This window comes from Cornus florida, unplaced genomic scaffold (genome assembly GCF_030987335.1).
Source record: "Cornus florida cultivar Cherokee Brave unplaced genomic scaffold, ASM3098733v1 CherokeeBrave_3.0.0_Hap2_Chr05, whole genome shotgun sequence".
NCBI classification, from domain to species: Eukaryota; Viridiplantae; Streptophyta; class Magnoliopsida; order Cornales; family Cornaceae; genus Cornus; species Cornus florida.
Genome location: NW_026775575.1, coordinates 118,039,851 through 118,111,939, shown reverse-complemented (window position 1 = coordinate 118,111,939; position 72,089 = coordinate 118,039,851). Strand labels below are relative to the sequence as shown.

At 35.9% G+C, this 72,089-nt stretch overlaps 1 protein-coding gene across 3 annotated transcripts; it reads left to right on the top strand.

Annotated features, from left to right (window-relative positions):
• Positions 1-49,467: 49,467 nt before the first annotated feature.
• On the top strand, positions 49,468-71,088 carry LOC132308993 (serine/threonine-protein phosphatase 5-like). 3 transcript variants are annotated; one of them, XM_059807331.1, is made up of 15 exons: positions 49,468-49,656; positions 52,097-52,263; positions 52,576-52,745; positions 52,830-52,901; positions 56,187-56,337; positions 58,216-58,422; positions 60,641-60,749; positions 60,884-61,001; positions 65,892-66,039; positions 66,597-66,845; positions 69,578-69,703; positions 69,787-69,887; positions 70,456-70,530; positions 70,636-70,745; positions 70,836-71,088. In XM_059807331.1, exons 2-14 carry the CDS (start codon positions 52,185-52,187, stop codon positions 70,693-70,695), a joined length of 1,665 nt encoding a protein of 554 aa, XP_059663314.1. In that variant the 5' UTR covers positions 49,468-49,656; positions 52,097-52,184; the 3' UTR covers positions 70,696-70,745; positions 70,836-71,088. The 3 variants fall into 3 exon arrangements, with proteins under 3 accessions (XP_059663314.1, XP_059663313.1, XP_059663315.1); XM_059807330.1 differs by having other exon boundaries at positions 49,469-49,656; positions 52,091-52,263; XM_059807332.1 differs by lacking the exon at positions 58,216-58,422 and having other exon boundaries at positions 49,471-49,656; positions 52,091-52,263.
• Positions 71,089-72,089: the final 1,001 nt, after the last annotated feature.

Below are 72,089 nucleotides of genomic sequence, written 5' to 3'. Positions count from 1 at the left end.
TTATAAAAAAAAAAAATCATAAAAAATACAACTCTTAAAAAGTTATTCCCCAAACACGACACTCTTTGTTGGACGGAGGGAGTACAAAACATGGGTCATACCATTTTTTAGCACTCTACTTTAGACTGGATTTCGATTTCATCTTTAGTAAGGATTGATTTATTTCTTTGAAACAGGTACGTTAAAACATTATATATGCCTGTCTAAATTTGAGGTAGATTTTGAAAAGGAAGAAATATAAATGTTTAGTTCAATTTTTTTTAACGATAATTTTCTATCTTCAAAAAATTAAAAATGTAGGAAAGATAATTTTTCATGAGTTGTTCGCTAGAAACAAAATTAAAAGAAGATATATTTAATATTAGGATTTGGAATGATTGGCTGCTGGAAATAAGGGAAAAAAAAGATGTATATGACAGATACACAGATGGTACCAAAAAGAAAAAAAATAATAGATATGTCGGAATTAATCCTAGAAAAATAAGCATAATCCGTATTTAAATTTTTTTAAGTTTTAAATAAGTGTCCACGTCTTATTAGTACATATTAGTGTGCAGGATAAAATTTATTCTGATGGAACATGACTGGAGTATTACGAAGGTAGAGTTAAAACAGAGAAATTTGTGGGGGTGGAGCGTGTCCGTCACGTTCCTATTTGAAGGGTGGAATTAACTAAAATTATGGGTGTGAAACTGAGAGACTATTATTACGTATAGGAGTATATTATTCTGAATTGGGTGCTTACTTTTAATTCCCAGAATAAACAGTGATAATTCCAAGGAAAAGAAGCTCCCCACCTCGCACGTAAAGGTAACACACATAACGAGACCCTTGTCTCCTCCTCAGTCCTCACTCTCGTCCTACTCTTCTCATTGATTTCTCTCTCATCGGCAGCTAGTCGTCATCTTAGGCAGGCCATGACCCACAAGCTATCTAGAGAAGTTTTTTTTAAAATTTTTTTTTCTTCTCTTCTCGGGCTAGAGAAGTTATTAAATGGGTTGTAAACTTATACAGATGAGAATATATATACATATCTTGCAATTAATTTTTTTGTGGAACTTGAAGGTGAAAAGTTTAAAGTTGAGCAATATATATGTTCACGATCAGTATATATTACAACCTCCAAGTAGTAGTTATGATATTGTTCTTAGACCTGCACGATGTTGAATCATTACATCCAAATGCAAGCAATAAGTTGAGTATATATACATGTTCATCAATATTAAGTAGTAGTAATTATAATATATATCTATTCTTATACATACATGCAAATTAGGTCTAGTCTTCACCAAGACAAGTAGTTGTAATTAGTTTCACCGGCCTTTTTGTTTGTCTTTATGGATTCCACTTTCACTTTATATATGGTCAGCTATATAAATATATTTTCTCTCTCTCTAGATATATATGTGTGTGTGTGTGTGTATACACCTTAATTTGAAGATTAGGTGGGTTGCTAGCTGAAGGAACGGGTATATATAACTTCATGATCAGGAGCTTGTGGAAGCAATAAGAGACGCAAGCAATCATGCACGTACCATCTACTATAAGTTATCTGAATTTAATCTTACGATGTTTTTACTTCTCGTCTAACATATATATCTATATATTTCAAACGTTTTACATAAGACCTTTAGATAATAAATATCGCATGACCATCATATATCATTGATCATGAATGTTAAGATGGTTTCGGTGATAGTTGTAGTCAGCCAAGTTACTCGTGATGTTAATACGTACATTCACATATTTGCAATGTCAATGTTTAATAAGACGTATGACAAAATTAACTCCTGGAGGCCACCCACACATGAGCTGTCCAGATCGATATTGCTCCAACTGCATGAGTCATTCAAATTAATCAAATACTAAAAAGACTAGTACTAATCCAGTATTATCCTTATTAATAATATCTAATTAAGCATGAAATTTAAACGTATTTTTAGCATTAAATTTTAAAACTGACACGCTTTGAGTTTGTTAGTTTCTAATTATCATTGAAGCCAAAACAGTATTGAATTTCTATTTGCTGTAGATTTAAAAGTTAATTTATACTTATTTGACAGTGATATCATATGCACAGAAATATATATATATATATATATAGCATAAATATGTATACTTATGTATATAAAGAGAGTTAACTTCTCAATTTTCCCGTGTGTTTATATGTATACATATATAGCAATATATATAACAGTAGTACACCCTCTCCCATCTTTATATTATTTTTTGATGTATTTAAGGCAAGGATACAGAATTAAGCAGATTTATTTGATGCAAATCCTCCTATCTATTTTCATGGAGATGATGATGAGTTTGCGTCTCTCTATATATTATATATGAGGATGCATAGTTGTGTAAAGAGTACTCCATTAATTTGCATAATTGCATTGCAACTGTATTATACGTGAAATAAATCAAGGAAATTTTTCAAAGTTAAAAAAGTTCCAAAATAAGTAACCAATGCTTGACAATCTTAGTTTCACCAGATGAATTTGGAGGTGTACGTGAATCTAGCTACTTGGCCGACCTGCGCCATATATAGGTATAACATGCGTTTGGAGAATTGCGAATGATGGGAATACCCTCCGTATATACCAATATAAATATATATATATATATATGTATGTATGTATATGCAACTATAGTGTTAGAAGTATTGAGAGAGGAATACATACAATATATTGTATATATATATGTAATAATGAATACAAGAGTTTAAGGGGATAGCTGGAAAAAAATTCCTCTCCCATTATTCTCTCATTGGATAGGTCCCGAGAGGTAACAAAAGTTGACTTGGCCATTCAGTTAAATTCATATTTACCAAAAGAAACATATTCATATTCCACTTTTCTCCAATTATACTACATTTACCCTTTTTCTTTTAAAGGAAATGAAAAGAAGGTCTTTGAATTCATTAATGCACTATCCCTAAAATTTATAATGTCATAACTACTATTTATACAACTTTAATATTTTTTTACCTTCTTTACTTTATTTACTCTTTTTTTTTTCCTTTCTATTTGTTTTTTTCCAAAGGCCCTCTCAAAGAAAATAATTTATTCCATACTAATAATTTAATTTTTGACGGTAAAAAAAAATATTTTATTTCATAATGACTTTCTTTTTTAATACAATTGAAAGGGATATATATTATTCAACAAAGTTAACTATTTTTCAGTCAAGAGATAACTTTCTTTTTTTGATATTTTTTTATGGGTCCTGTCAAAAGAAATAATTTATTAGATAAAAATAAATTTTTTTTTTTTTTTTGGGTCTTATCAAAAGAAATAATTTATTCAATTTAGATATATATATATATATATAACCGCTTCTTTTCATACTTTTTCTTTTTCTTTTTCTTTTGGGGATGTTGATAAAAAAATATAATTTCTTCAATAAATTTTTTTTTTTTTGGGGGTTTTTTTTTCATGTCAAAAATAGATAATTTTTTCAATGGTTCGTTACTTTTTATTTTTTTGTTCCGGTCAAAAGAGTCAATTTATTCAACATAATTTTTTATTTCTTGGCCCCGTAAAATTTTTTTTATTCAATTATTCAATTTATTTTTTGTTCTGTCAAAAGAGACTTAAAATAATAAAGATTAGAGATAAGGAGAAAAAATCTAAAAGTTAGTTTTGTCATTTAAAAAGTAATAATTTTTTACTTGAAAAGTTAGGGTTAAAATATATTATCATTTCATTTAAGATTGTAGTGCAAACGTTGAAAAGTGGAGTGCAGATATCGTCACCTTTTACCAAACTTCTAATATATATATATACAACTTCAATATACAATATATCTATTATACGAATACACTCTAGCCATCTATTTTTTGATGTAGGGGTATACTAACCCTAATAACCCATAATTATATAGTTTGTTATTCCTTGTAATTTTGTTTGAGTAACATGTTCTGTGTACATATTTAATTTTTGTTGAATTATTTTAAAGTGAAGTTATTTTACATTTTAATTTCAGTCAAAAGGTAAAGTTAAATTGTATAATAATATACTCTGTATAATATAATATTGTATAAAGTATAACGTATATAGTGGTATTCAAACATATGGTAAAACAAAAGTAAATTTCTTTTTTCATTTACTGACTTGATGATGACAAGGGTATGTTGAGAAGGTGGCGTTAATCACTACCGTTAGATACTCCCTTGTCGTCGTCCAGTGAGAGAGTAACTGGAGAGCATTTTTTTACCCCGTGTGAGTGTTGCCTAAGTAAACTATACATGGTAACTATGGGTAGGTGATGCGGCTGTTGCATGTACATGGAAAAATGTTAACCCTAGTATTATCTAACACCCCTTTCCTCAAAATTAAGGTAAGTTATCTAAAACGATCTTGAGTTTGAAAATTAGTTCTCGAAAGTGGCATGATGAAAGCGATTTGGTAAAAACATTTGTTATCTGATCGTGTTAAGTGATAAACCATAACTATAATACATATTATGAAGAATGTAATGACAAACAAAATGACAATCAATCTCAAAGTGTTTGGTGTTGATAAGCGCTGAATACTATATATTCAAGCGCCCTAAATTACATTAACAAAGTCCATTAATTGATTATTTTATGTAGATTAACTCCATTTGCATGTTTTTATGCATTTTCAGGTTAAAGTGCAAAAAGAAAGCAAAAATGATGCCTTGTGGAATTTTGAACAAAAAGGGTGCAATTTCTGAATTTCTGGCAGCAGTGATCTTGACTTTTGTCGCCATTTTCGACCTAGCAAACTCAAGAACTGGACTTCCATCATAACATGAAAGATTTAGATCTCTGAATCAACTTTCCAAATCTTTAAGCAGTTCATTATTCGGAGTTCAGAGCAGAGAGTTATGATCTTCTTAACAGAGGTGCGCAGAACTGCCTGGCAGCACTGAAGTACTGCCTTTCTCCCCATTTTCGACCAACCAGACTTGAGAATTGGGTCTTCATCAAAACATGAAGTTTTTAAAGCACTGAATCAGCTCTCCAAATCTTCAAACAGATCATCATTCGGAGTTTAGGGCATAAAGTTATAGTAGTTTTACCAAAGTAGGTCAGCGCTGAGCAAGAAGAGCATGTTGCACATTACACTAATTTAGAGTGCTCGAGACCACTTTTCGAGTGCTCGAAAATCAGGCAGATTGCACTCGGAAATGGCTCAATTTCAGCCACTTGCACATTGGTTTCCTCAATGCCATCTTCCTTCTTTATGAAGTGGTTAGAGGTGTTCCTTGGAGGAGAGAGAGGGTTTTGTTGGAGAATAAAAGGCTGCCAAAGGCCACACATTTGCTATCCTTGAATTTTGGCAAGATAAAAGGGAGAGAAGAGAGCAAGGAGGAGAGTGTTCTTGAGTGCTACAGTAGAGCTCGAAAATGAAGTGGTATTCTTCTTCTTCTTCTTCCATTTTTGTATCAATGGAGAGCTAAACCTCCATCTAGGGAGGTGATGAAGCCTCCTCTTTTGATCATGTTCTAGATTAGGCTATACTTTTGGGGACTATAATGTATAATGTGTGGAAGTTTCATAGCCTAAGAGCATATTCCTTCTTGTAATGAATTTTAATGTGTAAATGGTTGATGTAAGTTCATTGTCATATCTTTGATGATTCTTGGATCAATCTTATTGCTTTTATTTTCATAGTGACAATGAAAATATAGACTATGAATGTTTTTCAAGGCATGTTGATTTTAAAACTTGATATTCCATTGCTTAGGTACCTCATTTGATGGTTTATACTTGATTCCTACCTTCATGTGCTTCACCATTTGATTGAAAGCTTGATGGTCTTTTGCTTGAGATAGTGTATTTGATTCTACACCTTAGTTTAAGTAGTTCAACTATGGTAGCTTTTGATGGATCATTCTTGTTTTGATTAAGTGAACTTCTTGATGATTATTAAGCAACGGAGTTGCTTCATATTTCTTGACCATTGCATATATGTTATTTATCCCCAAATGTAGACCTAATCTAGCATGTACTTAGGGTGTAGTGTGGATTCATCTCCCTAGTCGTTTCTACTTGTATCTCACTTCTTCAATTTCATTGCAATTTATTGCTTTATGCACTTTTAATTTCCTAGCTTAAGTGACATCCAACAAAACCTCTATAAACCCTTCATCATTCTAAGAATGATTCTAGACATTTAGGTTGTATTAGACTAGCGCAGTCCCAGTGGTTCGACTAACCCGCCAATAGCCCTATTTTACAATGATTCGTGCTATTACGAAGGTTGATGTATAGTTGATCAACCGATCAATTTTTGGCGCCGTTGCCGGGGACTTGCAAACGGTTTAACAACCAAAGTTTAGGGTTAAATTTAGTTTGATTGTGCATATTGTGTCTTGTGAATATTCCTTGTATGTTTTGATCATCTTCGTGTTGTAAGATTCTAGGGACTCGAAGCTCGCCGTGGGATTGCTAGCAAATTGTAAGTCTAGAGGACCCCAGGTAAATCTCGTGACTTCTAGTTTCGAATTGTGAATATCGTGCATGTGTTAAATTTAGTTTTAGTTTAGTTGTGAAGCCCTTGTTGAGGCTCTTATCCTGTTTTAATTTCGTGTTCAAGCATCGGTCCTTGTCGTGGCTATTTATTTTCTATCTTGATAATTGAGGAGAAAGGGAACATCGTATGTGGAGTTGTGGTTGATGAATTGCTTTGTTGAGTATATGCTTTGTTGTTGATGTTCGGTCATAGGTCACTTTCCTTACCCACAATCGATTCTCCCATTGATATTAACTCTCTTGAAAGAACTCTTAGACGGAACCCTAGGGAACCTACTCTTACACGGGATCTTGAATCTGAATTTAATACAATGGGGGATAATATAGGAAATCCGGGGAATGAAAGGGCTGAAATTCCTAATATCGAGCCAATGACTCTTAGAGATCATTTCATCCCTACCACCTATGCCTCTCCATCTTGCATAGTGATGCCAAACATCGATGTAGCTCAATATGAGATCAAATCTAGTACCATCCAAATGCTTCCTTCTTTTCATGGTTTTGATAATGAAGATCCATATAAGTATCTCGATGAGTTCCTTGAAATCTGTTCGACCATCCGGTTGAGAGGATTTCCTGACAATGCACTTCATCTCCATCTTTTCCCATTCTCCCTAAAGGATAGGGCAAAATATTGGTTGAACTCCCTCGCTCCCAACTCTATTACTTCTTGGGCTCAATTGCAACAAGAATTTCTTAAGAAGTATTATCCGGTGAGTAAAACCAACCAAATGAGGCGTTCCATTCTAAGCTTTTCTCAAGTTGATGGAGAACAACTCCACGAGACTTGGGAAAGGCTACAAGATCTTCTTCGAAAATGTCCTCATCATTTGATCCCAAAATGGCAATTAGTGCAAGCTTTCTATGCTGGCTTGACCGAAACCCATAGATTCATGGTTGACTCTTCGTGTGGTGGGATGTTCATGTCCAAGAATGCGGATGAGGCTTGGACCTTACTTGAGAATTTGAGTGAAAATTCACTTCAACACAATTCTCGTAGGGCTCCGACCTCAACCACTCCAAACAACACCAACCCTTGTCAACCAAAATCAACAAGGGATGAATCATCTTAAGTGGATGCCATCGCTCATAAATTCTACCAATTGATGGCACCACATCTTTCTCATTCGTTGTCTCAAAATTCAGCAAGTTCAGTTTGTACTTCGTGTACTAGTCCATTCCATCTCTCGGAAGATTGCCCCACACCGGAGCAATTTCCCAATCCCAACCAAGAGTAAGCTAATGCCATGTTCTCGCGGCCCGGGAACAATCCATATTCCAACACCTACAATCCGGGTTGGCGAGATCATCCGAATTTCTCGTGGCGGCAACAAGCCCCACAAAATTCCCAATTCCAAAACCAAGGGCGGCAAAATCAGCCCTCTTCTCAATATCAAGGTAGACCTTTCCAAACCTCTTCAAGCTACTATCCTCCTTACAATCCAAATGTCTCCAATCAACCTCCTGTGTGTCCGACTGACGAGATAGTAGCTGCAAACAAGCAAATGATGGAATCATTAAATAAGCAAATAATGGATGCCAACAAGCAACTCTTGACATCCTTGCAGCCTACTCTCCAAATGGTTCACTCTCATACTCAATCCATAACTAATCTCGAAAATTAAGTGGGCCAAATAGCTAACTCGGTGAATCAATTGCTTCAAAAGGACAAGGGTAAGCTTCCCTCTCAACCTTTTGAAAATCCTAGAGGAATGCATGTGATTTACGAAACCCCTCCTCCGAGTGGGCCGACTCATGAACAAGTTCAAGCTATCACCACCCTTCGGAGTGGTAGAGTGGTTGACAACAAAGTCGATGGAGACAAAAGTGAGGAAGTTTCTCCTTTGAAAGATCCGAATCCAAGCTCTTCTAATCCAAATTCTTGTCCAAATACCATTCACGAAACCCCCACACATGTCACCCCAAATGTGGAAACTACTTATGAGCCAAAAGCTCCGTTTCCTCAACGTCTTCAAGCGTCGACACATTTTGGGAACAAGAATTGTAAAATTCAAGACATGTGGGAAGTTTTCAAGCAAGTGAAGATTAACTTGCCCCTCTTGGATGCTATCAAGCAAATCCCTCCCTATGCAAAATTTCTCAAAGATTTGTGCACTCAAAAGCGCACTTCTAAAAATCATTTGCCAAAAAAAGTGAGGTTGACTGAAAATGTTAGTGCGATCATTCAGCACAACACTCCTCCGAAGTATAAGGATCCGGGTGCCCCCACAATCTCTTGCGTCATTGGTGACAGCAAAATCGAGAGGGCCCTCCTTGACTTAGGAGCTAGTGTGAATTTAATTCCATATTCAGTCTACCTACAACTTGGTTTGGGAGATCTTAAGCCAACTTCCGTGGTTTTGCAACTTGCCGATAGATCGGTCAAGCATCCACGAGGTATTCTCGAGGACGTTATCATCAAAGTGGACAAATTCTACTTCCCGGTAGATTTTGTGGTTCTTGATACGGAACCGGTCCATGACCCAAAAAAGCACATTCCCGTGATTTTTGGTAGGCCATTTTTAGCCACTGCTAATGCATCAATTAATTGCCGAACCGGGGTGATGGACATTGCTTTTGGAAACATGTAAGTCAAACTCCACATCTTTCATGCAACTCAACATCCCTCCAATGAGGATGATTGTTTTTTTGTGGATGTCATTGATGAAGTGGTTGAAGAATCTCTCCCCTTCATTCTAAGCAAAGATCCTCTTGAAACTTTGCATGTCCCATTTTGACTTCTCAAACTTTGATGTTGATCAAGCCATTCAAGAAGTCAATTCCTTGCTTGATATTAGTGCTATCATGGATATACCTCCTTGGAAAATTCCAAAAGAACCAATTCCCCAACTTTTCACCACTCCTCCGGTCCCATCATTGTTATCTCCGCCACAACTTGAGCTTAAGCCGCTCCCGGCCCATCTCAAGTATGTGTTCCTTGGTCCAAAGCGAACCCTTCCGGTCATTATTGCCTCGGACCTTCAAAAAGACCAAGAGACCAACCTTTTAGCGGTGCTCCAAGAGCATAAAGAAGCTATTGGTTGGACAGTGGCAGATTTGAAAGGAATTGACCCCTCCATTTGTATACACCGCATTCATATGGAGGATGACGCAAAGCCTACTAGAGAGGTCCAGCGCCGGTTAAATCCAAATGTGAAGGAAGTGGTTATGAAAGAGGTGATCAAATTGCTAGATGCGGGAATCATCTATCCTATCTCTGATAGCAAGTGGGTGAGCCCCACACAAGTTATCCCCAAGAAATCCGGTCTCACCGTTGTTGAAAATTCAGCGGGTGAGCTCGTGCCACAACGAACCACCACCGGGTGGCGTGTGTGCATTGACTATCGGAAACTCAATTCATTAACTAGGAAGGATCATTTCCCACTCCCATTTGTTGATCAAATCCTAGAAAGGTTAGCCGGCCAAAGCTTCTATTGTTTTCTTGATGGTTATTCCGGCTATAACCAAGTGGCAATCGCCCCCCAAGATCAAGAGAAAACAACATTCACATGTCCCTTTGGTACTTTTGCCTATCGACGCATGCCTTTTGGTCTATGCAATGCACCGGCAACGTTCCAAAGGTGCATGATGTCCATATTCTCCGATATGGTTGAAAAGTTCTTGGAAGTTTTCATGGACGATTTTTCCGTATTTGGCTCCTCCTTTGACTCGTGTCTCAAAAATTTATCTCTTGTGCTCCAAAGATGTAAAGAGACGAATCTCATTCTAAGTTGGGAGAAAAGCCACTTCATGGTCCAAGAAGGCATTGTTTTAGGACATGTCATTTCTAAGCGGGGAATCGAGGTAGACAAGGCAAAAGTTGAGTTAATCTCTAATCTTCCTCCTCCGAATTCCGTCCGTCAAATCCGTTCTTTTCTTGGCCATGCCGGATTCTATCGTCGCTTCATTAAAGATTTTAGCAAAATCTCACGGCCCTTGTGTAATCTCTTAGCCAAGGATGTTCCGTTCAATTTTGATGACGCTTGCATGGAAGCTTTCATCAAACTTCGCATTCTCCTCTCATCCGCCCCAATCATGAAACCCCCTAATTGGTCTCTTCCCTTTGAGATCATGTGTGATGCATCCGACTATGCATTAGGGGCGGTTTTGGGCCAACGTGTGGATAAACTTCCGCATGTCATTTATTATGCTAGCAAAACTCTCTGCGATGCCCAATTGAACTACACCACCACTGAAAAAGAATTGCTAGCTGTGGTGTACGCCTTGGATAAATTTCGCTCTTATCTTCTTGGCTCCAAGGTCATCGTCTTCTCAGATCATGCCGCTCTTAGGCATTTGTTAGCGAAAAAAGAGACAAAACCCCGTTTAATTCGATGGATCCTCTTACTTCAAGAGTTTGACATTGACATCCGGGACAAAAAAGGGACCGACAATATTGTCGTCGACCATCTCTCTTGCTTACTTATTGAGAAATCTTCAGAATTCGCAGCCATCCGTGATTCCTTTCCGGATGAGCAACTTCTTCAAGTTTCACATTCTACTCTTCCATGGTTTGCGGATATTGTCAATTATCTTGCGGTTGGCAAAATTCCAGCCCATTGGTCCAAACAAGATAGGGACCGGTTTTTCTCCCAAGTGAAGCATTTCTTTTGGGAAGATCCGGAACTATTCAAGTATTGCCCGGACCAAATCATCCGGCGATGCATTCCTGAAACCGAGGCCATAAGCATTCTAAATTTTTGCCATACTCTTGCTTGTGGAGGCCATTTCAGTGCCAAAAAGACCGCTAACAAAGTCCTTCAAAGCGGATTCTTTTGGCCTACCTTGTTTCGGGATGCATACAATTTTTGCAAATCGTGTGAACGATGTCAAAAACTTGGATCCATGTCCCGAAGAGACATGATGCCTCTCACCAACATTTTAATTATTGAAATTTTTGATGTGTGGGGGATTGACTTCATGGGACCATTTCCATCTTCTTATGGCTATGAGTACATCCTTGTAGCGGTGGATTATGTGTTTAAATGGGTTGAAGCCGAGGCTACCAAAACCGATGATCATAAAGTCGTGATCCATTTCATTCAGTCTCACATCTTTAGTCGTTTTGGTACGCCCCGAGCAATCATTAGTGATGGCGGATCTCATTTCCGAAATCGTTATCTAAAATCCGTCCTTGCTAGGTATTCCGTCATTCATAAGGTTGCTACTCCTTACCACCCTCAAACGAGTGGTCAAGTAGAGATTTCTAACCGGGAGATTAAGCACATTTTGGAAAAAACGGTTAGACCGGACCGCAAAGATTGGTCAGTAAGGCTAAACGATGCGCTTTGGGCTTACCGGACAGCTTATAAGACACCCATTGGCATGTCACCATATCGACTTGTCTTTGGCAAAGCATGTCATCTCCCGGTAGAATTAGAGCACCGTGCTTATTGGGCCATAAAAAGGTTCAATTTTGATCTCAAACAAGCCAGCTTTAATCGTGCGTTGCAATTAAATGAACTTGAGGAATTGCGTAATGACGCGTATGAAAGAGCAAAAATTTACAAGGCAAAGACTAAAGCTTTTCATGACAAACAAATCGTCAAGAAGTCTTTTGCCCCGGGACAAAAGGTCTGGCTTTTCAATTCCCGCTTGAAACTCTTTCCCGATAAACTCCGGTCAAGATGGGATGGTCCATACATTGTCACTACCGTCTTTCCTCATGGAGCAATCGAACTTCATGATCCTGCAAGTGGATCACTCTTCAAGGTAAATGGCCAAAGGCTTAAGCCTTGCATTGACGGCACAATCCTAACCCGAAAAGTTGAGGAAGTCCTCTTGACGGATCCAATTTATGAGGATTAGTGCCTGCTCTAGCTTTGTCTAGCTATCGACATTAAATTTAGCAAAGCAAGGGAAGCAATTCTTTCAATTTCCATCGCTTCCTAGCAATTTCATCGGATCTTGGGAATGCTACTCATGTGCATAATATCTCATTTGTAATACATTCCTGAAAATTTTCGCAAAATCATCCATGCATTGAAATTCTTGCACTGTTTAAAATTTTTCCATGCATTTGCAATGTTTGAAAATTTTTTAAAATTCCCCGTGCATTGTCCCATGCAAAATTTCAATTTTTTTCCATGCATGCAAAGCTTCAAAAATCCATCCATGCATTAGATTGGAATAATGTGCCAAGTTTCAAATTTTCCATGCATGGCTTGAATTTAGGACTGACATGCAAATTTTCAAAAATTCTCTATGCTTGAAATATTCATTTTTGAGAATTCCATCCATTTTGCATCATGTTGCAATGTATCAAGGCTTGGAAAGTTTTCCATTGCTTGAAAAAAAAAAAAAATAATAATAATAATAATAATAATAATAATAATAATAATAATAAGTATTATTATTTTACGCCAACTTACTATTATTATTATTGTTCATAATAATAATAATAACGCCAATTTTTAAGGTTACAGTTCACAGTTTTCTTGCATGCATTGCTTTCATGCATCATGATACCTGCATTCAGCGCTCAGTGTATGCATTGCCTTCATGCATGCATGCAACTTCCATGTAGCAATTCTTGCATGCCTTAACCCCTTGCATGCATCGGACTTAATGTTACATGGCATGCCACTGTCGTCATTTGCTCACTGGCATGCTCACTGTCCCTCCATGGTTCAATGGTTTCAAGAACCAGCTTCATCCTCCTACCCAAGCCCCGATTGCTCAAGCTCACAACCTCTTTTAAACCACAGCATTCTGAGCCTACTGACCCACTTTCGAGCACTCAAACTCCAATTTGGAGTGCTCGAACCACCTTGCATTCTTCCTCGACCTCTCTGGCTTCATTTCGAGCAATCTAAGCTCCAATTTGGAGTGCTCGTAGTCCATGCATTAAACCATTGCACCTACTGCTCTCAATTCGAGCACTCGCTATACCATTTAGAGTGCTCGACATTGCTTGCACCAAGCACCCACCTCTCTGCTCTCAGTTCGAGCACTCGCCGAGCCTATTTAGAGTGCTCGAACTCCACCTTCTTTCTCTCTCAATAGCCAATCCCACACCTCATGCGTGCCATCTCTCGGCCACCCCTCACCTATCCACCATGCATGCCTCCACAACCCTTCCCATGCAACCACCTGCCGAGTGCTCGAGCACTCTCCAGCAACACCAACCAGCCAACCTTCCCACTCTCAAGCTTTCGGTTTCCCCCTTCTCCCCACCAATTCCAACCAAACCATCCTCATCTCTCTCATCCAACCATCCCAACAACCTCTCCTTCACCACCCAAGACATCCATGCATGCATGCATGCAAACCCACGCAGCTCTCCCCACCATATGAATGTAATTTGCTACTTGCATGTCCTCCACATTGATACTTCCATCAGACGACTACATCAGCAAAGTGAAGCGAGCATTTTTGAATAAAGTATCATCTCATCACCACTCTCCACTAACTCATCACCACTCTCCACCATGCCCCTCAACCCCACACCACCAACCCCATCCATGCAAACCATAACCCACCTCCTCACCAACCCACCATCCACCACCCTCACTCTCGGCAACTCAACCCAACAAACCTCAGCTCACACTCCAACCACCCTCCTCTTCACTCCACCTCCCTCATCTCTCTTTCTCTCCCAACCCATTCCCAAGACATGCATGCATGCATGCAACTTCACCATCAAACCACCACCAACCTCACCACCCTCATACCCACTTCACCCCTCACATGCATGCCCCCAACACCCAACCAACCCCCACTTCACTCACACACCACACCAATCCTCTCCACCAACCTTCAACCAACCAAACACACCCCATCTCCAAACCCACTTCTTTCAACCTCACCTACTGCTCCTATTTCGAGCACTCGAAGCCCAAGCTTCGAGTGCTCGACCTCTTCCTGCCCTTGGCCTGAGCCCTCTGTCCTTATTTCGAGTGCTCGAAGGGCCTCTTCGAGCACTCGAACCTAACCAACCCCTCACTCCTTTTAACCCCCAGCCCTCCTCTAATTCACTCCACCCCCAACAATCCCCACCCTTCCCTCCCCCTCTCGGCTCATCTCTCTCTCTCCCTTCACCCACAACAACTCACCCAAACCTCACCTCTCTCTCTCTCTCTCAACCCTCACCACCTCCATCAACCATCACCACCTTTCCTCTCTCATCCATCCTCTCGGCAGCCACCCCCTCTCTGCAACCTCCCATCACCTCCCCCCACAACCACCACCTTTCTCTCCCCTATGCAATTCACCCTACTCACCCACCTACCCTCATCCACAACCACCACCCCATCATCTCCCCTCCCTCTTCCTACCATTCTTCTTACTCTAGGATAGAGTGCAATTCAGGTCAGTCTCTTCTACCTTTGTTTTTCCTGCCTTTGTTCATTCATGATGATTTTACAAGGAGGATGGGCTTGCAATGTTGGTGTTTTGTTGTGTTGATGGTTTGTTGATACTAGCTCTATGCTAGAGCTTCGTTGCTTGTCAAAATTTTTGGGTTTGCTTCATCCACCCCACTCATTTTCACCCTCTCATTTTTGTGGTGCACGCCAGGTGTTCGCTGAAATTCCTCAACCAAGTCCACCTCTCTAAATGTCTCGTGCCGGTCCTTCTCGCCCTCCTTGACCCTCTTCGGGTGCCCGTGCTGTCAATCGTGAGTGACCACGTGATCCTTGGGATCGCAAACAACTCAACTACGAACTCTCATTTCCACTCACGGATGCCTTTGACATTCGACCCACTACTTCGTAGGCTGTCGCCGAATTGACTAACCGGCGTCTGCAGCACATTTGCGCACCCCTTGCCAGGGTTGCCTACCCCCGTGTAGTGCGCCTCTTCTACCAGAATCTCCAATGCCCTGAAGAGCCACCCATTTCTCTCACTACATCCATTGATGGCACCACCTATGCTTTCACTATGACTGACATCATTCAGGTTTCTGGTTGCCCCATTGAGTTCCCCGATGACATTGTCAATCGTGAGAATCTCCCTTTATATGAGGAGCTGGATACATTAACTGTGGAGCAGATTGCCGCTGCCATTTGCACTGTTGACGATCCTACTAGGCCCCGGTCTTTTATCCGCAAAACCAATCTTCCGGAACGCCTGTGGTTCATTGACACTGTCTTCAATCACAATGTCTGCCCTTTGGTGCATAGCACCGAGCGTCGGGGCCTCCTTTTGCAAGCCTTATATGCCATGGACCAAGGCCAATGGTTCTCCATCCCAGAGCTCATTTGGACCACATTTATGAAGTTTTGGCATGATGCTCATAATGCACGGGTTCCGCGAGTTGAAAATCGGAAATTGCCTTTGCCGTTTTTCATCACTCGGCTCCTTCAGCACAAGGGTTTCATTGTTCCTCCCCATGAACCAAAAGGCGAAAAGATTAAAATTTTTACCCAGCACCAGTGGATCAATGTTCTTAGCCATTCTAGTACCCCTCAGCCTGCTGCCCCCCTGTTCATCCACGCTCCACCTCCTCCTCCTTCTGAGGATGCTTCCACCGCAGCAGCCGCTGCAAGGGTAGAGCCTCTGGTCGACTCTCACCAGGACCAGGCTTTCATCCGGGCTAGCTTTGCAGGTATTCATGAGCGACTGGATCGTTTTGAGAATTCTTTGTCCGCGTACACTCGGACTCTGTGTGAGACTTCTTCACTTGCTGAAGAAGATCGTTGTCTTGCTGCTGAAGACCGTCGTGTCGCCACTAAGGAACGTCGTTTGGCCTCCGCTGAACGGCGTAAGACTTAATCTCTCCTCCATTCCATCCTCGCCCGTTTACCCTCTGGACCGTAGCTTGTTGCGAGTGTTGGACCTTATCTTTTTGTTTCATATGTACCTATTTCTCTTGTATCTTTTGTTTTCCTTTTGAACTGTAAGAATTTGCTATGTATAGGTTGCTCTAGTAGACATGATTCCTGTACAGCTCTTTTTGTAATCATGTAAACTCTTTTTGCAATGCAAATTCTTTCTGTTCTGTTAACTTTCGGTACATTCTTTTTCTATATTTATGCTTGTGCTATTAATGCTGTTTGTGGTTGTTTCTTTTTGTTCTTCATGATGCTCTCCAGGTTGCGCAGTCCAATTCAAGTTTGGGGGTTTTTGTATCAAGATGCCGTTTCCTCCCCCTGGGTATTGTTGGTCCTTTTTATACTCTTTTTCATTTTTGTCTCTAGCTTACATCCATGTCCCACATTGAGGACACTGTGTAGTTTAAGTTTGGGGGTGCATCAAAGCATTCTTGGCATAGTTTTGGTATCATATTTTTGTAAAGCAATGATAGTGTAACTTGGAACTTGTCGGAGACAAAGCATATGTTTAATACCTTGTGTATAGAAGCAATTGAGAAATTTTTGAAAATAAAGAAATTTGAATTTGATGTGATCATGCAAATACAATGTAGTCTGTATAAATGCCTCAATTAGATTCTTGCTGGATTTACACTCTTATAAGCTTCACAATGCACATATGCACATTGGAAACTTAACTGTGAGGCATGCAACTTGATTGACCTTGACCTTGGCCTAGTTAATCTGATTTGATGAACCTAATATATGGATACCTTTGGCATGTTTCTATTAAAAAAAAAAAAAAAAAATTTGACCAGTTGACGTTCGTAGCCTTTCCAACTCAAGCTATTAAGCCCTAGGAGTGTCTCTACACTTAGCACCCTAAAGCCGTCTGGTTTGGGAGTTGTTGGCCTAACGCTTGCTACAAGGGTTGGTTAGAAAGCTTAAGGGACTTGAACATTGCACTGTCATTCAAAAAAAAATTGTAATAAACATGGTTCGTTGGAGTTCGTAGCCTTTCCAACTTGAGCTATTAAGCCCTAGGAGTGTCTCTACACTTAACACCCTAAAGCCATCTGGTTTGGGAGCTGTTGGCCTAACGCTTGCTACATAGGTTGGTTAGAAAGCTTAAGGGACTTCAGCATTGCACAACCATTCTATGTTTCGCTTATGAGTTGCAATAAATTGTCAACAAGCAACAAAAGTTGTCTTGTAAATAAAATCATGCCTTAGAGACCTCATTTAAAGGAGAATTCAATGATTTGAAAACTTGTGCTGTGGAATTGGAAAAGAAAGTAAAAGCCGCATGTTGAGAATCCAATTCACTTTAACTGGAGTTTGAGTTATTTCCATTTAAGAGATGACAATTAAATTATTTATATGGACTATGATGTTGATGCATGCATGTTGAAATGGTTTTTCCCAATTTTTGTATCAATGCTTCATATATGCAAGGTAGTCTTCCCAATGATCCCGTCTCCAGCTCTTTATCTGTTTCAAGTTGTATTTGAGCTATGTTTATGTTTATCTTTGCCATGGTGAATATTTTTGTAATAGCATTCCCATGTTTTCATTCCATTGAGCTTTGCATTTTGGTTTTGCTAAGGGACTAGCAAAATGTAAGTTTGGGGGTGTGATAAGCGCTGAATACTGTATATTCAAGCGCCCTAAATTACATTAACAAAGTCCATTAATTGATTATTTTATGTAGATTAACTCTATTTGCATGTTTTTATGCATTTTCAGGTTAAAATGCAAAAAAGAAGCAAAAATGATGCCTTGTGGAATTTTGAACAAAAAGGGTGCCATTTCTGAATTTCTGGAAGCAGTGATCCTGACTTTTGTCACCATTTTCGACTTAGTAAACTCAAGAACTGGACTTCCATCATAACATGAAAGATTTAGATCTCTTAATCAGCTTTCCAAATCTTCAAGCGGTTTATCATTCGGAGTTCGGAGCAGAGAGTTATGATCTTCTTAACAGAGGTGCGCAGAACTGCCTGGCAGCACTGAAGTACTGCCTTTCTCCCCATTTTCGACCAACCAGACTTAAGAATTGGGTCTTCATCAAAACATGAAGTTTTTAAAGCACTGAATCAGCTCTCCAAATCTTCAAACAGATCATCATTCGGAGTTCAGGGAACAAAGTTATAGTAGTTTTACCAAAGTAGGTCAGCGCTGAGCAAGAAGAGCATGTTGCACATTACACTAATTTAGAGTGCTCGAGACCACTTTTCGAGTGCTCGAAAATCAGGCAGATTGCACTCGGAAATGGCTCAATTTCAGCCACTTGCACATTGGTTTCCTCAATGCCATCTTCCTTCTTTATGAAGTGGTTGGAGGTGTTCCTTGGAGGAGAAAGAGGGTTTTGTTGGAGAATAAAAGGCTACCAAAGGCCACACATTTGCTATCCTTGAATTTTGGCAAGATAGAGGGGAGAGAAGAGAGCAAGGAGGAGAGTGTTCTTGAGTGCTACAGTAGAGCTCGAAAATGTAGTGGTATTCTTCTTCTTTTTCTTCCATTTTTGTATCAATGGAGAGCTAAACCTCCATCTAGGGAGGTGATGAAGCCTCCTCTTTTGATCATGTTCTAGATTAGGCTATACTTTTGGGGACTATAATGTATAATGTATGGAAGTTTTATAGTCTAAGAGCATATTCCTTCTTGTAATGAATTTTAATGTGTAAATGGTTGATGTAAGTTCATTGTCATATCTTTGATGATTCTTAGATCAATCTTATTACTTTTATTTTCATAGTGACAATGAAAATATAGACTATGAATGTTTTTCAAGGCATGTTGATTTTGAAACTTGATATTCCATTGCTTAGGTACCTCCTTTGATGGTTTATACTTGATTCCTACCTTCATGTGCTTCACCATTTGATTGAAAGCTTGATGGTCTTTTGCTTGAGATAGCGTATTTGATTCTACACCTTAATTTAAGTAGTTCAACTATGGTAGCTTTTGATGGATCATTCTTGTTTTGATTAAGTGAACTTCTTGATGATTATTAAGCAACGGAGTTGCTTCATATTTCTTGACCATTGCATATATGTTATTTATCCCCAAATGTAGACCTAATCTAGCATGTACTTAGGGTGTAGTGTGGATTCATCTCCCTAGTCGTTTCTACTTGTATCTCACTTCTTCAATTTCATTGCAATTTATTGCTTTATGCACTTTTAATTTCCTAGCTTAAGTGACATCCAACAAAACCTCTATAAACCCTTCATCATTCTAAGAATGATTCTAGACATTTAGGTTGTATTAGACTAGCGCAGTCCCAGTGGTTCGACTAACCCGACCAATAGCCCTATTTTACAATGATTCGTGCTATTGCGAAGGTTGATGTATAGTTGATCAACCGATCAGGTGTGCAATGCATCGTTGCAATATGAATTGCACTTTTATTATCACAGTAAATAAGAGCAGCGGTAAATGAAGAAACTCCCATATCTTGAAAAAACAAACGTAACCATAGTAACTCAGAATTTGAATTTGCAAGTGCCCTGTATTTGGCTTCTATGTTGGATCGAGCAAAAATAGTCTGTTTCTTACTATGCCAAAAGATAAGTGAGTTTCCAAGAAAGATGCAAAAACCTGTAGTAGAACGAAGATTTGTTAGGTTGGCCTACCCAGTCAGCATGCATGAAGTACAAGAGGTGACTGATGAGAAAAATGGAGTCGTCCATGAAACATAGTTCCCTTGAGACATCGAAGGATAAGAAAAACAACCTCAAAATGAGAATATCTCGATGAACCATAAACTTAATAACGATATGAATGGCATGAGAAATATTTGGGCTGTAAACAGTAAGATATACTATACTACCAACCAATTGCCTATATAGAGTGTCATCACAAAGAGGTTTACCATCATGAGGAATAAGTCTTATGTTGGGCTCGAGTGGTGTGTCTGTAACATTGTTGTCAGTTATACATGATTTCGAAAGAAGATCTTAGTTATACTTTGTTTAAGTGAGATAATAGCCATCTGTAGGTTTATTGATCTCGAGACCCAGAAAATAACTATGTGGTTCAAGATCCTTCATCTCAAATTGTTGACTAAAAAACTGCTTAAGTTATTGATACCTTGTAAATTATCCCTGGTGATAATCATATCATCAAGATAAAGTAATAAGAGAATGACACCATTGGTTTGATAAATAATGCTGAATCATATGAGCAAACAAAATAGCCAAGAAGGGATATGGTTTGAGCTGAATTTGGTAAACAAATTCGAGGTGCCTGTTTGAGATCATATAGAGCACGTCTGAACAGGGATGGCAACGGGGGCGGGTTTGGGTGGGTGTACCCTCCCCCGCCCCCACAACTGTTTAAAAATTTCGTCCTCGTCCCTGCCCAAAATAGCAAAAACGGGGGAACTTTTCACCCCATCCCCGCTTCCCGTTTAACGTTTTTACCCCCGCTGGTACCTGCCCCGCCTCGCTCTCTTTCATTCTAATCAAATTCATTTGTTACTTTAATATTGTTATATATTGTACTTAATATATATACTGAGAAATATATATACTAATGAAATAAGGATACTTAAGTAATTTTCCTATCTAAATGGGGCGGGGCGGGGCGGGGCGGGGTGGGGGGACCTCCACCCGCCCCGTCACTAAACCCGTGCGGGTTTTTATTACATCAAACCATCCTCGCCTAAATAAGCTAAACGGTCCCCCAAAACTGTTAAAAACGAGTCGGAGCGGAGCGAGGCAAGTCAAATTGTCATCCCTACGTCTAAGTCGACACTCCTTATTGGGTTATTGGGAGGATGGTGGTAACCTGGAGAAGGTTGCATGTAAACTTCCTCGAGTAAATCACCATTAAGAAAGGCATTCTTAACATCTGCCTAAAAAGGTCCACAATGTTGAGAAACAACCACAACAACAAGAGTGTGAATAGAATGACGGTGTACAACATGATCAAATTAATGTCTCCCCAAAGTCAATATCATATTTCTGTGTGAACCCTCCATCAGCAAGTTAAGCCTTGTACCGCTCAACAATCTATTTGAACGAGTCTTGATCTTGTATACCCATTTATTTCATTTAATAGACTTTATAGAATGTAAATCATCCAGATCACATGTCTGAGTTTTGATCAGTGCATCTAAGTCCTCTTTCATTGCTTGTTGCCAAAAGGGGTTAAAAGATACCTCACGAAAAATGTGAGGTTCATGTAAGGTTGTAAGGACATGATAGCCATGGAAAACACTAGCGCGCTAAGATGTGCAGATGGATCTCTTACCCAAGTGGAACGACGAATATTCGAATAGTTGTGTTGTCAGGAGCTTTGGATTGGTCAAATGAATGGGACTCAACCAACGTTATTTTTATAATACAATTTCAATTACTTCGTGACTACAACACATTTAATTCGAGAATGTTACACTTATTTATTATAAATGTAATGAGTATTGCAATGTCGAATTAATGAGTGTTGAAGTCTCAAAGTGACGAGTGTTGCATTTTTTAATACAATATTGTTTTGATGTACAATAAAATATAATAAGAAAAGTTGTATTAAAATGATTCAGGTCCACTTATATTAAGCATTATATAAGTGTATGAAACAAGGTTTCTTAGGATTTGGTCTATAGACAGAAGATTCATAGGGTTCTCAGTTTTCCCAATCTAGAATTATCCATCCTATATGTTAATCTTAAACATTTGCATTTGGAATCTATCTTGCTATAAGGAAAGACAATTTGTGGGTGGTTTGGGTTCAGAGATACCTGATTAAAGCCCAGAGTTTTTGGACTTTTAAGTTTACATGCATCATTGAGTTCTGGCATTTGGTGAAGGCTGCTGAGATTAAAAGGTATGTTAAGAGGTCTTATAAAACATATAATTGATGCAGACATACAATGATTTTGTTTGACTATTAAATGCCAAATGGCCCAACATTAACTAAACCTATCTCACTGAGTTGGAAATTATTCAACTCAGTAGATATGCCTCAATTGTTAGCCTAATTTCTAATTCTTCTTCATCTCACTCACCCAATACCTTTCCTACAAAGCCAAAACTTCACCACATAATCACAAGAATCTGATACTTTTTTTACGAATTTCATCTCCATCAAATGGTTTCTCCCTATCTCACACCATTAATTAATTAAATTATTTTCTCCACATTATCCCCATCTATCCCTGGCATCATCTAACCTGGTTCAAACACCATATCCCTAAGTATGCATGGTTTCATTTTTTTGCTAGCACTGAAAAAGAAACTGAATATCCATGACTCAAAGCCAATGCTCAACAAGAACTACACCTATGCCTGCTATCTCTGCTTAGTTAGGGATGAATATCTTGATTACTTGTTCTTCAGGTGTAAATTCTCTACTATAATTTGGAATTTCATTTAGAATGTTGTAGGATTTTACATTTTATGATATAACTTTACTGCATTGATTGCTTGGTGCTAAAACCATTGACGTAACAAACAGTTCTCCTTCACAGGTTGCTGCTCTCCTTAGTTATTTACTTTATTCGGCTAGCTAGAAAGAAATTATAGAGTTTTCAGGAACAACTTCTCATCTCCATGCCACATCATTGCCCTGGTAAAAAATTCAATCAGAAGTAGGCTATCATCCATCAAATTATAATAAAGGACATACCTCAGGAAGATGAAATCAGTGGAAGACCTACAAGACAGACCTCTATCTTCAGGGCTGCTCAATTAGTGGTGGTCAGACATCCAAATGATTTGTGCTTTGTTACTAGATGGTATACTCCCCACTGAGTTTCATTCACATAATGCGGAATGATTTTGGTTTCATATTTGTTTGATATTCTTTTCACTCTTGATTTTTTTGTACATCTTTTGAGATAGATGTTTGACTATATAGGTTTTTATTTCCTCTTTATAGTCTAACCCATCTTTGATTGCTCCCGTGGTTCCTATATTTGGAACTTCTTGGAAAAAATTTTCCTTTCATATATCCAAGTTTGCCAATTAAGTAAATAAAAAAACAATTAAAATTTCAATTTCTGATAAAAGTAACAACAAAATAAAATAACAAAATTCAGATCCATGAATAACATTCAAAAGAATGGTACGTACAAACAAATTTAATGAATGAGTGATAGGAATGCAAACGAGCGGAGCTGAATAACGTCCTATTTTTGGTCAGCTTCGATCTCCATGCAATAGGAGTGTTTAAGTTCAGTTCTAGCTTTCACCCACCTTAATGTTTGAGCGTGGGTTGACAAAGTTCACGGCAATTCAAACTCAAGCTCGGCTCAAAACTTATTTACCGAAGCACTCGATCATTACAACAAAGCAGGCTTTTAGTTATGAAAAATTTCGTAGCAAAAGGTGATTTGTGACGAAAGTATTTCATGGCACGAGTCGTAGCAATATATAGCGTCGGGATATTGTAATGCTATGAAAATATATTTTTCATCACAAACAACCTTTTGTAGAGTTATTTGTGACAAAAAAATATATTTGCGTAGTAAATAAATGGTTATTTGTGATGAAAAATATATTTTCTTAGCATTATACTATCCCCGACACCATAAATTGCTACGACCCGTGCCGCGAAATACTTTCATCACAAATGACCTTTTGGTACGAAATTGGTATATTTTGTTACGAAATTTTTCATAGCTAAAAGACTGTTTTGTTATAGTGTTACCTGGAAGAAATATTCATCGATGAATATAGAGATTGAGAAAGAGTGTTAGAAATGTGAAAACTAGGGTTAACTGGTTAAGGGTGGATATAGGGTGAAGAGTCCATTAAAAAGTTTATATGATAGACTTAAAAAATTAGGTTTGGGCTATTATATTGTTTAGATGATTGTTAAAATATTTTTGATAATACCTTATTCACCGGTGGATAAAAAGTTCATGCTTACTATTGATGTGGCCTAAAAATAAAACAATGTCCTTACCTTATTAGTAAATTAACATATGAAAATACTTTCATTCGTCGTTCAGGTCTCAAACATACGATAAAATATGTGAATTTTACACCAACCCGAATGAAATGATTTTAAACGTTTTGATACATGTCAGTCACAGTGTAATACACTTTTTTATATCCCTAACTGCTTTGCTTTCCCTATACAATTCTAATTCTAATTTTTTTTATATGATAAATGCAATGTGTTTAGCACTTCAAGGCATGGCCTTCGATTAAATAATAGAATATATATGCACACACTTTATGAAACATGGCCTCCTTATTTTATAACTTTGAGAACAATTTTCAGCTAGTTTTCAATTTTATGAAAACAGACAACTATACAAAAATTCTGTTTGGTTCATTTTTTTGAAAACCGTTTCTTGAAAACTCAGTTATAAAAAACCGGGCATGCTTGGTTTGTAACTCTGAAAATAGTTTTCATAAACTGATAAAATAGAGAACAGTTTTCAGATAACTATAAAAGATTGTTACTTGAAAATAAGCCTTAATTTTATAATTGTGATACCCCCGGATTTCCGAATGCGGGTTGGCCGGCCCACGCCCGAATACCCAGAGATATCAAATACAAATCGGTAATAAACGAATATAGAATACAAAAGGATAAATAAGAATAGATAAAATGATGAAAAGAAAACTAAAATGATAATCTAATATTTAAAAAAACTTCTAATATATTTTCATTAGATAATAAAATCTTCTGATACATCTAATCCTCCAAAATACAACTCGGGAATCATACTATGTGGACCCCTAGAAAAACCCAAACTGATAGAAACAATAGTTACAAATGTCTACAACTGAATAGTGAAACACAAAGTAAAATTCTGTGCAGATAATCCGAAAGAATGACGATGATTGGTCTCTGCTCTGCACGATCAAATCCATATAGACCTGAAAAATAAATAGTGGGTCAGGCCCACAAACAAGTTCTTTCTACTACATCTAACAGAGACCTAAGAAACAAAAGCATCCTAATCAACTCATGCAATAGCTAAGTAGTTGGTGGTTGTTGTCGCCAACCCAAAGTTTGTGCAAAAGAGAGTGGTGTTAAACTATGGTCAAGTTTTACATTTATAATTTGCCACTACTACCTTTCACTAAAAATATAGTTAGGGCGAGTAGGGATCGTCCCAAGGGATTGGTGAGTCGTATTAGGTTGTGGAATTGAGATTAGGGTTAGTAGGTCGAGTAATCAAAAGATTGGTTGATGATTGAATTATATTAAGATGCAATTTAAACTAAAGTAAACAATTAAATGCAATAGGGAGAAAATAAGAGAGAGAGATCTTGGGGTTTAGAGTCACCACTAAGCATAGCTTTTCTACAGCCTTAATGAATGATTAATGAGGGGGGAAACATGTATTGCAACATTAGTGTGTGTGTGTGGTTGTTTCAACAAGCATGGATGACTAATTAAGTATATATTGTCTAAGCAACATGATAGATAGTACAATATATCAAACTAAGCCATTAATCATTTCTTTAAGCTCACATTCCAAACACATCACAAGGTTAGAGACATAAGCTACTTGCTTTCATAAGTATGGAATATCAAACAACAAGTATGGATTGTCCTCCCATTTAACATCTAAACTACATTTACACTACAATTAAGCTAATAACATGGAATTAAACTAATTAAACTAAGGGAGACGTACAATCCATCAAGAAATGAGTATGAACCATCAAATAAACCACAAAAGTATTTCATTAAGCACTATGTCTTGAAAATCTCTAGATCTATAGCATTAATACACATAGACATGCATCAATAACACAAAATCTAGAGACAAACACATGAACATCTATTCTAGCATACATAGACATATGGATAGAATGAAATGATCAATTGGAAGCATTAAACCACATAAATCATTAAATAGACAAGATCTATATATATAAAAGTGTCAAAACATGTATCACAATACAAATCCCCTTAAAAACACATAAATCAAGATGTAGAAAGCATGCTTAGGGCTAACTCTAACCCCAAGAAGATGTCTAGCCACTCATGGATGGTGTCCTTCAACCCTCAAGGGCTAACTCCACGGTAGAGATTGCTCCTTTTCTTGTGATGGAAGAACTCCAAGCTTGTGTCTATAGCCTCCTCTCTTCTTTTCTTCCTCACTAAGAATATGGAAAATTGTGTCTCTAGTGTATGTATTTTCTCTCTCAAGAATGGCTCATATTCCTTATATAGGTAGGTTAAATGTCACCCCCAATGAGCTGGGCTCGTACACCAATATTCCTTCCAATGATTGGACATGAGATAACTTTTAATGAGCTGGAAATTGGATTTTCTTGGGCTTGAGGAAGTTCGATCGATCGAACTTGTGGTGAGATCGATCGAACATGGCTGAGATCTATCGAATTTAAGCTGGATCGATCCTTTATGGCGGCGCCTTTTTGGATAAAGACAAATCTGAGATATTTTGAAGATATTTTTGGAAAAAAGACAAATGTGGTAGGTAGGGTGGTACAACTGGATAAGATGGAATCTTTTTGATCAATTGGAAGAAAGTTGGATCGATCGAACTTTGTGGGATCTTTGGATAAGGATAAAAGAGCTTTGATCCATCTTAAAATGCTGAGATCGATGAACTTTCGATCGATCGAATATTTTCTGAGATCGATCAAACTTGCTGAATTTCTACCACTTGCTTCCTTTTGCTCCCACTTTTTCTCATTTCTTTGATTCATCTCAAGATTGTTTCAATTATGCTCTTATTTAACTGAGTTAGCTTATTTTGGGGATAAGCACCTGAAAATGGAAATAATACAAAATTAATCTAAAACGGAAAAATAAGATAGATAAAGGTTCTAGAATACCTAAGTTTAAAGGGTTTAAATGCGCACTTTTCAGCGTTCATCACACCCCCAAACTTAAATATTGCTAGTCCCTAGCAATGAAATAGAAAGTAAAGGAATGAAATGAACAACTATACAACTATGAACTAGAAAGTAATAAATGGATAACGCCACTTTCGTAGGGATTACATTTAGCATATACAACAAGCCTTTTAAACTCTTAGGTTACCCCTAGTGGACAAGTGAAGTCTCGTGAGGGTTTCTAGAAATGATAACCACAAACATTAAGCTCATTCTTTCAAAAGAGATACCAATATTGCAAACAAGTATTGGGAGAAAACTACCTCAAGTATGCAATTTTTCAACCTTTTCCAAACAATCTCCCAAAATTTCAACATCAAGCAAGCAAGTATGGTCATCTACACCTCAAGAAAATGATCATGCAAATCAAAACAACTCTAGAATCCTTTTTGAGTGGACCGGCATCAAGTGTGTTGCTATCTGAGCCAACTGATAAGTGCCGAATATTGTATATTCAAGCACCCTAAATTGCATTAGTAAAGTCCGTTGTATGTTAATTTATGTAGATTATCTTCATTTCTATGTTTTTATGCATTTTCAGGTTTCTTGGCCCAAAAGGAGCAAAAATAAGGTGTTGTGGATTTTTGATCAACAATGTGCTCAAAAGCTGAATTTCAGGTAGCAGTGGAACTCGATTTTGATTGCCACTTTTGACTCAGAAAGCTCGAGATCTGGACTTCCATTATAAAATGGCATATTTAGAGCTCTGAATTAGCTTTCTAAATCTTCAAATGGTTTGTCATTCGGAGCTTGGAGCAGAGAGTTATGTCCTTGTTACCAGAGGTGCGCAGAACTGCCTGGCAGCAATAAAATTCTATCTTGATCTTCATTTTTGACCAACCATCCTTGAGAATTGGATCTCCACCAAAACAAAAAGTATTTAAAACTCTGAATTAGCTCTCCAAATCTTCAAACGGTTTATCATTCAGAGTTTAGAGTGCAAAGTTATGGCCATTTCATCAAAGTAGGTCCGGGCGGAGCAAACCAAGCATAGGGCATTCTGCCCAATTTTCGAGTGCTCGAGGCCCTATTTCGAGCACTTGAAATTAGGGCAGAATTCTACACGACTCAGCCCACTTGTGCTCAGATTTTAGCCCTTTTGGATTGCCTCCTTTATGAAGTGGTTGGAAATGTTGGTTGGTAGCTTTTGGGGTGGATAAGTGATCTAGATAAGGAAAGCAAAGCCACTCATTATCTCTTAGGCTTCATTTTGAGAAGAAGAAAGGGGGAGAAGAGAGCAAGGAAGAGGGGGTTCTTGGAGCAAAAAGAAGGGAGCTCGAAAATGGAAGGAAGATCCATGCTTCTTCCTCCATCTAGGGCCACCATGGGTAACTAAACCCTCTTCTAGGGAGGTGATGAAACTCCTTCTTGTAAGCATGTCTTGTTTTTGATTTACATTTGGGGATGTAATGTATATATATGACCTTTCCATGAACTAGAGTTTTATTTGATGTGAAGAGCTTCAATGTCTATTAATGATCATTTTGAGTTTAAGATCTTGTCTTAAGATTGTTTCCTCCTATGATTATTTTGCTTCCATTTTCATAGTGACAATGAAGATGAGTTTATGGAAATGTTTTTATTAGCATGATGCTTGGGAAATTTGATAGTCTATAGCTTAGGGTTCTCTTTTGATAGATTATTCTTGATTCCTAATGTCATGTGCTTCTACTATGTGATTAAGGGCTTGATAACTCTATGCTTAGTGAGTATGTCTAAGGTTGCAACCTAGTTTAGGTAACCAAAACATGCAATACTTTGATAAGTTATTCTTGCCTATTGATTTCATAAAAAATTCTTGAAGGTAATGTAGCAATTTTATGTTGTTGCATTTCATGGTTATGTGTATATATTATTCCCCAAGTAAATCATGTATTAACATACTTATGGATAGGTAGTGGATTCACTTCCCTAGCCCTCTCTACCTAGATCTCCTTCCTTTACATTTCTTGCATTATTGTTTTATGCATCTTTACATTCCTATCTTTAGTGACAAACAAACACTCTATACCCCTTCACCATCCTAAGAATGACTCTAGACACTTAGGTTGCCTTAGACTAGCGCAGTCCCAGTGGTTCGACTTACCCGACCAATAGTCCTATTTTACAATGATTCGTGCTATTGCGAAGGTTGATGTATGATTGACCAACCGATCACCAACTAAAGAAATGATCACATCCTTACCCTCAAACTACCACACAAATCTTGTACCGATCATTAAGACAAAAAATGGACATTTTATTAAAGTTTTATTCATCTAAGTGCAATTATTTTTTTAACTCGATTTTTTTATTATTATTTTTTTTTAGGATTAAAGATGGAAGCATAGTGCAATGTGTTGATCTATTAAGCTTTCTAGCGACTACTGAGGTCGAGCGTTAGGTCAATGACTCCCAAACCAGATGGCTTTAGGTGTTCAAACACCCCTAAGGACTTACAAGCTCAAATCAACTAGGTTACAAATCAAGACAACTTCCATCTAATCATTTCCCACTTCTCACTTTTTGGGAGAAATCTTCACTTTTTTTATTGTTTTTGCAACTTTTTTTTTTTTTTTGAATAAACAAGTTCAATTATTAACCTAGAGTTTGGGCCCCCCATCTTTCGGCGCGAGAAATTCAGTGCTTGATGAGGATAGAATCCCAACTACTTAGTGAAAAGGGGTTGTTATCCACCTTTATCAAAATGGAAACTTTCAATGCACTACTAGCCCAATTGGGATATAAGTAATTCAATAATCAACAAAGCATGTACCCCACAAATAAATGCTAGTGTGCGTCTGTGCTAGTGTAGAATACTAGAGTGAATCTCAAAACAATCACAAAATTAGGATGATGTGGACCACAAGTGCAAGCATGATATCAATCTTTCGGAAAATTTACTCGTAAATGGCATCCACAAGGCATACAAGGAGTATTGGACTCTCAAGTCAAGCAATTTTTAAATTTCAAGCAATATAGTCCTCAAAAGATTAAAATCATCGCTAACATGGATCTCCAATCTCAATTATGCAATTAAAGCTCTCTCTAATCTCAATCATGCAATTAGAGCTCAACTCAAGTAGAATGCAATAAAGACACCTTATCCCCAAACTTAAACCGCACATTGTCCTCAATGTGCAATGAAAACAATGAAAAAGATGAAAAGAGTATACCATGGTGGCAAAGACATGAAACCCGGCAGTGACCAAATTCGAAAGACGTCTCCCCCAAACTTGGAATCAACAACCTACTTGAATAACCACACTAGCAAATTCACATTAAATCTTAAATGGGATAAGAATAATCAAATCATGCATTTTAAAGCAATATAACACAAGATGAAAGAGAGATATGAGATCAAGTCTAATAGAAAAGTAGCATGACTACACATAAGGGCACAATGGTGAAAATTTTTATTTTTATTATTATCATTTATTAATTATTATTATTATTATTATTTGAATAAACAGAAATTCAAGAAAGTATGAACAATGATTGCTAAGTTTAACGTCTCTAGTTAGACGTAATGCTGCGTTGAATAAATAAGCTTAAAATTCAAAAAGGGAGGAAAAAGTCAAACTAAAGATGTTCAGATCGATCAAGTTCAGATCGATCTCAAAAACTTTTCGATCGATCGAACATGCATGAACCTGCCGACATGTTCAAACGATGAGACAAAGAGGTTTTTGGATGCAGGTTGGATACAGGTTCAAAATTTTTTTAAGTGTTGAGACTGCAGATCGATCCAAGATGAAGTTGGATCGATCGAAGAACTAAAGATCGATCTAGGAACAAATTCATTCGATGGACAGAGAGGTGATTGGATGCAGGCATGATGTTAGATCGATCGAACTTCTATTGAGATCGATCGAACAGGCAAAAACTCTTCCATTTTGCATTACAACCCTAGATGTCTTCATAAACAGGGTCTATTAGATGTGCAGCTTCCAAATGTCTTTGGAAGACCTGTCCCTCAATGTAAGGTTTTAATCTCTGCCCATTAACCTTGAAAATGTTCCCCTTTTTCAGATTTTGAATCTCAACCGCCCCATGAGGTGCAACAGAGATGACTTCATAAGGACCTTCCCATTTGGTTCTCAACTTCCCAGGAAAAAGTTTTAATCTAGAGTTGAAGAGCCAAACTTTTTGACCGGGTTCAAAAGACTTCTTCACAATGTGCTTATCATAAAAAGTTTTAGTTCTTTCTTTGTAGAGTTTGGCATTATCATAAGCATTATGTCTCAACTCTTCCAACTCATTCAATTGTAATAATCAATTCTCTCCGGCTTTATCAAGGTCAAGATTGAGCTTTTTAACCGCCCACAAGGCTTTATATTCTAACTCAACCAGAAGATGGCAAGGCTTTCCATATACAAGTTTATAGGGAGACATGCCAATGGGAGTCTTATATGCCATCCGGTAAGCCCACAAAGCATCATTTAACTTCCGTGACCAATCTTTCCAAGTGGTGTTAAACGTTTTATCAAGAATATGATTAATTTCCCGGTTAGACACTTTTACTTGCCCACTTGTTTAAGGGTGGTAAGAAGTGGCCACTTTATGAGTAACGGAGTACTTAAGAAATAAATGCCTTAAGAATTGGTTACAAAAATGCTTTCCTCCGTCACTTATCATATCCCTAGGCATACCAAAACGAGCAAATATATTGGGTTTGATGAATTGAATAACCACGGAATGGTCATTTGTTTTGGTAGCACAAGCTTCCACTATAATACCCCTAGTTTTCAAAAGGATACAATGGGAATTTAAATTTGATTTTATTGCATTCTTATTTCATTATGTGATTTATGTGCTCATTTGCGTAATTGTGTAATTGTTTCTTTATTTTAAATTAATTGTGTATTTGTTCTTGATTCTAAATTACTTGTTTATTTGTTTTAAAGTAATTGTTTAATTTTAATAGTGTATTTGTTTTAAAGTAATTGTTTAATTTTAATTATTTAGTTGTCTAAATTAATTATTTTTTTTTGGTCTTGTATATGATATAGGATTAGGGTTTTATTTTTTTATATAGTATGGACGCAGACTTATATTAGGTTTTAAATTAAATCCGGTAAATATAGAGTTACGTAGATTAGGGTTTGGGACGTCTATATATATTTTTGATTTAAGTCTGCTAGGGTTGGGGAACAATCCTACTCACGTAATATTTATGAGAAGGAAAACAGAGGCTCTAGACTGGTCTTGAGAGAAACATAGAGGGTCTCGGGTGATTTTCTGTGAGGCTAAAGGAGGAAGACTGGAGGAAGAACAAAGGGGTTGCTTCTGGATGGAACCAAGAAGCAATAGAGGAAGGGAACTGTGAGCAGAGTAGAGGGGAAACAGACTTGGAGAATTCTGAAACTTAGAGACGACCTTTAAGGTTTCAAACTGGAATGGTGAGGCAAGTTTCAGTCTATTTATCTCTTGTAAACTTGTGTTCTGTGCATCTTATATAGACTCCAAGAACTTAATTAAACTTTTAAAAACAGACTTTATTTATGCTTGATGTTTTCTGAAATCTGTTCTGCGTTGTAAAGTTTAAACTTATTCTTGCATAAACTGTGTGTGTAGTTTAAGTTTTGTTTGTCAATTGGTTCACATTGGGATAGGAGGAGTCTCTAGGGGTTTAAGAGCATTAATGGAACCTTAATAATCTTTAAAAGGTATGGAATAGAACACTGGACTTCGCCGGAAGCATAGACGGCAACCGGACGAAGCAGAGACGAAGTAATGGAGCAGAGACGGCTCTCAGGGGAAGAGAGCCGGCTCCCTAAATGAGGGAGCCGGCTCCCAAGAAGGTAGAGCCGGCTCCCCCCCATGAGGGAGAGCCGGCTCTGGAAGATGAAGAGCCGGCTCCCATGGGGGGGAGCCGGCTCCTTTGAACAGAAACCCCTCCGGGGGTATTCCTGGTAATTTTTGATACTTCAGGGGTAAAAGGGTAATTTTGGAGTTTCATGGGGGTTCTTAAATCGTGTACAGAGCATGTTTAAGACCTACGATGTATTGATTCAGGTCATGGGAATGGACAACATAAATTTTAAAATAAGAATGTTTAATACTGTCAAGAAGGAAGGAGAACTGGAATCGTTGGTTGGCTAGCAAATTAAATGAACTGCTATAAAGGTAAGTGTTAGGAATTTATACCAATGATATAAATGACATGTTTCAGTTCCAAAAGGGTTGTTTATGCTATGGTTTGGGTCGTCATGTAATTTTAATTGATAGGTTGCATGCCGACAGGAGTTGTAGGAGTTTTAGTTGCTAGCTTTATTAAATGGACTTGTATGGGAATACTTTTGGGGTTTCATAAGATGTACTCCGGGTAGATTTCTGAGTGTCGTTATATCAGACACATGATCTATAGTGAGGATTAAAGGGACATCATGTAATTTAAGCATTACTTGGCATGCTGTCAAGGATGATGTAGGTTGTGATTACTAGTTTTGTTTTAGCAAACGAACTGGACTAGTATGGAGGTATTTTTGGCAGTCTAGTATAATGTGCACAGTTATAACTCTATTTGTCATTATATTGTGCTATGGATGTTAATTGATGAACTGTTAAAATTTATGTTCGATCAATTGTATGGAATTGGATAATTTAAGTTGGTTATCATTACTTTAACAATTTAAAGGAAAGATTTATGGTTAAATCATTATACCCTGCTATGGTTGTTAATTGATGAACTGATTTAGTTTCTGTTTTGTCAATTGGATGGATGTGGATAATTTAAATTGTTTAACAGTACTATAACAATTTAACAGGAGTTTTATGATTATAATCATATACTGGATGCGTAATAGGATCTTAATAATACCTGTTTTCTATTATGCTGGTTCATGGATATACTTGATGTTATAATGAATGTGCATCACTGGTGGATCATCTGCATTATATGTACCGGTATGGGACGGTGACATATCAGGGATGGATTAGATCAAAAAGATAAGTCCTACCCCTTCATACATATGGAATGGATTAACTAAAACAGTTAAATCCTACATGGATGCATGTCCTGTCAACTAAAACAGTTGAACGACATAACGGATATTTATTTTATCTTTCTGCACTAGGAAGGAATTTATATATATATTTATGGTACCGTGATACGAGCTTGAGTCTCCTGATCACGATTAGGGTGCGTATATTGCAAAGGTTGAGTAGCTAGATATAGCTAATGTTCCCTAGTAGGTCTAGGTACTTGGCCGCTGAAAAGCGTGTTTTATATGTCACCTTCTACCCAGGCTGAACTATGTTATAGGCTAGTGAGCATCCTATAGTGTGTGTGTATATATATATATATGAACTATTGTAGATATTGCCGAGCTATCTAGGATGTATCTGCGTATCGGGTTTATGTACGGATTGTAGTGGATTGGAACTTGCATGTGGGCCTGACCCACTCCTATTTTTCAGGTATTTGCCAGTACCAGGCGTAGAGTTTGTTCGTGTTGATGCAGATACAGACACTCACTCTTCCGGTTACATAGGGTTTCCTTTCTATTTTGGTTTTGGATTTTAATACTGTAAATTTGTTCAAGGATTTGGGATTAGGGGTCCACTAGGTGGATTCCCGAGTTGTACAGATTTAAATTATATTAAATTATTATTTAAGGTTTGAGGATTTTCATATTAGTATTCTTTCTGTTTATTATTATTTAAATCTTACTTCAGTTTTATTCCTGCTTGTTTACATATTGATTATTTGGTATCCCTCGGATCTGTGCTCGGACTTGATCACCCGTGGCTCTAGATATGAGGGGTATCACATCCACCCACTTGGAAACATAATTAACGACAAAGAGAATATATTGAAAACCATAGGACATAGGAAATGAACCTATAAAATCAATGCCCCATATGTCAAAGATTTCTATGATAAGGATATTGGTCAAGGGCATCATATCTCTTCTTGACATTGATCCCATCTTTTGACATCTCTCACACGACTTGCAAAAATTGTAAGTATCTCTATGGATACTAGGCCAAAAGTGCCTACTTTGAAGAACCTTCAAGGCGGTCTTCTTTACACTAAAATGCCCACCACATGCAAGCGTATGACAAAACACAAGAACACTTGGAATGCATCTCCTCACAATTTGATCCGGACAATAACAGTATAAGACAAGGTCTTCCCAATAATAATTCCGGATGTTGGCAAAGAAACGATTCTTCTCGTTCTTTGACCAAGAAGTTGGAAGCTTGCCAATTGCCAAATAATTCACAATGTTGGCAAACCAAGGCATTTGCCCATTGGAGATTTGAAAAAGCTGTTCATCCGGAAAAGAGTCATGAATAGGTGGGCTAGGGGAAGGTTCTATTAATAACCTTGAAAGATGATCGGCAACCACATTTTTGGTGCCTTTCTTGTCCTTGATTTCAAAATCGAATTCCTAAAGAAGCAAAATCCATCTAATCAATCTAGGTTTTGTTTCCTTCTTTGTTAAAAGATGTCTCAAGGCAGCATGATCAGAATATACAACAACCTTAAACCCTAAGAGATAGGATCGAAATTTATCAAGGGCATATACTATGGCAAGTAACTCTTTCTCGGTAGTGGAGTGGTTCAATTGAGCTCCCGAGAAAGTTTTGCTTGCAAAGTATATGGCACATGGAAGCTTTCCTACTCTTTGTCCCAAAACTGCTCCCATGGCATAATCTGAAGCATCACACATTATTTCAAACGGTAATGACCAATTGGGAGGCTGCATAATAGGAGCGGATGATAACATGTCACGCAATTTATAGAAAGCGTCAAGGCATGCTTGATCAAAGACAAAAGAAGTTTCCTTGGCGAGAAGATTGCACAAGGATCTAGCAATTTTGCTAAAATCTTTGATGAAACGACGATAGAAGCCGGCATGACCTAAAAAGGAATGAACTTCTCTCACCGTAGAAGGTAGAGGTAATTCAGAAATGAGCTTAACTTTCACTTTATCCACCTCAATTCCCCTTTTTGAGATTACGTGACCCAAAACAATACCTTCTTGAACCATGAAATGGCTCTTTTCCCAACTAAGAACAAGGTTTGTTTCACGACATCTTTTAAGTACCAAATTTAGTTTCTTGAAGCATGCATCAAATGAAGACCCAAAGATAGAAAAATCGTCCATAAAGACCTCTAGATACTCTTCCACCATGTCCGAGAAAATTGACATCATACACCTTTGAAATGTGGCAAGGCCATTGCATAAACCAAATGGCATCCGTCTATAAGTAAGTGTGCCCAAAGAACAAGTAAAGGTGGTTTTCTCTTGGTCTAAGGGTTCAAGGGCTACTTGATTATAACTCGAATAGCCATCAAGAAAGCAATAAAATTTTTGTCCGGCCAATCTCTCTAGTATTTGATCAATAAATGGCAAGGGGAAGTGATCTTTCCTAGTGGCGGCATTTAATTTTCGGTAATCAATGCATACTCGCCATGAATTGGCGGTACGCTTAGAAATTGCCTCACCTTTTTGCATTTTCAACCACCGTAATTCCCGATTTCTTGGGAATTACTTGAGTTGGACTCACCCATTTGCTATCAGAGATTGGATAAATAATACCGGCATCTAAGAGCTTAACTACCTCTTTCTTAACCACTTCTTTCATGTTTGGATTAAGTCTCCTTTGGGCATCCTTAAAAGTTTTGCATCCTCTTCCATAAGTATGCGATGCATGCAAATAGAATGATCAATTCCCTTAAGATCCGTCACACTCCATCCTATGACTTCTTTGTTTTCTTTAAGCACATTTAAGAGCGCATTTTCTTGGTCCTTTTCAAGACTCGAAGAGATGATGACCAGAAGAGTGTCTTTTGGGCCTAGAAATGCATACTTGAGATTAAAAGGTAGAGTTTTAAGCTCAAGAGTTGGTGGAGAGACTAGAGATGGGACTGGTAGAGTGCTAGATAGTGGAGGAAGAGGTTCTATTGGAGTTTTCCAAGGTGGAAAATCCAAGCTTGCAACAGATTCCATGAGATTGTTTACTTCATTCATTGATTTTTCATCATCAAACCCATAATTGCCATACATTTCAAGAAGACAAGAAGCAAGAGGATCATCGGATAGGAGAGATGAAAGGTTATTCTCGATTGGTTGTTTCATAACCATGGTTGGAATTGACTTTTCAACAACCTCATCCAACACATCTATAAGATAACACTCGTCTTCATCTATGGGATGTCGATTTGCATTGAAAACATTAAGCTTGACCATCATATTACCAAAAGAAAGGTCCATAACCTCGGATCTACAATTGATGGTTGTATTCGCGGTGGCAAGAAATGGATTGGCAACCGGTTCGGTGTCAAGAACTACAAAATCAACCTGGAAGTAGAACTTATCAACTTTGATGAGAATGTCCTCAACCATGCCCCTAGGTGTTTTGACGGATCTATCGGTCAATTGAAGTACCATCGAAGTTGGCTTCAACTCATTCAAACCTAATTGGACATACATGGAGTAAGGAATCAAATTAACACTCGCTCCTAAGTCAAGAAGAGCTCTACGAACTTCAGGGTTTCCAATCACACAAGAAATGGTCAGAGCACCGGGATCTTTAAACTTAGGTGGAATGTTATGTTGAATGATGGAGCTTACTTGCTCCATGAGAAACACTTTTTTAGGGCCTTGTCCCTTACTCTTCCTCTTTTGTGTGCAAAGATCTTTCAAAATTTTTTCATAAGGCGGAATTTGCCTAATTGAATCTAAGAGAGGAAGATTTATGTTAACTTGCTTAAAAACTTCCATCATGTCATGAATTTTTCCGTCTTGCCTCCCAAAAGGCGAATCTCTTTTAAAGTATAAGGGAAGGGAGCTTTTGGCTCATAAGACCTTACAACTAGAGGAATTGATGAAGAAGGTTGAGAATTCCGATTAGGGATATTTTCATCCAATGAAGTAAGAGTAGGATTGGAAACGGAATGGGTGACAACTTTTGGTTGCACCGGGTTCACTATCTTCCTTTGATTGTTCAACCTTATTGTCAACTTGTCTACCACTTCTCAAAGTGGTGATGGCTTGCACTTGTGCCTGGGAAGAACACCTTGAGGTAGGGTTTACTTGTAATACCCCTAATTTCAAAAGGATAGTCCTGGTATTTAATTTATTGTTTAAATTGGATTTTTTTTTTTTTTTATGTGCATTAGTTGATTTATTATTTAAATTATTCTTTAATTGCAGTTTATTCTTTATTTGCGTTTTATGTGTCATAATTGATTCGTTGCTTGATTATTTATTTTATGTGTTTTAAGTGATTCGTTGCTTGCTTATTTGATTTAATTAATGGGTTTTATTAAATTAATTATTTATTAAGTATTTAATTTTTGAACAAGGTAATTATGTAGTTTCCATTAACTAGGGTTTTAGATACGTTTTAGTTAGGGTTTTTGGAGCCGTCTCATAAGCATCTGATATGTATCTAAACTGGGTTACTTGGTGGACCGACGAAGTTAGGGCTCTGTGGATCAAGGTTTTAATCTTGCAATTATAAATACCTCAGTATATGTTAAACCTAGGGTTGCATATTGTCGTAGCTTTTACACGGAAAAGTCTGCCAAATAGAGAGAGTTACAGAGGGAGTTTTGGTGAGAACAGAGCAGTTTGTGAGAATTTCGACTGGGGTTCCAAGGTTTAACTAAGGAGAAGGAAGGAGCAGAGGTTCTAGGAGGTTAGACAAGTTTCAGTGGATGTCGAAAAACTGAGACCAACGGCAACAAGGGTTTGTTTGCAAACCTATTCAGGCAAGTTCTATCTTCCTCTTTCCCTTTGAGCCATGTTCTGTGCACCTAGATATGCTCTAGGGTTTTAAGGAAATTAACAACTAAATCATTTATGTATGTTATACATCAAATTAATCATATGTATGCTGTGAATTATTTCTGTGATGATTTCTGCAATATCTGTTACAGTGCATGCAAGTTGGTTCAGTTTTATGTCCTTTAAGCATGAGGGTTTTTGTCGTAATTTTTGTCTCTGTTTTTTATTGCAACTACTGTAAACTAAGTATGGAAAGACTACGGGAGTTATGTAAATCTCATAAGAAGGTTGCTATTTCTGTTTTAGATCTCTGTTGCATTTTGCTTCGTTATAATCCATGCATGAGGTTTCAGTTTTTGCATAGAAACATGTTTAGTTCCGTAGCAAGTTTACTTCTTTTAATTGATTTAAATTGCTATAATCAAGCTTAGGAGATGATATTAGGATAGTATTGAACCTCTAAGATCACTGTAAGTAACCAACAGAGGGCTAGGAATTAATCGGGGAAAGAATACACGGACATAATGAAGCAAAATTCAAGCAGAGAGTGAACTAGCGTTGGTAATACAAAAGAGGCAAAGGAGAAGGCTCCATGGATGGAGGGAGCCGGCTCCCTCCTCTTTTCTAGGTAAAGAACCGGCTCCATGGGGCAAAGGAGCCGGCTCAAGGCTCTAAAAGAGCCTGCTCTTTCCAAAAATTGAGCAGGCTCTCTTGGAATTTGATTTTTGATTTTTTTATTTATTACGAATTACTTGCTACTGTTGGAGGGTTGTGAGTCTGGGACTGAGTTGGAAGTAAATGGAGGAGTTTAACATGTCACTTGGGTGTTCTTAAGGGTTCTCAGTGCATGGTTTATACAGGTAGACAAGTCTAATGCATAATACGAATTTAAACTTTTTTGAATGTGAATAATGGATGGAAAAGATTTAAATTACTTATTTCTAAATTAGTGATTTAATGAGTGTAGCATAAATTTAAAACTGGTTTAAATGGACATTAGGGTCTTCTAGTGAACAGACTTGATCCTAGGCATGTTTCAGATTTTGGTTGCTAAACTACTCTGTTATAAATCTGTAGTTGCATGGTTTTGAACGGAATGGTACATGATTTAATTGCTGTAATATTACACACTGTTAAGCAATTAACTGGATTTTTGGTTTGGAATTGGATTATGGTTTTAGAGGTGGTTGTTGGAATATTAAACTTTAAATGGATTAATGCTTGGTTTTAGTTGTTGAAATATTAATTATTTTTCTGCAATTCTTTGGGAAATAGTCTTGGACTGGAAATTACTAAACTGGTATATATGTTGTAATTTACACGGATGTGGAGGATTGTATGTACCGATATGGGACGGTGACATACTAGGGATGGTTTAGCTCAAAACGCATAAACTTAACCTAATGGACTAAAGGAATGGATTGAAAGATATTGAATCATATTTGTGACTAAGTTAGATCAACTGCAACTAAGTTGGGTGACTTCCTGGATTAGTGGATTGTGGTGGGTCATATCAACTGCAAATAAGTTGAATGACTAACTAGTTGGTATAAAGTGTGTCCGTTCAATAAGTAATTGAATGGCATACCTGGTTTTGGGACGGAATTTAGATATATGTGTATGGTACCACGAGATGAGCTTGAGATTCATACTCGTTGGTTAGGGTGCGTATATGCAATGGATGCGTAGCTGACTATAGTAGGTTGAGGTGTACCCTATTAGGTCTAGGTACTCATGCCCACCCTTGGGTGCGTTTTCGCATGTTACCTTCTATTCAGGTTGAGACCCCTATTATAGTCTAGTGAATGTCCTTTAGTGTGGATATATATATGTATGGACTAATTAGATATTGTTGAGATATCTTGGGTGTATCTGCGTATCGGGTCACCGTTTGGATCGCAGTTAGATTAGAACTTGTTCGTGGGCCTGACCCACTCTTCTATTATTTTTTTCAGGTGCAGGTCGGTTCCAGCCTTAGAGCTTGATCGTGCTTGTTGGGGACAGTCTCACGTTCATCTGCTTACGTAGGATTTCTCTCGATACTTTTAGCTTGATGTTTTCAGTCTCAGTTCAGTTGAGATTTTCTTTAGGGGTCCACTGTTTGGATTCCCAAGTTGTAACCTTGAAGGTTTTGGAGGATTAAATTAATATTATTTATCGTTGAAGGATTTTATTTTTCTCTTGGATTTCTTTATTTAAATTCTTAAATTTCTATTCTGTGTTCGATTTAAAATACTTTAATTGTTTGATACTTCCCTCGGGTTTAGGCTGGACCTGATCAACCCGCGTCTCGGATCCGAGGGGTATCACAGTCTACACAAAATTGGGCTTTTGGATTCCTCTCGGGTTGACTAGATAATTTACCCACTTCTCTTACATTTAATGCCTTAGCTATGGTCCCAATTTAAGATTCAAGCTTTGATATGGATTGAGAATGAGAATGCAACAAATTTGTGTTCATTTCTAAACTTCCCAAAGCTACCAAAACGTTATCTTCTCAAATGTAGGATTGCTAAAAGGTGCATGAGGATAATGAGAACAAACTTGGGAATCATACATTTGAGGATGTGAGAAGTGATTCATTCTTTGGTGATGAGAAGAAAACAAATCCTTGAGAACTTCCATTCCTTTTATGAGGTGGAATGTATTTGCTTTGAAAGTTTTTAGCTTGATAAAGACTTGAGTTTTCATTCCACATTGGAACATATGCACTTTAATGAGGATGAGCAAATGTAGCATTGGCTTGTTCAAAATGTTCATTAAACACATGTCTATGGGGACAATTGGAAGTGGTATGTAGAACACCTGAGCATGTCATGCAAGGTTCACAAGGATGAGAAACATGATAAAGATGAGATGATTTGATTGCCGGTCTTTGACTCAACAAGAATTGATCAAGTTTTTTAGAAAGAGTCTTAACCTCGGCTACAATTTCCTTTGATCCTTCAATTTGACACACTTTTGCATTTTTCTCCTTCTTATTAGAATCATGATCAAACCGAGAAGTGTAATATTTGTGCAAAGAGTTTTCACTCATTTTCTCAAAAAAGGTGCCAAATATCATCTTTATGTTATCCAAAATACGAGTCTCCACATGATGTATCAACTATGTCCTTATACATGTCGGATAGGCTTTCATAGAAATATTGGACAACTTGCCATTTTGGAATACCGCGATGTGGACATTTTCTTAGCAAGTCGTTCAATCTCTCACAAGCCTCATGCAACAACTCCCTTTCCCTTTAAGAAAATTCTCTAATCGAAGCTCGCATTACATTGGTTAAGCTTACGGGGTAAATTTTTTTAAAAACTCATTTTGCATTTGCATCCAGGATGTTATTGAATTTGCCCCCAAAGTGTTGAACTAATGCTTTGCTTTGTTTTTGAGTGTGAAAGGGAAGAGAAGTAGTCTAAGAACTTCTTCCGGGACATTCACGTACTTCACAGTGGAGCATATTTCAAGAAATTCATTGAGATGTTTCTATGGCTCCTCACCATCTAAGCCATAAAATAGTGGTCACATTTGAATGGTCTCAGGCTTAATTTCATATTGATTGGCCTCAAAATTAGGAAGCATGATGGAAGTTGGTGCATGGTATTCATGAAGATTATAATGATTACGAAGGATCATTAGAGGAATTGGAGCTTGAACTCCGGGAGGAAATTGGTTGAAAGGAGGATGTTCCATAAAGTTTAGGTCTAAATAACCAAGATGACCCCCTAGATTTTCCATTGGTTATGATGGGGTTGGTTAAGACCGCATGAAATTCAAGAAACACAACAATGAAGTCAATTAAGCAAACACTTCGCCCCCGCAACAAATCAATCAACAAATCTCCACATACAATAATCCCATACTCCCATACTATCGACAATATGCAAAGAATAATAAAATTACCTCCACGTGGGCTCAAGATTTATCTAAGAATTGAAATACAAGCCTCCACACGGGTCGACGATTTAACTAGAGATTGAGTTAAGAAAAAGCTCACAAATGGTCATTTAGCACTTTAGTTCAATTTTCAATCTTAGCCTTGCAAATTTTTTTTAGATTTTAGGTTTTTCCTTGCTTTTGCTTAGCTCCTTGCTTGAAATGCTCCTTTAGTCACCTTTTAACTCAATGCACCTAGCCAAACAAGAATCAACACAATAAGTAATGAAAATGAAAATGAAAATAAAGTAGAAACATGATCAAAAGAGTACTAATTCCTAATTGATTTCACAAATACGACGTTGCCTATAATCAATCCCCGGCAACGGCGCAAAAAACTTGGTGGTTATGTCGTCAACAACCCAAAGTTTGTGCAAAAGAGAGTGGTGTTAGACTATGGTTAAGTTTTACATTTATAATTTGTCACTACTACCTTTCACTAAAAATATAGTTAGGGCGAGTAGGGATCGTCCCAAGGGATTGGTGGGTCGTATTAGGTTGTGGAATCGAGATTAGGGTTAGTAGGTCGAGTGATCAAAAGATTGGTTGGTGATTGAATTATACTAAGATGCAATTTAAACTAAAGTAAACAATTAAATGCAATAGGGAGAAAATAAGAGAGAGATCTTGGGGTTTAGAGATCACCATTAAGCATAGCTTTTCTACAGTCTTAATGAATGATTAATGAGGGGGAAAACATGTATTGCAACATTAGTGTGTGTGTGTGTGGTTGTTTCAACAAGCATGGATGACTAATTAAGTATATATTGTCTAAGCAACATGGTAGATAGTACAATATATCAAACTAAGCCATTAATCATTTCTTTAAGCTCACATTCCAAACACATCACAAGGTTAGAGACATAAGCTACTTGCTTTTATAAGTATGGAACATCAAACAACAATCATGGATTGTCCTCCCATTTAACATTTAAACTACATTTACACTACAATTTAGCTAATAACATGGAATTAAACTAATTAAACTAAGGGAGAGGCACAATCCATCAAGAAATGAGTATGAACCATCAAATAAACCACAAGAGCATTTCATTAAGCACTATGTCTTGACAATCTCTAGATTTATAGCATTAATACACATAGACATGCATCAATAACACAAAATCTAGAGATAAATAGATGAACATCTATTTTAGCATACATAGACATATGGATCGAATGAAATAATCAATTGGAAGCATTAAACCACACAAATCATTAAATAAACAAGATATATATATATAAAAGTGTCAAAACATGTATCACAATACAAATCCCCTCAAAAACACATAAATCAAGATGTAGAAAGCATGCTTAGGGCTAACTCTAGCTCCAAGAGGATGTCTTGCCACTCATGGATGGTGTCCTCCAACCCTCAAGGGCTAACTCCATGGTAGAGATTGCTCATCTTCTTGGTTGATGGAAGAACTCCAAGCTTGTGTCTCTAGCCTCATCTCTTCTTTTCTTCCTTACTAAGAATATGGAAAATTGTGTCTCTAGTGTATGTATCTTCTCTCTCAAGAATAGCTCATATTCCTTATATAGGTAGGTTAAATGTCAACCCCAATGAGTTAGGCTTGTACACCAATATTCCTTCCAATGATTGGACATGAGACAACTTTTAATGAGCTGAAAATTGGATTTTCTCGGGCTTGAGGAAGTTCGATTGATCGAACTTGTGGTGAGATCGATCGAACATGGCTGAGATCTATCGAATTTACGCTGGATCAATCTTCTATGGCAGTGCCTTTTTGGATAAAGACAAATCTGAGATATTTTGAAGATATTTTTGAGAAAGAGACAAGTGTGGCTGGTAGGGTGGTATAACTAGATAAGATGGAATCTTTTTGATCAATCAGAAGAAAGTTGGATCGATCGAACTTTGTGGGATCTTTGGACAAGGACAAAAGAGCTTTGATCCATCTTGAAATGCTGAGATCGATGAACTTTCGATCGATTGAATATTTTCTGAGATCGATCGAACTTGCTGAATTTCTACCACTTTCTTCCTTTTGCTCCCACTTTGCTCCTTTCTTTGATTCATCTCAAGATTGCTTCAATTATGCTCTTATTTAGCTGAGTTAGCTTATTTTGGGGATAAACACCTGAAAATGGAAATAATACAAAATTAATCTAAAGCGGGAAAATAAGATAGATAAAGATTCTAGAATACCTAAGCTTAAAGAGTTTAAATGGGCACTTTTCAGCGCTCATCAGTAGTCTGTATATATATATATATATATATATATATATACACACTAAAGGAACCTCACTAGACTATAAGGTTGTGTCAACCTAAATAGTAGGTAACATGCAAAACGCACATATAGTGGGTATGAGTACCTAGACCTACCAGGGAAATAACTACACTATAACTAACTACACATCCCTGGCAATATACGTACCCCAACCATGATCCTGAGACTCGAACTCATATCATGGCATATATATATATATATTACGTCCTATCCAAAAATAAATCCGGTATGCTATCCAACTGATTCAATTGACCTGACATGAATATAAGTAGGATTTAACATTTTAGTTAATCCATTCCCTTATACATGAATAGGTAGGACTTAACGTTTTTAGTTAATCTGTTCCTATTATGCCACCATCCCATACTGGTGCATAAAATGCATACAATTCATAAATAATGTTACAGTTATAATATCACATCAAATAAATCTATACATAGCATGATATAAATCATACAGATATTCCTTTGCATTTAATTGAGCAAAATGTAACAATTCTAAGTAACATGCATTTAATTTATCTCATAAAATTAACATGCATCTCAAATAATTGTTCTCCTCCACAATCTGATCAAAATTTATTAAAACCAAATAATTGATTAAAATAATTTAATCCAATCATATGTAATTAAATACATATAACATTATCCCACAAATGATTCACAATATAATAATTAAATAAAAACCATTTGTTAATTCAATTACGTGTATTAAAATAAATACCACGTTACTACCAATTTAAACATTATCTTTATTTTCCACTAAAGTGGTAAAACTAACCAATCACTAACTAATGTCCAAAAGTGGTTATATTAATTAACCACATAACACGTTACAGCTATATTAATATTCATGCTAAAGTTCCAATATTTAACCAATACATTAATATCTTACTGATCCATTAACAAGTGTCCAAAAGTGATTATACTAATTCACCACAAAACATGTTACACGTTACTATCCTATTGGTTATAACAATTTTAGGATAAAATATGTATAAACAAATTACTATAATATACGGTATATTTTTACCAATACGTAATAATACAATGTTATCCAAATACCCAATCACCACTTAACCAAAAACACCACTTCCAACGTTAAAACAAACCCAAAAACAGATAACAAAATATACTGTCTTAATAGGAATTTCGATTGACCGATTCCCTAATTCGGTCGGCCGAAGCACCTATATCGGTCGACCGATATACCTTCATTGGTCGGCTGAAGCACCCACATCGGTCGACCGAAACATGTGGTCTTCTTCATTGCGACTACTGTTTTAGACCTGCAACTTCTCTGTTTGGGTCCTAAATTATTATATCTAAATCTAATATGATTATCAATGTTACATAATGGAAAGATACACAATCTCCAACAATTAAAACAAATAATTATACATTACTTTGAGAAATCAAATCTAAACAATAACACACAATAAACACATAATTAGTTCCCATTATAATCCGATTAAAGCATGCAAACAGATTAATTAATCTTATTTAATCATCCTAAAGCAGTCCTAGACATGTACTGAACCCCAGATCAAATAAGAGAAGTAGAACATAGAACTTGCCTTTAAGAATTTCAGATTGAAACCTTACTCCTTTCTTTTCCAGCCAACTCCTTGACGCCGGCAATCATGGATGCCGTCGTGCAGGCTTGGTTCTACCCACGCACAACTTCCCCTTCTTTTCCTTCCTTTGGTTTCGGCTTCTCCTTCTCTCTAAAACTCATGTAACAACCACCACCCCTCTACAGAACTCTACACATATATATAGTCTATATAATTATCATAAATTAACCCTACACAAATCCTAATTGTATAAGGAAAAGAAAATAAGATAAAATAACTTAAAGTAATAATAATACTAAATATATACTTATCTAATATGTAATATATATATTTATATACACACATAATATATATATATATATATATATATATATATATATATATATATATATATATATATATAACTCCTCCATGATATATAACATATATATATATATATATCAATTTATATATATACATATATATCAAAAACTACCATGTATTATTAATAATAATTACTACCAATAATACGTACTATAGTAGTACACGTATATTCATATACATATATATACCCATTACTATATATATAACTACTCCATCCATTAATAATAATAATAATTATTATTATACTAATAATAATAATATCCATATTTATATATATACGCAAATAATATAAATATCTGTGTATATATATATATATATATCCAACACCCATGGGTCGTAATCTTACCCATTTAGGCTCTTATCCAAGTAGTACATGTGACCCATTTGGTTGGTCCATTACTACTATCCAAATCCGTTCATTTTAAAATTAAAATAAAATAAAACAAAATAAATAATTTAAATACAAATAAACATATAGCATGTAAACAAAGAATTACATACCGTCACTTAATTCTATAATTAATTACAAATAATTAAACACATCATTTAAACAAATAAATTCAAATAAATTATTTAAGCACACAAATCACATTTAAATAATTTATTCAATTAAACACATAAACAAATAGTCACACAATCAATTAAATAATTAAAAATGCAATTAAAATAATTAAATAAATACCGAGACTATACTTTTAAAATTAGGGGTATTCCAATAATTGAGTTTTCAGAAAGCTGAACCAAATAGAATTTTTTTTTTTTTTTGTACAGTTTTCAGTTTAATTTCCGAGCATAACAAACTGTTTTCATAGTTACCAACCAAGCAAAGCCCAATTTTCAGATATTTGTCTTTTATAGTTTTTTAAAAATAGTTTTCTATTTTATGAGTTATTGAGAACTATATTGAGAATTATAAACCAAGCAGCTGGTTCATAGATTCTTATAGATATTTGTAGATATTTTTTTATTTTGTTTGTAATGGTAGATGCTTATTTTATTTTGTTTTGTGTTCTTTTTGAAAGTTTATAAACCCTTTAGTGATAAAATGAGTCCAGAACATGATTTAAACATGTGCATAAATTAAATTATGTGATATTCTAATTTAATTTAATTTGAAATTTTAATTTAATAAATTATACTTATGAATTTACTATATATATATTTCTACTATTATTATAAGTATAAAGAGTTTCTATCCTCAATAACTCACTGGGTTAGTGCCTCCCGTGGATCTTGGAGTACCAGGCTTTGACAAACAGTTTTTAGAAAACTCTCTTCTAAATATAATAATATTTTTTATAATATTATTTATATATAATAAACAATAATGCAAAATTATTCTTATATATATATTTTTCGAACCTTTGTAGTTTTTTTTACTTTATGATCGTACATACACTTCACACTTCATCACACGAAGTTGATCATTTAAATTAGTATTTTTTTTTTTTATTGATTTGTGATGAATTTATGATGTCATAGTTATTGATTAATTATATTTATATATACATATACGTTGTTTGTATTCAAAATTTAAAGTCGAAATCAAATTATAATTTGATTATCTGCCCTTTCAATGCTACTCGATCTCTATCGACCAAGCCCTCACACACTCTCTCTCTCTCTCTCACACACACACACACACACACACACACACACACACAACTCGATGGACATATATTCACTCTCACACACACTTACTCTCACGCTGTTCTATTCTTACACTATTTCTGTTTTTCTCCATCTAATAATTTATTTTATTAAATAGTTGCTGCCATTTCCTTTAAAGGCGTTTTTTAATTTTGGTTTTCCTTTTATAAAACTTGATCAACAAGTAACAAAGGAAAAACATAACACATCACTTTACTTGTTAAGGTAAAATCTGATCCAGTTCGAGCATTGTGCGATGGCCATCAGGAATTTAAAGATCAAGAAAAACTTGAATGCGAAAGAGATTTGATTTGTACCTATGGGTACCAGCTGATTCACTCATGTCTGAATATCTAGTTTCACCTTCTGAATTTGTAATGGTACAAAACACTTGTCACGTGAAGGAGAAAAATAGAAGTGTTGGTTGACGGTAAGAATAGACAACGTGAGATGAGAGAGAGGAAGGGAGAGAGAGAATCATATTAGGGCCGGCTTAAAAAAATGGTGAGTCTAAAATTATAAAGTTATGATCCGAAAATAAGAGTGGATTAACTCACCGGCTAACTGTTTGGGATTGATTTTTAAAATTTTTTCTAAACTGAGAATGAGTTATTATTATTATTATTATTGACAAGAAATATGAGCACACAAAATTCCAAATTTATTTATTAATCAAACATATAGTAAATTTTATTGGAGCCCTAATGAGTTGTGTGGTAATAGTACGGGCATAATTGAAGATATTATTGAGCACCGATGATACTAGTAAATGGGAAAGAGGTCGGGTCGGGCTAAACTTGAAACAAAGGCTGCTGGGTTAAGCGTGGGTTGACTTCAAACTCGACCCAACCCGTTGAGTTGACCTATATTCGCATCAGCCAAAATCCCTCTCTATCCACACTCTTCTTTGGTTCTCTCTCCCCGACGATTTTACAAAAATATACTATGTATCTATCTATATAACACTATAATCCTCTCCTTAACTAGGGTTCCCTCCACAACTCGTTCTATCACTTCTCAACGGAAACGAGAATCAAATCAAATGCAATAGATTTGGCCTCAGGTATTTCCTCTGATTCCTTATTAACTTCTGTTAGGACTGTGCCAACGAACTTGTTATTCTTCTTCTAATCATTATAGTCTTTTGTTACTTTCCAATTAACCAAACAGCCCACAATGAAATAAAGGGTAAATTAGACGCTTTTTTGGTTGGCATCATAGAAGTAGTTATTTTGCCTTTGATAGCGAAAAAGCGAAGCCGTTTATTATATATATATATATATATATATATATATATATATATATATATATTTATCAGAAGCAAAGTAAGCACTTCTTTATGCTATCAGAAATGTGCCTTACAGTGCAGGAATCTGTTAATTGTTTCCCTTTTATTTCTCAGTTTGGGCGTTTAGTACAATTTGTATTTTCTTAGTCTTCTTCTTTTATCTTTATTTATTTAACTTTTTTTTTTTTTCCTGTATTTTTCCTATTTATTCTGTTAATTATCGTCATTGATTAGAGTTTGTGAGCAATATTTATATCCATACAATGCTCTAGGTAATATTCTTTTGAGGTATAATGCATCCTCAATGGTTAGGAGTTATTGAAATTTGTATCTTAATGACATTTCAATTCTCAAAAATATTCCTTTGGTTGTAACAGTGTGAATGATCAAGCTTTTCACCCTAATTTTTTCTCCCTTTTTTAATTCTACTTTATTTGTTGCATGTTGGTGATAGATTTGGTTAGAAAGCTGTGCATATTTGTATATGTATCTATGTGCTGAAATTCAGGTGCATTAGGATGCCCATCTGGAATGGATTGAATTCCTAGTATTTTGTACCATTCACAGGTGGATTCCGTCATTATGATCCAGACCAAAAGGAAAAATAATTATCATCATGATGTTGCTGTTACACATAAAGACAGTCAAGCCTAAAATAATTATTAAAATTTTGAAACGGAGTTTATATTATCAGTTGTGCTACTGGATCCAAGGGCTCGATTCATTTGGATGATTTTTTATTAAATAGTAGCTGAAAGTCAATTAAGCCATTCTGATTGCATGGGGTGCTGGATCAATTCATGGAATGTGTTAGGACAAATGCAGCGAACCCAAGGATCGATCAAGAAACACGGCCGAAAAATAAATGCAAGATTTACGTGGTTCGGCAAAGCCTACGTCGGTATCCGGTGAAAGAATTCACTATGCGAAAATCTAGAGATTGCAAGTTTCAACTCCCAAACCCTAGCTCTCGCCCTCACTCTGTTTTCTATGATTTTAGTCTCTCAAATTTTCACTCCAAACCCTAAACTCCCTTATCTATTGGGTCAATCAATGGGTCACCAGGTTGAGAACGGGTTGCAACACGACCTGACACCATATTTGGGCTACAACATCACAGAATGTCATCTGAACTTTAAAATTTAATGAATCAAGTGCGTTTAAAGTCAATTGTGGTTGAAGTATTAACCTTTATGATTTATTATTTCATTTCTCCTGCTTCCAGTTGCAGTTATGTACTAGCATCTTGTCTTTTGCAAAGGGTTGGGTCTTAGCAATAGATACATTGTATTGATTGCTAATTCATTACAAGAGACACTAGTTTCCATAGTGACTGAAAAGTGATTCTTACATTTGGGGATAGTTGTTGGGGCTATCCTTCAGAAAGCAGTTATCTTCTAGCTTTGGGAAAGAAAACATTTCCTTGCATTTTACATTGCGACACTCACTTATCCAATTCTTCTAACCCTTTTCCTTCTCACAATCTATGTTTTCCTGTGTTTTTCTGCCTTTGAAGTTGAGAAAGGTAATCCCACCTATGAAATTGAAAATAGGCTGCCCTTACACCTGCATAAAACTACCGAGATATGGAATTCTATCATTGTGTTCAACTTTCATATCTATATATATTTTCCCTTGCTAGAATCCATAAATTTTGTAGGTATATGGCTGTTCTATTTCAATTTTATTGACGGTTTTATTAGCATTAAGCTATTCCTGCAGGATATAAGTAGCTTCAATGCAAATCTTTTGGTTGGCTATGTGATTCATGCAAGTGTTACTACTTATTCTTGAAGGCTGGATATTTAGTGATTACTTTGTTTTTTTTTTTTTTTTTTTTTAAATGGTTCATTGTTCTGGAAGCTTTTAGATCTACTGAAGAAATTAATATCTTTATCATTGACAAGTGCAGATTGGTGCAATGAGTTTTGAGTAAGCTCCAATTTAATATTGGGGCTGAGACACTTGAATTTTGCAAATATATATGCTTGTGGTTATTTTATAAGGATTTTGATATATTTCTTGATAGCTGTAGTTTATCATTTCCCCCCACCTTGATCTGCACAAATCATCACAGTAACATAGCTAATTTAGCTCCTCTTATTATTTTAAAGGAGCAGGTAGATGTGTATAGTAGACTCTCCCTACCTTGATCTTCACAGATCGTCACAGTAACATAGCTAATTTAGCTCCTCTTATTCTTTTAAAGGAGCAGGTAGATGTGTATAGTAGAAAGAAGAGTGGCCACGGAGTAGGTTATCTTGTAATTTATTCAACCTGATTTTGCATAGACAACGACTATTATGCCCAGCATGGATGCTGAAAATTCAAGCATTTCTCGGTCTGAAGAAATCAAACTCCAAGCTAATGAGGCATTCAAAGGTAGTATATTCTTGCTTCTCTGTATTTATTAACTGAGTGGCATGTTATTCATTAGTATATTGGTTTTGTTGAAAATGAAGTCTTAAAGTGGGCCCAGTCTCTTGAAACTGCATAACGATCCCCTTATGCAAGCACACTGCTCCTTTCTCAAGCAACCATGCATGATGAAGAAATTTTTTAATTTTATTTTTTATGTCTTGTTTTGTTATCTCTGCATTGAACAAGATTCACTAAATGCCTGTTGCTTTGTTGCCTTTTTATGCTGATTTCTGCATTTTCTGCTGTGCTAACCATGTTGTTTCGCTTAACCAGCTCACAAATATTCTCAAGCTATTGATCTGTATACTCAAGCAATTGAACTGAATAGTCAAAATGCTGTATACTGGGCAAATCGTGCATTTGCTCACACTAAACTGGAGGAATATGGTAGTGCTGTCCAGGATGCATCAGAGGCTATTGAAGTTGATCCCATGTATTCAAAGGCATACTTCACAATCTGAAATCTTTGAGGTTCATGCATATTTAATATTCCAAGATTTTATTTTGATGTTTCTTGGTAATTACAGGGTTATTACAGGCGAGGTGCAGCATATCTTGCAATGGGAAAGTTCAAAGAAGCTCTAAAGGATTTTCAACAGGTATTTTCATTCAAGCATATCCCCATTCTCTATTTACTAATTAGGTTATGAAAATGATGTTTACTTTGTGAAATTTAAATACTATGTTACATGGACTTGGGACGTGTGTTAGATGTGGGTATGTATCTGATTATCGAATGTATCAAATCCCTAAATAAACGGATACAGAGAACTGCTCTATTAATATATATATATATGTGTGTGTGTGTGTGTGTGTGTGTATCTAAAAGTAAAATAATGTTCTTATGCGACACAATGTTCAAAATAGACATTTAACTCATTTTGAAGCAATAATCTAATCAAATTGAATTATTGGATATGCTTTTTAGGTACATGTCCTACCAAATGTATCAAAACCATATCAAATGCCCGTCACAGTGTTATGTGTCCGACACAACTATTTTACGTAGTTTTGAAGAGTCCATGTAACATGATAGATTAAGGTTTATTTATTTATTTATTCTTCTCATTATTACTTAATCTGTGGTCTAAAATTCTAAATATGAGTTGTAACTGTAACAGTTTATGAGAGAGCTCAATTGGTTGAATCTTTTGTATGCGTTGAGTATTAGATTCTTATAACAAACAGTACATCATCTCTCTCTCTCTCTCTTTCTTTGAGTTAGATCATGCTCTTTAGAATTCAACATATATTAATTATTTCTCTAAGTAAATTTGAGTTTGATCACCTTCCAAAAAAATAAAAAAATTTGTGTTTGATCAAGCTCTTTACAATTCAACATTTATTAATTATTTCTCTATTTAAATCATTTAAATCATTATTTGTATTGTAAGATTTGAAATCCTAACCAATGGGTCATTAGCCCAATGATATAACCTCCGTATCCTCAAAGAGGAGGGGAGGGGTTCGAGTCCCCGCGGTGGCAGTGCGTGTGAGTACGTACCTGTCCCCGTGATGGCAGTGTGTGTGAGTACTTACCTGATAAAGAAATAAAAAAAATAAAAAAGATTTGAAATCCTATGTAAATGTTTGTGTTAGTATTTATGCAAGGACCGTACAGTCTTTTTATGCTGACTTTTGTCAAATCCTAATCATGTTCAACCCTCACATGTTTGTGTATGGTGGCACTTGTATTTCTACATATATCTTTGTGTGCAATCTATGATCTTTGTGGAGCTTGTTGCTACTTCATACATTCACAACAATTTTTATTTTCATTTAGTTTATTATTATTATTATTTTTTGGGGGTGGGAGTTGAGAGGAGGAACCCAAATGGATCCACCCACTGATTTGACAGATCTGGTGGTTCACAGAATTGGAGACTTAATGATGTTTGGTTCATTGTTTTTGTCGATGCGGTACTCATTGTTTGTTTGAAGGAATGTCTAACAACTGGCTCAAGCAATTTGTTTTCGTTAAATTATTCTTGGACATTATAAATAACAGCATACTTATCAAATAAAAATGCACCAATGACATTAGTAACTAGTTCGCAGTTTAGACAATAAATTTAGCTGTGTTTGGAAGGTGACTCAAAAAAATCATTTTCTGTGCTATGTATTTAAGAGCATGAACACTATTGGTTTATGATGTCTTCTCTGTCAATATGTTTGGCGAAAAGTACTGCAGAATTGTTTTTTGAAAACAAAAACTCTGAAACCTGTTTGGATAGATCTTTTTGTAGAATAATTGATATGATTTCTTTTATAATTTACCAATGTTAGGTACATTTTTTACCAACTTGGAGCAATATATAATTTCATTAGTATTGTTGTATGGTTAGGTAGTCTTTGTTTGTATTTCTCAGTTTTTAGCATTCTACATGATCAAGAAATAATATTCAAAGAAAAAAATATAAAAGAAAAAAATAAAACAATATTCAAAGATCAAATATGAGGAAGTTAAGATGTTTCCAAATATGCATGCAATAATATGAAGCTATCCCAGCACACAAGACTCCCGTCATTGTAGGATCTGGGCAGGTGGAGGGGTTGTTTTCCACTTTGAACGTAAGATACTAAGAAGCCAGAGTCATCCTTCTACGACATTCCCGGAAGATAAAGTAGTGGATTAGTCCGAGACTAAAGAGCGAAATAGAAGAATTGGTCGTATTGCATGAGACAGAGAAGGTGCAGGCTGAGGTGCCTGAGTAGGCTTGACCTTGACCGGAGACTTGCATTCGTCAGGCTTTCTTTCTCTGTGACCTCCAGGTCATAATGGAGCAACCTGACCGTTGCACCAAGGTCTGACCTTGCATGCATGCAATACTATCGGGAACATCCACAATCCCCTCTTAGAAAAACCAAAAGGAATAAATAAATAAAATGAAATAGAATGCAATTAGACAGCCAGATTTCAATTTCTGGTTTCTCACTAAGTTTGATTCTCTCCTATTTTGTATCCTTTTCTTTTCTTCTCAATAGCCTCACTTTGAAACTAATAAATATTTTCCCTGAATAGTAGATATGGCTATGGCCATAAAAGAAACATTGCCACTAAATGTCAAAACTGAGTAGGAAAAAAGAAAAGAAAAAAGGAATTAAAAACCTGTATGCTCTGAAATGACTCTTAACAGGTTTATCAACAAACCAGTAACTTCAGTTTTTTTCACATATTTGGTGCTTAATTTCTAAGTGACGGTACTTGTGTCCTCCAAATATTGCCTCTCTCACAACTGGGTTCTCTGAGAACCGTTCTTGGAACAGCATGCCTAATGAATTGTTTTTCTAATTATTCTTTTTTACTTACTCAGTAGATAACTGTTTTAGTGACGATCCAAAAGGCTCTTTGTTTTTCTGAAATGGGATATCATGTTGTAGATTATTTTGTGGCTATTCAGAAATTGTTCAACTGATAGGAACTGTCAATATGCTACGTTAATGGTTCTCTCTCGTTCAAAGTATGAAAATACCTTATTAATCAGGAAAAATGCAATGTAGTTCCTATTGTAGCATGTGGCTTTTATAGGGCAGATTAATATTATGATATGGTCAAGCTTCATTTATCATATCTGAAGTCCTTTCATTCATATGACGTCATTTTATGTCATCTAGGCCATAGCCGCTCCACAATTTCTAATCTTCTAGGACCAAATTTAGCTGCCCCTTCCCTGCCTTTCTTTTCTTGTCATTTATGCATTTTTGCATGCTTGCTCACCAAGTTACTCATTTTGCATTTGTTGATGTCCAAGTTTTTTTTTCTGTTTTTCTTAATTTTTTATTTCTTGTGTAAATGTAAATTTCATACATTTCTTCTGTAGGGCAGAAATATTTATGATGTGCTAATCTAAATATTTTGTTGTTTCTTTTATTTATGATCTTAGGTCAAAAAAATCTGTCCCAATGATCCTGATGCTACTAAGAAATTGAAGGAATGCGAGAAAGCTGTCATGAAGCTAAAATTTGAAGAAGCAATTGCTGCACCTGGTTCTGCAAGGCGTTCTGTGGCTGATTCCATTGATTTTCATTCTATAGGTATTTTTTTTTTCTTTTCTGTAATTTGCATTTGATGAATTCTTCTGAAGACCATTTGAGTAAAAATATCAACAACTTTTGCTTTTAGTGGAATATATGAAATAGGACAAAATTAAAATTGTCCAGTCATGAGATAGTTGAAGTAGCACGTAAAATGAGAATTTTTTTTCGTAGTTGGTACTCACACACACGTCTCTTTTGAGACTTGAACCCCTGACCTCCCTTTGGGAAGTAAGAGGCTAATATCACTAGGTGTAACGGGTGGGCGCTTGCCCATTTACCCAAAAGCTCGAACTGTTAGGTAAGGCTGCATACCCACCCATTTATACCCATGTCACTTCCCATCCGGATCCGATGTGGGACAAGTTTCCCCTTGTAACACTAGGCCACTGGCCATTGGTAAAAATGAGAGAATTTAATAAAGACCAATAACTGTGCATGTAAGGAAGAGTAATATGGTATACATTGAGGTTAATGATAAGAGAAGGCAAAGACTAAACTAGCATGGGGTTGAGTTATGGCATCAGAGTGGAATGGCGAAACAAGAATCACATAGTTGACCCGAAATAGTTGGGAAAAGACTTTGTTGTGTTGAGTTAATGGAAAAGTGCTTGCGATGCTGTGAGATGAGTGGGGTATAATTGACACTTAATTATGGTTTTCTGAACATCTTGTTCTCATTTGTTGTAAGATTTGCTAATTACTACCTCTGTCCCATATTAATAGTCCACTTTTCCATTTTAGGATTTCCCAAATTAGTAGTTGTCCATTTTGAAAAGTCAAACAAAATAAATACCATCTTTCCATAACTACCCTTTTAACTTTTCAAAAAACATTATATATCATTAAAGTTAAAGGGACAATTTAGTAATTCAAAAAGGGTGTGACAATGCATTAATGGCATGTCCCCTTAAAATGTTATAAACCCAAAGATGGACAACTAATATGGGACGGAAGGAGTACACATTTGACCTCCTACCAGTGGAGGAACCTTTGCAAGGTTATGAGTAATAGCATTAGGGTCCCTTACCTTCTGTTGAGATGATTGAATTCTATTCTACCTGAATTTTCATATAGAAGCAACTCTCTCTTTTCCACTAGTAGTCTAGTACTGCCAATGATCCTTTAAATAGGTTGCACTAAGGCTATTAAAACCTTACATTTCTCTCTTCACCCCCCCTTCCCCCCTCTCCTCCACATGTTAATAGTTATGACTTACAACATTTGATTCAATATGCTTTAGAATCCCTCTAGAGTCCTAGACAGCTTGGCCATTATAGTTATACACTTGATTTAATCCACACAATTCCATTTTGTCGAAGTGCGATCAGTGATCACACCTTGAAACATTTTTTCACATCGTCCATTATTTTCTAAAACAACCCCAACCCCCTTCCCCACACCAACAAAGGAAGAAAGAACTATATATATATATATATATATATAAAAGGCAAATTTAAGATTGCTAACCTGGACGTAACATACTTCTGCGGTAGCAAAGGGGTCTGCATTCTGCTATAAGTTAACCGTGTAATTCTAGCAAATCTAGGGACTTGGTCACTGGCCCCCATTTATTGACCATCTCACATTTGAAGGTTAAACTCCAAATCTGATTTCCTAAGTGCAAACTACAAAAGTCATTTTGGAGAGATCTCCTAATAACCGTGTCATCCATAAACTGTTACTGCTGTTCATCATTCCCACTATCAAATTTCATTCAATCCCCAAATCTGTTCTAAGTTACCTGGCTTCGTTCACTCGAATCTTGCTCAATTTGTAAATGTATTACACAAATTTTATTAATTTACATTAGACTATAAACTATCTATTCTTAATACATATTGAAATTGTAATTTTTCACTTATTTTATCATTATAGGGACTGGTCAATTCTCATCATTCATTCCCCCCCAAGTGGCTGCTGTAACAGCGGCAGTAGTAATGGCTGTACTGCTAGTGGTGCTGGGGACAAAAGCAGCCACAGTGGCGGTGGCAGGAATTGCTACGGTATTGGTTATCATGGTTACATGCTGGTGGGGTGGCTACAGTGGTGATGTCTTTGCAAAGAGTCAAACACTTGACCTAGGTTTGAGCTTTTAAGAGTAAATGAAGTAATGAAGAAAAATCGCAAGTCATTCATGACTCCCAAAAGTTAGAAATCCTTATTTCTTGGAATAACTGATATTTCTCATAAATTAGCGAATCGTTCACCAAGGGATAAATTACTTGTTAGGAAAAAGATCGCCAGAAATGAATTCTCCCCCTGAACACTGTACAGAGCTTGTTATTTATAAATAAAAATAAAATTAAATAATGCATTGTCACAATTGCATTTTGTAAGCAAAAAGAATATACCCTGAGACAATTAACAGTTCTGATAGTTCTTTAAATGAAATTGTTAGACGACCGAGGAGCACTCCTTTTTTGCGAAGACATGGTTTTTGCTTCTTAAGCAGTTCGCTGACTGGTGATTATTTGTTTTTGTTGCATCTTTTTAAAGGCCATTCGTTGAATATCATCTGTGGATTTCAATTTTATTCTTTATAGTACTTGACTTGTGGAATGACTGGGATGAAAGTGTACGATTGAGTTAAGGTCTTATTGTCTTTAAGGATGGAAAAACAAACTCACTAAAATTCAAGGAAATAATGATGTTTGCTGAATACTGTTATTCAAATGAAGAAAAGGATATCATAAAACGTATAATGAGCGAGGGAATTTATGTAAATGATGGGAAAGTTCTCCCTCATCCTTTTATAAACAAAAACATTGTCTGTTGCTTGAAGAAGTATTGATGCGAACATGACTGGGAGCTGGATTAGCTAAGAAACAGCATTTTGGACTAATAAAAAAACAGTCAAAAGAAACGAATAGAAGAAAAAGGAAAAAACCAAAATATTCACTAATAAAGCCATAATAGGTTAATATATCTCTATGAAGAACTTAAAACTAGAATTGGAGCAGGATTCTCCTTGTAGTTGAAAATTATATACGATAAACTCGAGGTCATGCTATTTTTTTTAAAATATGCTTATATTTAGATTCTTTCCTTGAATTCATTCTTCCCTTTTGTTAATAAATTAAATGGGAACTCTAATTTTAGCATTTTGGCATACAATTACATATATGCATGTCATAAGATTTGTTGAGAATCAGCACCTTGTGGCTTGTTTCTTCTTGATATTTGAGAGCCATTTATGAATGTAAAAGGAACACTCCTGTTGTCACATCCTTTGGCAATGTTGAGCACGACGACATGTAACATTCTAGAGCATGCTGTGAGCTGACACGTAGGCAATTCAACTTTTTTTTGAGGATTCTTCAATTAATAAGTCTTCATACCCGTTAGTCTTGCCATTGTTCTTGCTACCTTATCCATCATAAAATGAGGAATGATTTGTGTCACTTTGAAAGCTATTTTACCTGCTCTTGAAAATAAAGATAAAGCTCACACAAACTACTCACCCTAAATCAATTGCCTGTGTTATTTTCTTTCTCATCACATATGATATTGAACTTCGAAAACAGAACTTGAATTAGTATAGTTATAAATTGGGACTTTAGACTCCCCAGTTAAGGACGAGTCTTTATCTTTTTTCCAATCTTTAATTGTTTCACCTGTGCATGCTATGTTGCCTTTTGAAAAAGTTCCTCTTCCATTTCATAGGCCTTGTTCAAGAGGTAATGATGATTGAATATTAGGGATCTTTCTTTAGTGTGACTGGAAATTGAAGATGAAGATTTTACTTGGTTTTGTATTTGTTATCATATATATATAGAAGTTTTGGTGCCCATTTATGGCCCTGTGATTTTTAACTCGTCTTCGTTCTTCTGATTGATCTCTGGAGTTGTATTTATGGATTGGGCATCATTTTCCTTTTTAAAACATGAACATTAATTATTCTAACCTGCACCGTTTTTTCATTTGCATCTCATTGATATATGATGCGTTCCTAGTGTGTGCACATGCACCTGCATACACATATCGTATACTCTACATTATTTTAGGGAAATGATTGTAGTGTTTTTTTCTTCTTTTTCTAGCTGTTCAAGACTAGGAGAATGAGGCTTTAGCCTCGCACCTCAAGGTTTGCGCCTCAGGCATCTCAAGATGACCTTTTGAACATTATTTGGAGTTTAGTGTTTGAGGATATGAAGTCGGTGAAGGAAAATGACAATTTACAAGAAAGGACTTGTCATGCATCTTTTACTAGGAAAGAAATAAAAAATTAATAAATAAAGAAAATATAGGGGGAAGATACTTGTATGACATAGGAATTAATGACATTCTGTTTTTACTTTAGATGTGGAGCCACAATATTCTGGTGCAAGAATAGATGGAGATGATGTAACTCTGGAATTTGTGAAGAAAATGATGGATGACTTCAAGAATCAGAAGTTTTTACACAAAAGGTATGCCTTTAAGCCATAATAGTTTTTTCCCTCTCTCTTTTGGTAAGTGAAAAACTGTGGTTGATATTATAATTTTAATTTTTGATATATAATATTAAATGTTTTCACTCTGAATCTTGGTTTTCGTGGTATAGATATGCATTTCAGATTGTTCTACAAACAAGAGAAATGTTGCGAGCCTTGCCATCTCTCGTTGATATAAATATTCCTGATGGCAAACACTTCACTGTTTGTGGCGATGTACATGGTCAGGTATTATGGTTTTTGATGTTCTTAAAATATTGGAATGAGTGCACAACTTGTAGTTTCTTTTTAAATATTTTTGATGGATCTTGAATTAAGGCTTCATAAACCAAACTTTCTCTGTTATCTCTCGTTGATGTAAATATTCCTGATGGCAAGCACATCACTCTTTGTGGCGATGTACATGGTCAGGTATTATGGTTTTTGACGTACTTAAAATATCGGAATGAGTGCAACTTGTAGTTTCTTTTTAAATATTTTTGTTGGATCTTGAATTAAGGCTTCATAAGCCATACTTTCTCTATTATAGTTCTGACAACGGCGTGCTGTTTAGTTTGAGCTTTCTTGTGGTGATGAAGATTAGTTTGTACTATTATTGGCGAACTCATCATTCTCTTGGGGGAAAGAAAATGATGAAGAACAGTGTGGATGTCATTCAGTAGAGTTCTGTTTGAAACGCTGTTGCGAAACTCTGGTGTTAGTGATGGAGATTATGAATATTTATGTGTATTGGATGGCAGTAGTATAGTTTGTCAGCCATTGATTTGCTTACAAATGAGAGATGTGGTCCTTATGCTTGCAGATTGTTGATATATTAAAGTTATACCCTTTCTAATAGCTTAAGCTTTTAGAGTAGATGGTGGCTAATATGGTATCAGAGCAGGCAAAGGTTTTGTGGTCAAACCTCACAATCACCCTAATAATTAAAACTGAAGCACGTGTTGGACCAAAAGAAGGCCACACGTGAAGGATTTAAATATTGAAGTTACACCCACTCTAACAGCTTAAACTTTTAGAGTAGATGGTGGTTAACATGGTATTAGAGTAGGTTTATCACACCTTACTCTGGACTCATTCGGCTCTCCTCCGTCTCGCTTGATTTTTGTGATGAGAATTACTTGTCTTGGATCTTTGGATCAACTAGTTTCGGATCAACTCGTCTCGGATCTTAGGACCAACTTGTTTTGGATCTCCAGATCTACTAGTTTTTGACTATCGACAACTTTGTATTTACTTTCAGATTTCAGGATCAACTCGTCTCGAATCTCAAGTTCAACTTTGTCTCGCTTGAATTTTGGGATGAGATTTACTCAGCTCGGATCTCAGGATCAACTCATTTCGGATCTACTAATTTCAGACTATCGACAACTTCATATTTAGTTTCAAGTTGGATACTTGAGTTAAAATCTCCGTGTACTAACTTGGGGGTGGAGGAGGAGGAGGGGGGGATTTAAGCTTGATAGAATATTGATAGGAGTGATTTTAGGATTTCTCCAATGTATTTTCCATAATTATCACGTGTATAAATAGAGGTGGTCATTGAAAACAAAAAACTAAAACAGAGAGAATATAATAAAGTGATGTAGCCCTTTGGGCTTTGTGTGTCATGGATGTAGGATGTAGTGCCGAACCACGTATATCCTTGTGTTGTTTCATTCTCTCTCTCTTCAATCTTATATTTATTTTATCAACATGGTATCAAAGCCAAAAGGCCTTGAGTTCAAACCTCACCATCATCCTCATAATTAAAATTGAAACATTTGTTGGACCAAAAGAATGCTACACGTGAGGAGGCGTGTTGAAATATTAATGTTACACCCTCACTAATAGCTTAAGCCTTTAGAGTAGATGGTGGTTAACACAGATGATGATTAGGTATTTGGGCCATTATATGATTTTGAGTTAGGAAAGGTAAATATGATAGGAAGAGGTGACAACAGTGGGTTTTTTGGTTGATTAACGGTGCAGAAATATGACTTTGTGATGATTTGATTTGTTCTGTATAAGATTCCTTGAGTAGGGGATGACGTGCAAGTTGTAGCTAGAATGGCAAACTTGATTCTTTGGAAGATATATGCAGGATCAGAAGTTAGGAATTTGTGGAGCAGTTACTTGCAATGGGGAATGACTTGCAAGTTGTCGCTAGAATGGCGAACTTGACTTCTTGGAAGAAAAATGTAGGATCTGGAGTAAGGACTTCACGGAGCAGTTACTTGCATTTCATAATAATTTCTTGAAGGAGTTTGGCTAACAAGATGAGTTAGGGCTCCTTTCAATTCAAGTTTCCGTTTTTTTTTCTAGATCCTGTATGTGAAGTCATGGGTGGAGTTTGCAGATTTTCCTTTATATGGTGCAGAGAAGTACTTACCTGTTCACTGTTGCTTTTTTCCCATCCTCCCCTTCTATTGTTCCATGGTTGGCATCTATGATAAATTTCTGACAGCTGATTTTTTAAGTATTCTGACATCTGATTATCTTATTTCTAGGATTTGCGTTGTGCTCAGTTGCTATAAAATTCTGTTTGGGTCTGTCAGTTGTTGCTTCACTGTTTCTTTACTATTTCTGTTTGTGAAGGTTGCTTTGCCATTTTGGGGGATCAAGTGGATGTTCTCTCTAAGAAAATGCTTGTTTCTTGACATTTAAGGCTTAGATCAAGAACAGAAATAAACCGTGGCAGTTATTATATGAATAATTTGTTGGGCTATATAGGAGGGGTGCAATTGAAAATTTGTTAAAAAACTTTTTCCTGTAACTGTAGATATTAAGAGGGGTATTATGTTTTTCCATGTTATAGCTTTTTGATATTCAGTGATTAAATTTTTTTGAAGACCCCATTTATTTTGTTGAATGATTGGTTTTACTTTACTTTCTCTATTTAGTGTACAAATACGCATAATTTTTTTTCAATAATTTTTTTTCTTATATGTCAAATTGAAAAGGAAAATGTGACTCTCTCTCTCTCTCTCGCGCGCGCGCGCGCGCACACACACACACACTCACTCATGACTCACTCACATAAGAGGGTAAGTAAACAGCTCAAACTCCTATAGTTTGCATTGATGGTTAAGTGAGGTCGTCTAGTGGGCACCACTTAGCCTTTAGCTCAAGCAGTATCTCCTACTCCTCCCACATGTACAAATTACGCATGTTGGTTGTTTTTGAAGCTGAGCTAAACTAGCAAACTTCTTTAAATGTTATTAAGATGTGATAAACGTACTAATTTCCACAGTTACACCTGGAATCCAAACTGTCTGAGTCAAAGGTGATCTGAATAAGTTTATGATATATATATATATATATATATATATATATTTGTTGTAAAAATATTTCGTACATGGCATGTGGAATTACTACAGAACTAATAGAAATTTTAGTAAGGTTCTTGTTCAAGAAAGGGTGACAGGAAGCATCATGTGTGAATGAAAGCATGTTACGTAAAGCTTTAAAAGTTTGAATACATTTTTATTTATGAAACTTCCACTGGAATTTAGACAAGCCCCGTGAAAACTGAGGAGTAGAACTTCATAGAAGCAATTATATAACCTAATTGTAAACAGTTAGAAGATCCTTTGGAAGACCACTGCCTTAAATTTGACCTCATAGCATTTTGATCCATGCACATGAGAATTCATTAAGTTAAGTGAATTCATATTAGTTGAATCATCAACAGTTGGAGCATGAAGTGTTTTTTTGGGGGGGAATCAGATTGAACCTTTTTTTTTTTGGATTCCACACCCCGCAATGGTGGGAGCCTAGTGCACTAGGTTTGCCATTTTTATTTTGGGAAAACTAGACTTAGGTAGGGTTAGGAGCCCCAAATAACACAGTGATCTATTTTGAAAGTTCATTTTTCACTTTGGTTGTTTTAAGTAAAATAATTACATATACATCAAGAACTATTGTTAAGGTCCAAAATGCCCTCCAACCTCTTAGTCCAAAATAAAAAATTATTTTTCTTAAATCAAATAACCTTTGCACTCAAAAATTAGAAAAACAAGATCTTCCAACTGAATTAAAACTATACTGTTATTACATTCATATTTTTGAAAACTTATACAAGCAATTAAAAAGATTCAATATAGTGAAAAACCGGGCAATTAAAATTAGTTCTGGGTAAGAAAAATAATTAAACTCTACATATACAAGGAATATAGAGTTCTTCTTTTAATTTGTTTTGGTTCATGCCTTGATATGTAGATCATGTTTTGGCTCAATTGATTACACTTTGTTTATAAATAAAAAAATGGTTGCTGGCCGGTGTATCATGTAAATGTATTTTTTATGATCGCCTCTATGTGTCTCTATATTTATATACAAATTTTATGTGCACAGAAAAATTTTCACATTTGCAGATTTGTACTGGCATAGATTAGGAGATGTGATTAAAGTTATGTGCACATTTAAATTTTCAACATATATATATATATATATATATATATATATATATATATATGTTGCTGTTGTAATTTTTTTTATCTTCTGAATTTGTTGAGTGATGGAATTATTTGATTCAAGGATAGTTTGGTATTTTGAAATAAGAACTTGGAGGGCATTTTGGACCTGGACAATGGTTATCAATGCATATGTAATCATTTTACTTAATTGAACCAAATTGAAAAATCAACCTTAAAAATAGACCACTTTGTTATTTAGGACTCCTAATTCTACTTAAGTGTAGTTTTCCCTTTTATTTTTGGATTCCACACGATTTGGTCAATATTTCTGATTGTTAGCTTTAAGTTGCAATGTTTTCTGTTTCATATGAGTCTCGATTGTATGGTTCAAGTATCAAGTAGTATGACAAAATTCTCTTACAAAAAAATTTCTTAATTCAACTTCCAGTACCTTTTGTTGCCTAAGTAAACTTAAAACATCAATTTGTTGTGTAATATTTTTCTCCTTTGCTGTGGCATATGATAAAACCTTTCTTGTTTGATTTTACTTCTTTACATATGTACATCTTGTTTCCTTTGTTATTGCTATGGTTGACATCCAGTGTTATGAACTCGTCTTGTATCTCTGTTTTTAGCTTTTGAGAATTTAATTCACTGCTCTTCTGTCTGTTTAATGCGCGTGATTCTAGAACACTGATTTTTTGGGGGGGGGCTTTGATTGCAGTTCTATGATCTGCTAAATATTTTTGAGCTCAATGGGCTTCCCTCGGAAGAGAATCCTTATCTATTTAATGGTGACTTTGTGGATCGGGGATCCTTTTCTGTAGAGGTCATTCTTACGCTGTTCGCATTTAAATGCATGTCTCCTTCAGGTAAGCACCTTCTAGTGTTTTTTATTTTCTCAGCTGCCTTGATGATAAGTTTTTGGCACATAGTCAATACTTGGAATGGAGTTTCAATAAGAATGGAGTTCCCATTTTTTATTATGTTTTTATGTTTTTGCTGTTGGGGATCAACTAAGAGCTACTGTTTGCCTTTTCTTGAATATGGTGTGTCATAGTAGGATTTAACGAGTCATGTCCAAGGCAACATTTTTTGTTACCCTCTGTAGTCATATATATCCATATACATGTACATATATATTGGAATAGGAATGTCCTCTGCTTATTTTGTTTTGGGCCATCACCGCATCAGAAAATTGAGGGAAGGGTATAATGTTGTAAATAAGTTCTTTGCAACTATTCTATCTTTTTGGTGTTCGCTATGAACTAAACAACCAAGAATACATCTTTTGGACCAATGCATAGTTGTTGATTTGTATTCTTTTGCATCTTCATTCAGTTGTATTGTGTTTATAAATACTCTTAGCACATGAGTGATATTTCAAATGTCGTGTTGCGTTCTGCTAACTTCTTTGTAAAATCTTTAGCTATATATCTCTCTCGAGGAAATCACGAAAGCAAGAGTATGAACAAGATATATGGTTTTGAGGGCGAGGTCAGGTCCAAGTTGAGTGAAACATTTGTGGAACTCTTTGCCGAAGTTTTCTGTTGTTTACCTCTGGCTCATGTAATAAATCAGAAGGTTTTTGTGGTTCATGGAGGTCTTTTCAGTGTTGATGGGGTGAAGCTTTCAGACATTAGAGAAATTGATCGTTTTTGTGAGCCCCCAGAGGAAGGTAAGTTCCATGTACTGTTTTTTTTTTTTTTTTTTTTTTGTTAATTCCTTTTCTCATATTTATATTGTTCTTCTGATAAAACCCACACAATCCCGCCATTAGTGATTCCACAAGTTCTTACCAAAATAATTTGGATAATTCTTCTTGTCAAAATTTTAGTTGTTCGTTTAATCTTTTTTTCCCAATTTTATTATTTGGTGGCTGTTTGGAGACAAGAGCTCCTTGTTCAAATGAAGCTTGACAAAAATTTGGAGAATTTTTTTTAAGAGCTGCGAATGTCTTAACGATGGAGAAAATCTAGGCAAAGAATTGGAGGAGGTGGATTCAACCAATCTCTATGGTCTTACATTTCAACATCGTTCACCCTCACATATCTTCAGAAGTTGAAAACTTCAAATTTTCAAACAACTAATGGGCTTGTGATACAATATCTGATAATTGGGTTGAAATTGTGGTAGATTGTTTTTACATGCCAGGATGAATTAAATTTTCAAGCTTCCTGTTGCTTAAGCTTTGACTAGTCAAGCAATTGTTCTTGATACTTTAGCTTGAGCTCTGCTCATTTGCAGTGGATTCATCTGTGAATTCCTTAATAAAGTAATCTAAACTGTTCTGGTTGATTTGCTACCGGAGTTACGTGGGTGAGGATTGCACAGTTATTTCCTTTTCTTGATACCTTTTACTCGTGACTATGGCTTGAGTTCTATTCCTTAGGCAAGATGGCATCATTTGCAAAATAAGATGTAATGTAAGCAGGCTTTATGCTACTTCAAGGTTAAAATAAGGGAGAGAAATTTTGGCGGAAATTTGAGTTCTTTATTGAGAATAAGAACCTAGGTCTCTGGTATGTCCTCTAAGAAACATTACCAACTAATCTTAGTTTAACGCCTTACAGTCTTGATTAGTACCTTTTCATATGTTTACATCAAGACGTGTTTCAATAAACGAGGATATAGGGAGTTTTACCGAAAGATTCCTGGCACCTTAGCTGGTTTGTTTCCTGCATTGTCAAGTTAGTTTTCATAAATTTCATGGAAATTCAAAGTGTCTTATTTAATAAAAGGACAGGGTTCTAGTTCCTTTTATACTTGATTTAATCCCATTATATGATCCCAACGGATTCAACAGAGGAAGCTACTTATTGGTACCATATAAAGCAGTATGAGGGATATAATGAATTCCATGGTGTTTGAGATTTATCTTTTATCTTGTGTCACTTACGCATAACAACGGAGTGTTCTTAAATGACAATGGTTGGCCAATTCTATTTCCATTTAACAAATTTTCTCATTTAGGAATGCTGCTTTTTGAGCAACTGAAGTGTGGTAGCATGCAGGGACGGACCCAATTCAGGCCCAGTGGGGGCGGATGGCCCCACTAGATTTTTTCCAATTTACATTATTACCCATAGTTTTAATTAAAATTTCAAAAATGCCCCACTCAATTTTTTAAAATACCCTACTTCACAGTTTTACCACACTAATTTATTTGGATTCAAAAGATAATCATCATCTCTCTTTTTCATTCTCTACCGCCTTTACATTCATGATAATCAATTCTCTCTCACACTTTCATGATCCTCCTTTACATTCATGATAAACAATTCTCTCGCACTCTCATATTCCTACTCAATTTTTGAAATGACCCGCTATATATTAATAATCCAAAAGAAAGTAAAGTTAATCAGCTCTCTTGTTTCTTCACTTTCTACTACCCCACATCAATGATAATTTAGGAAGCACAAACACGGTTAAAAAGTCAAAGAATCTCGTTCTCACACCAACACAAATTATGTTGGATACAGCCTGGCATGTGCTGAACAAGCTATAAAAAATTAAATTCTTATATTTATTATTTTATTTTAAAAATATTTGTCTTCAAATTATTTTTTTCTTCAACGGTGCCCCCCCTCAAAAAAAATTCCTGGTCTGTCACTGGTTGCATGTGTATTTCAACACAAGAACACACTGGATAAACCTTTCTTTTTTGAATTTAATACATAAATTTACTTATAATTGCTACTCTTTTGGTCACAAGACTCAATATGTCTTGGAGTTGTCGATAAGAAATGAATACTTTATGATTTTGACTGTTTCTTCTTTAGTCCTCTAAAGATGACGTGTGCTGGATGATCATTCCTAAGCCTTGAAATTTTGGTATTTTACTATGATAAAGACGTTGAAGATTGAATTGTTAATACCTCTAGATTAACCTTAAAAATTCTGGTAATGAAGATAATTTAAATTAACTTGTTTTTAGTCACATGTTTGCATGTCATGGCTCACTGTTTTTACAGACTTGATCATATGGTCAGATAATCATGTACAACACTTCTAATCAACTAACTCCACCTTACCATTTTCCATTTTCCATTTTCTTTCCTGCCGGTACATGTTACTCTATAAGGTAACTAGTATGTTTTTTATTTAATTTTTAGTGAAAAGCAAGTTGGGTTTCAATAAATTGATGTTTCAATTTGGGTCAAAAAAAAAAAAAAAAAAAAATCTATTTTACAGTTTCTATTACCTTTTGATTATTATTTTTATTTTTTGCTTTTACGCCTTTTAACTGACTTTGTCAATGCTCTTAACAAAGCAAACTAGTAAAGTTGATGCTTTCAAAATATAAAATTTTTCTAAACCACTATTGTTATACTTTCCTCTATACTTGCTTATTGCTTTATTTGGGTAGGCTTCAAAAAAAAAAAATATATATTTTTGCATGGTTATTAGGGTTGATGTGTGAATTGCTGTGGAGTGATCCTCAACCTCAGCCTGGAAGGGGTCCAAGCAAGCGGGGCGTAGGTCTTTCTTTTGGTGCAGACGTAACACACAAATTTTTGCAGGAAAACAATCTAGGTACTCTGCTGCCAATTTTTTTTTATTCTTTTCATGGATTCATTTCCTTCAAATTGGTGTCTTCACACATTATCTTTCGACAGATTTAGTCGTGCGATCCCACGAAGTGAAGGATGAGGGCTATGAGATTGAGCATGATGGTAAACTCATTACTGTATTTTCTGCTCCAAACTATTGTGATCAGGTAATTTTAGCAGGGCCTTTCCTGTCTTAATATGTTATTATTGTACTCATTGAATTTCTATGGATTAATGGCGGCATTTATTTTCATAATGTGGAACTTGAGTATGAACCCGCGTCAGTGTTATTTAGGACGTTACTAGGACTACTGATCTAGGTTTATTTATTTATTTTTTTGTTTCAAGACCTCTAGATGTTGTAAAATTACTCTGCCTTAGTCATTGTATTTCTTTAATGATGCCTTGAGGTACTTTCATACTTTAATATGTTCATTGAACTTTTATAGGAAATCTTTGTCAATGTCTATATTTTTTGTTCTCTCTATAGAGAATGTGCAGTGGGGGGAATCCCACTCAGAATTTTGAAAGCCAATAATAAATACTTCTCATAGCTTTTTTTTTTTCCCCTTTTGTCCTCTGGTTTCATAAGTTGTAAATGCTCGATATTCTTGACCGGTCTTGCTTTTGTATTATCTCTCTGGAATGGTTAATTATTAATAAAAGCCTGCTAATTTATGACAAGTTTTCAATTGAGTACGAAGTTTGAACATTTGATATTCGTGTATGCTGCAGATGGGAAATAAGGGTGCTTTTATTCGTTTTGAAGGCCCCATTATGAAGCCAAATATTGTTACCTTTCCAGCGGTGGTCAGTGTTTTCTGTTCTTTGAAATATGTTATTTTTGTTAAATGATTCATCAACTATTGTTGTCTGATATCTTTATTTCCAATTTTCTTATTGATGAAATTGCAGCAACACCCTGATGTCAAGCCAATGGCATATGCCAGCAACTTCCTCCGAATGTTTTCTTAATCCATAGTTGTGTTTTGCTATACTGCCCAAGTGGATGGTTATTGCATAAGGTCGGGCAATAGCAATGCATACATTTTTTATTTTTTATTTTTTATTTTTATGTTGTGAGATTTACCAGACATTTTTTTGGCAACTTCCAGGAATACTTAGGACCGGGTCTCCAGGATTAATAGGTTAAAAATCCAGGCGGAGGTGCAGTGTAAAATGTTGGTGGTTTGTTTGTGGTTGATTATTAGTTTCTTTGTTTTTACTTTTTCATATGTTTTTTAATTGTTATTAATAATAAAATTCTATTCATATCATGCTCGCTGTGGGGAACCGCAATTATGTTATAATAATATATATAGGAGGGTGTCTACCTATATGTAGGCCTCTTTTTTTCTTTTTCCTGAATGGTTGGAAATTTCAATACAAACATAAAACAATATGGAACAAATTCGGGTTAAGTGCAAAAAAAAAGGTCATTGTGTAATATAAAATCCCTTTATACTATTAATTTGGTGCGAATAGGTCCCTGTGGTATAAAATGACGATGATAACTTCACTTCAGTTGAATAAATTAATAACTATAAATACAGGTCGTGTAAAATGATTATTTTGTTCAATTTATGTAAAATTGTGTTTGTTTGGGACAAGAATAAAATAAACCTCATTTAGGAGACTAACAAGAGTAGATGAAGCTTTGCCACCAGTTCAATCGGGCTCCACTTGTAAGCGCAGAAGAACAATTCAAAGCAATTATTTCCAGGGCCGAAGGAGGTTGCTTCCATGCCAGTTTGGGGTAACGCCGAATCAATGATAGAGTAGTGTCTGTGACATATATATATATGATAAATTAAGGTTTAATTATAACAATTTATTAATTTTTTTTTTTTTTTTTTTTTTCATTTTTCATATATATATATATATATATATTTTTCATATATATATATTTTTTCCTTGTATGGTCATTTTTTTTTTTTTTTTTGTAGAAGTACCAGAAAGAGTAGTAAATTATGAATTAAGTCATGATTAGCCTTGCAGTTTACCAGTTGGAACCCGCCCCTGATAGAGAGTTCCAACCATGAACAACAAACCAACCACCAGGGATTCCTAGAAGAAGCACAAAGCAATTGAAACACCTAATTTACGGAAGATTTGGAACACATTTTTTATCTTCTTTTTCCTTTCATGGCTACGAGTGAAATGAAAGGCATTATTGGATCTCAATATGGAAGCTAAATGGAACCCCTTTTGAGTTGGAATTTACATAATTATGTTGAGAGTGCAGACGGTACTCTCTGTAACAACTGAAAGCAGACAGGACAGTTCAATCCAATCACCAATCAAGGATTCACAATCTTACTTCGGCTTTTTCTCAATTGTCGTATTTGTTTTTCTGAGATTGTTATGAG

Coding starts and splice junctions, on each gene's coding strand:
- LOC132308993 (XM_059807331.1), top strand. CDS start 52,185: ATGCCCAGCATGGATGCTGAAAATTCAAGCATTTCTCGGTCTGAAGAA. Junction 52,746..52,829: donor TTGATCCCATGTATTCAAAG/GCATACTTCACA, acceptor TGGTAATTACAG/GGTTATTACAGGCGAGGTGC. Junction 66,846..69,577: donor TTGTGAGCCCCCAGAGGAAG/GTAAGTTCCATG, acceptor CATGGTTATTAG/GGTTGATGTGTGAATTGCTG.